Source organism: Lynx canadensis, chromosome B1 (assembly GCF_007474595.2).
Source record: "Lynx canadensis isolate LIC74 chromosome B1, mLynCan4.pri.v2, whole genome shotgun sequence".
Lineage (NCBI taxonomy): Eukaryota > Metazoa > Chordata > Mammalia > Carnivora > Felidae > Lynx > Lynx canadensis.
In genome coordinates this window covers 74,507,604-74,579,692 of record NC_044306.2, presented here as the reverse complement: position 1 = coordinate 74,579,692, position 72,089 = coordinate 74,507,604, and the positions used below count along the sequence as shown (strand labels likewise).

The following is a 72,089-nucleotide window of genomic DNA, read 5'->3' as shown; positions in this document are numbered from 1 at the left end:
GAAAGGTTCTCCTGGGCTCTGCCATTCGGCCTGCGGGCCGGCAGCCCCGGATGTAGGGTGGGGCACAGACAGCCTGGGATGAAGGATGGGGTTCCAGATCCACAAGGGCACTCCTTCGTCCCTTTGGGGACTTCATGCAGCAGAGCGATCCCTGCTTTCATGGGCTCACGGAAACCACCCTCCAGGGAGGGAAGAGGCTGAATCTCAGTAGAGAAAGATCCTGAGGTACAGGCCCTGACAGAACTCAGAAATCAATGGCCTGAATATGCCTGTGACAGCTTCCTCTCACACTGACCGTCACACCCGAGCCTTTAGGCTCAGAGCCATGCCTACGTGCACTCATACTTTAAGCAAACCCAGTACCGCGTATCAAAATCCGGATTTGCCAAAAATGTGGTGGTGAGTGATTGTTTCATCTGTTGACAACAGGATAGACCACAGCCTTTCTTTAATTAGTGAAATTTCCCTCGTGCATTTAAAAGGCGACACCGGTTGGAAAAGAGAAAGAAGAGGAAGGCTGGAACACCACCCTGAGGAAGGCCAGGGATTGCAAAAGCAAGTTATGCCTGAAGAGGGCCAGGCCACTGGCGACCATCTGCAGGCGGCCAGGACCACCGTGCGCAGGATGCAGGTTACTGGTGTGAAGAGGGCTATGCAGCAGGAAGACTGTTGGGAGGGTCACAGAGCCAGTCTCTTTGTTTCACAGGCACAGTGCAAGCGTGTGAGCTCACGCTGCTGTTTGCACCCACATGTGCCATCCCCCCTCACCTGATGCCATGTTCTCAGCGGATGTTGGAGAGAGGCTGGAGGCAGTGGGGAGTGGGAAGCAGGAGGGGAGCTCACGGGGTAGAAGCTGGTGGAGAGAAGGGGAGAGCTTATTCTGGTCCAAGGGCCCCAGACCAATGGAGGGGAGCTACCAACAGAGGGTTGGGCAGAGTTTGCTTTAAGAAACCGCCATGTTGGGGCTTCTGGGTGACCCAGTTCGTTGGGCATCCGACTTGTCCTCAGGTCATGATCTCACAGCTCATGGGTTCGACCCCCACATCGGGCTCTGTGCTGACAGCTCGGAGCCTGGAGCCTGCTTCGGATTCTGCGTCTCCCTCTCTCTCTGCCCCTCCCCCGCTCACGCTCTGTCTCTGCCTCTGTCTCTCTCTCTCAAAAATAAATAAACATTTAAAAAAAGTGTCTTTGGTGGAAGGTGAAATCTTACTGAGTAGGGTGGGCCCCTGATCCACTCTGACTGGTGTCCTCTGAGAAGACGGACACGTGACAACAAAGACACATGCGAGAACACCTCATGACAGCAAGGCAGCGATCGCAATGACGTAGCCTGCACGCCAAAGATTGGCAGCAAACCACCAGCTGCCAGGGGAAAGGCCTGGAACAGATTGTCCCTCGCAGTCTTCAGAAGGAGCCATCCCTGTGGACACGTTCCTTCCAGACTCCTGGCCTCCAGCAGTGTGAGACAGTACATTTCTGTTGTTTGTGGTGCTACGTTATAGCAGCTCTAGCAAACTAATACCCATAATAACGATAGTAATCACCGTTGAATTATTACCATGGGGCAGGCGCCACAGTCAGTGATTTGCACAAATTATATCACTTATTTTTTACTGCAGTCCTACGAGAAAGGAACTGTAATTATCTCACATTACAACTGAGGAAAGGGAAGCTTGGAAAGACCTGAGGCTGCACCGCCAGAGGCATCTAAGATCAAAGCCTGGGCTCCCAATCATCCCGTCACCCAGCCCACACTTGGCACTGAGCAAGACAGAGACACGGCCACAGCAGGGTGCAGAGGCATTAGCAGGGGCCGCAGGAGAAGGCACTGCAAAGACTTAGGGGGCTTTATGCCTTGAAAGAGGACTAAAGCATGTAGGTAATTACAAAACTTAAAAAATATCAAATCAGGGGCTCCTGAGTGGCTCAGTCGTTAAGCATCTGACTTCGGCTCAGGTCATGATCTCGTGGTTTGTGAGTTCGAGTCCCACATCGGGTGAGCTCGAGTCCCACCTTGGGTGAGCCCTGCTTCTCTCTCTTTCTCTCTCTCTCTGTCCCTTCTGGGATTCTCTCTCTCTCTGCCCCTTGCCCACTTGTGCCCCTCACCCAAAATATCAAATCACGTTAGGTAGAAACATAGACAAAGAGACAAGTGCTTTTGCGGTGAGAAACCTTCAAATCACACTTGGGAAACAACGGTTTTCTTCGTCCAGATGGTGGGCCAGCCCTACTCAGCCCTCTAAGGGAAAGAAGAGTAAACTGGTAAGATCCTGTATGAGTCGGGATCAGCTAGTTATGCTGCAGTCCCAAATGAGCCCGGAACACAGGTCTCCTGAAGTCTCTACCACAGGCATTCACTGGGTAAAGCAAGCATAGTGGCACATCTACAGAGAGCCATGGTCGCCTCAAACCAGGGAGGATCTAGATGCGTGACTTTTTGAATAATGACGTTGCTAAGAAAAAAAATAGGCTTCATGATCAAAGAGAAAATTTCTTGACGGTAGCTGACTGGTGAAATGTTAGTGTCTAAACCACAGTTAAGTGCATCACGGTAAAGTGTGTCAAGGATGAACAGGATACCCATTCAATACTTTTGTTTTATGTTGTTCATTTCTGAAATTTTCAAAATCTTTTATCCCCTGTAAGTAAACATTACACCTTGACAAAGTCTCGATCCAACACATGGTGACAGCTTACTTAATGTCTGTTGAATGACTAAATGAAACGTTCGGTGCTCACAGTATGAAACAAGACACAGGTAGAATCATCACAGAAGAAAAGGCCAAGAGACATGCCCTGGGATGCTTTTCTCCTTTGAAGTTTGGGTTTTCCTGGGCCAGTAAAACCAAAGGAAAAAAAATGGACAGGCTGGCCAGGAAGGACCTTGGCAACAATAATCACCTACTAGCCTCCTCAGTAAAGCCAATCAAAACATTAGACTGGGCCTGGAATTAGCAGAAGAGTAATCTTTAGGTTGAATTCATTTAGCTTTTTGAAAATTTTGCTGTGTTGCCTTTATTTTTCTCCTTTTGCCAAAGCAAAGTGCACTGACTGGCACTGAGCTAACCCGCCTGCATTCCCCTTCAGAAGCCAAGTAGACAGAACCCCCGGGTAGAAGGGCCTGGCGTCAGCAGGAAGAATGAGACCGGGGACAGTTGCTGCCCATTTCTGGAGTCTGCGGGGAGGGTGGGGGTTTGCTCCCAGGGACAGTGCCCTCCTGGTTCCAAGCTGTCTCCCGACCGGCCCACGACCCTGTCCCATAGAGTTGGGCAGGATGGGGTGGTGGAATTAGCTCCCTCATGGGACAGCACCCAGGGCCCCGGCTCCTGGACTCCTGCCCTCGTCTCCCCAAGCAAACAGTTCTCACAGGGATTAGCCTGAGGCCCAGTCTCCCTTTCTCTCAGCAGCAAGCATGCATTTCCTTTCCTTCTCTCTGCACCCACCTGGAAAAGCTGCCTGCCTTGCAGCTTTGCCTGACTGCCTCCTGGCCCTCCAGGTCCCTGCAGCTCTCCACGGAAACTTCTGGCAGCAAAGAGGTGATAGAAAACAGAAGCACAGGGCCCAAAGTTGGGTTCTGGGAGCTGGGCCATGTCGCTCAGACCTTGGCCCTTCCTTCTCAGTTTGTCCCCATTTTAGGCAATCCCCAAATTCTCTGCACCCATGGAATGGTGGCAAGTGGGGGAGGGGGTGTTTCCCCACTGATCAGCAAGATTCACAGGCGCACAGGCTCTGGGAGAGGAGCTATCTTCACTTTCGCAGGCTGAGAGCTGCGCCTCTCAGTCTGTCCTAAGAAAGAAATGCAAAGATGAGCACGATGGACATTTCTAATAATTTTCACTTTTATTTGCACACAGAGGATAACATTTGAAGGGCCCTGGGAGGCAGCAAGTACTTTTTAATTAGTTGGATGTCATGGCCATTTGGGCAGCCAGGAAGACAGGTAGATAATGAATACATCTTTTATTGCTTTACAGGGCAATAAAATAGGGAAACGGGACCCAGTGCTATGGCTTTCTCCTTTTAACTGGGCTCTTGTTTAGATGTGTGTGTGTGTTTTCCCAAGTTTAAACTTTCAGAGTTATGTAACTGTTCCCCTTGGCTTATAATCAAACTTCCAGATTAGCTGGAGGTGCCCTGCACGAGCGGGGATTTGGCACGAGGGCTTCCTGGTCAGGGTGTTCTCTAAAATAAAGGTGTTTGCTTGCAGGTCAGGGAGGAGACTCGTGTGCAGGGAGGTCCTGCTGCCCGTTCTTAAGGCTTTCGGGCCAATATTCTGAGCATCTCCAGTTCTCAAAATTGTAACTGTGAAAGGTAGGAAATCTATCCCTCTTTGCCCCTTGAAAAGACTGTCCAGGATACTGAAATGTCTATACTGGCAGGAATCACTTGAGAGAAAGTCAAAACTTCCAGTTATTCAAGTTTTTCTTTTTTTCTTTTTCTTTTTTGATGTTTATTTATTTTTGAAAGAGAGAGAGAGAAACAGAGTGTGAGGGGAAGAGAGGCAGAGAGAGAGGGAGACACAGAATCTGAAGCAGGCTCCAGGCTCTGAGCTATCAGCATAGAGCCCCACACAGGTCTCAAACTCACTACCCGTGAGATCATGACCTGAGCCGAAGTCAGACGCTTAACCTGACTGAGCCATCCAGGAGCCCCTCAAGTTCTTATTTCAGTGGTGTGCTAACCCTTGATCAGAACAGGGTGATTCTTGGAAGCAGTGTCTTGTGGGGGCCCAGATCCTAAATATTTCTTTTTCTTCTTGCTTGCTTCCTTCTGTTAACTGAGTTACCATCTCCTAGCTGCTAGTTAAAATGAAAATTATAACTATTTATGTAGGATTTGCAGACATGGTGAAGAGAGATTACGGGTAGGACTGAACATTTCAAACTTCTTTTGGTAGGACACTCTCTCATGGGTAGAACATAAGGTTTCCCCTAAAACCCAAACCAACTTGTCCTTTCATGGCCCCCCTGGGCCTCCAGAATTTGCAAGAGAACTAATAGCTCCCAGCCCTTAGATCCCTAGTGAAAGGCTTATAGAAATGCAAATCACCAGACATCCCTGAACTCCTCAAAACACAGAAAAAACAAGTGGGTGCCTTGGAGACCCCCAGGCATTGATTTCCTGCTCCAAAGGTAGCTACCGGAGGTGAAACGGAAGTCAGCTGCTGGGGGAGGGGGAGGCAACATTCCAGCCACTATGGTGGTACCAACTCACTCACTGTAAAGGAAGCAGAGACTTTAATGAAGCCCAAAGAGCTTTCCCCCATCCTTCAGCTCTCAGTCTGACTTGGTGTTCCTGTGGGGGTTAGTAGGCCAAGTGGGGAAAATGGCAAGCCACATAAGGAAGTATGACCTCTGATAAAACAGACCAGATTATTATCCCATGACCTTTTATTTTTAAAAAGAAAATACCATTGTTTTTCCTTATCATAAAAGTGATGTATGCTCACTGAACAAATTCAAACATTAAGAAAAGTATTAAAAAGAAAGCTGAACTCCATGACCCTGAGATAAAGACTATTAAAATTTGGTGGACATTTTTCCAGATAGGTTGTGTGTAGTGTGTGTGTGTGTGTGTGTGGTGTGTGTGTGTGTGTGATTATAAATAAATTTACAAGGGGATATTACACTTGTTTCTATGTAATTGCTTTTTTAAATCCATCAACATATGGCAATAAATATAGCCATTTCACGTGACTACTTGGTATTCTATTGTATGTGAGTATCGTAATTTATTAGCCAACTCTGATACACATTTCAGTTTTTTCTAATATTTCACTGTTATAAACTGCACTACAAAGGGAAGTCTTTTGGATATTTGGATGATTATTTACTTAAAGGCAAATTGCTAGAAATTAAATTGCTGGATCAAAGCGAAAGTTTATTTTATTTATTTATTTACAGACTTACTCACTTACTTACTTAGTAGGCTCTACACCCAATGTGGGGCTTGAACTCACAGCCCCTTGATCAAGAGTCTCTACCGACTGAGCCAGGCAGGCATCCCAAAGGGAAAGTTTGTTTTACTATTCAGCCCTGTAGTTTGTAATCCCAACACCAGAGTATGAGAGTACCCATTTCCTCATACACTTGCCTACACCAGGATGCTCTGAGATTGGTTTTAAACTTTGCGATTTGATGAACCCATATATATAATAGTTTTAGTTTGCATTTCTTTAATTACTTGTAATATTGAACTTATTTTTATGTGTTTCCTGGCCACTTCCTTTTTTCTCTTCCCCTCTCTTCTCTTCTCTTCTCTTCTCTTCTCTTCTCTTCTCCCCTCCCCTCCCCTCCCCTCCCCTCTCCTCTCCTCTTCTCATGAATTAGCTCCACATGTCCTTTGTCCATTTTTCTAAAGGTTGTTAATACATTTCTCCTTCAGTTATAAGAACCCTTTATGTGTTAGAAATATAAGCCCTTTGCTGTCATATATTTTTAAAGTATATAATTTGTGTTTTTATTTTGGTAATATAAAAGTTGTTTATTGGGGCGCCTGGGTGGCGCAGTCGGTTAAGCGTCCGACTTCAGCCAGGTCACGATCTCGCACTCCGTGAGTTCGAGCCCCGCGTCAGGCTCTGGGCTGATGGCTCAGAGCCTGGAGCCTGTTTCCGATTCTGTGTCTCCCTCTCTTTCTGCCCCTCCCCCGTTCATGCTCTGTCTCTCTCTGTCCCAATAATAAATAAAAACGTTGAAAAAAAAATTAAAAAAAAAAAAGTTGTTTATTTTAATGAGATAAAATTTGTTAGTATTTTGGGGAACTGTGATTTTAAAAATGCCATAACCTGGGGTGCCTGGGTGGCTCAGTTGGTTAAGTTCTGGACTTCAGCTCAGGTCATGATCTCACAGTTCATGGGTTCCAGCCCCTCATCGGGCTCCGTGCTTACAGCTCAGAGCCTGGAGCCTGCTTCAGATTCTGTATCTCCCTCTCTCTCTGCCCCTTCCCCACTCACTCTCTGTCCCTGACTCTGTCTCTATCAAAAATAAACATTAAAAATTTTTTTAATTAAAAAATAAAAAAATTAAAATGTCATAACTATGATATGGTTATTATTACAGTATATTTGTGGTTCCTGTTAAAAATGCAAATTTGGTCTACTAGAATTTGTATGTGTGTGATGAGGGAACATAAGGTGACCTGAAGGCAAAAAACAAGCTGACCCCCCCCCCCCCAACCAGCCCATACCCCAGGCACTCCTGTCTGCCTAAGAACAAAGAAAAGGACAATCTTATCAATATCCTAATCTCCAGAAATCTATAGACTCCATTTCCGGAGCCCTAATATCATTCTCATCAACATTAAGTGCTTGCCATGATGGGAAACAAAGGCAAATGAAAACTTAAATTCCCTTTCTGCCTACAGCCCATTGACAAGTCCTTGAAACAGGCAGAGTGATCTCCCTCTAGGACCTCAACTCCCTCCATGATGACACTTTGCTAGGGGCAAAAGGGAATCTTGGCTTAACATTATCCTGATCCCCAGGATCCTTTGTGTCTCCTTCAACACATAAAAATTCCTTTGCAATCCTCCTTTATCTTTAAACCCCAAGTATATGTTGGCAATTATACTCAAAGCATATGGCCCTTGATATACATCTGAAGGTTCTCATGACTGAGGTTACTAAACACTAATAAATGACATTTTCCTAACAACAGCTAGCCCCTCAACATCCTGGAAACCTTGCTTTCAAAATTCCTTGGAGACTTAGGCTGTTCCTAACCCCCTCCTAACCTGAATGTATATGTGATCAGTCACCCCTTCACAACCCCAGTGCTCTTACTGCCCACGGTGCTGTCCCCGTGTTTTAGCAAAATCACCTTTTTGCACCAAAGACGTCTTCAAGAATTCTTTCTTGGCCGTCAGCTCCGAACCCCGCCATCACCCCAAAACCCCATCGTAGGTGTCAACATTTTGATATTTAGGTAAGTACCCACTCATTACTCATCCCCCCTCAGAACCCTGAGTATTCTTGTATGTTTTACTTCACCTTATTTTTAAAGTACTTCTTGTTGTTGATTTGACTGAAGCATATAGAAAAGTGCACAAGTTGGGGCGCCTGGGTGGCTCAGTCGGTTGGGCGGCCGACTTCGGCTCAGGTCATGATCTCGTGGTGTGTGAGTTCGAGCCCCGCGTAGGGCTCTGTGCTGATGGCTCAGAGCCTGGAGCCTGTTTCAGATTCTGTGTCTCCCTCTCTCTGACCCTCCCCCGTTCATGCTCTGTCTCTCTCTGTCTCAAAAATAGATAAACGTTAAAAAAAAAAAAGTGCACAAGTCAAAGCATACAATTTGCTCAACTTTTAACAGTGAAAACACTCACGTTTTTCCTATCAGATCAAGGAGCAAAGCATCCCCAGAACCCCCAAAACTTCCCTTATGACGGACTCCCAGTCACTAGCAATTGTCACCACTTTTGACCAAAAGCAGCTACTGTACTCTAACAATTAGCACATTCATTTTACCTTTATCATTAATTTTGTTTAATTATGGTAAAATACATAAAACATAAAATTTACCACATTAGCCATGTTTACAGTTCAGCGATGTTAAGTACATTCACATTATTGTGCAATCAACCTCTTTTCATCTTGCAAAATGAAAACTTTGTATCCGTTAAGCAATAACTTTGCACTTCCCCTCCCTCCAGCCTCCTACTTCCTGTCTGTATACATTTGGCTACCCTAAGTACCTCATATAGATGGAATCATACAGTATTTGTACGTTTGTGACTGGCTTATCTCACCTTAGCATAACTTTCTTAAGGTTCATCCACATTGTAGCATGTGTCAGAATTTCTTTCCTTTACACTGCTGAATAATATGCCATTGTATGGATATACCACACTTGTCGGGCAGTCGCTTCTACCTTTTGGCTATTGTGAATAATCCTGCTATGAACATGGATGTGCAACTGTCTTTCTGATGCCCTGCTTAAAATTCTTTTGGGCGTATTCCCAGAAGTGGCATTGCTGCATCATACAAGAATTCTGTTTTTACTTTTTTGAGGAAATGCCATAGCGTTTTCCATAGATGCCGTGTGATGTTTCATTCCCATCAACAGTGCACTAGAGTCCTAATTTTTCCACATCCTCAGCGACACTTACTATTTTCTGTTTGTTGTTGTTTGTTACAGTAGCCATCCTAATGCAGGCACGGTGTTTCCCTTTGTTTTTGAACTTCACATAAATGGAACCATTCAATATGTATTATTGTGTGTCTTACCTCTTTTGTTTAATATTTTTGTGAGAATCCTCTATGTTATTGCATAGAACAATATTTAGTTAATTTTCAAGGCTTTATACTATTCCATTGGGTGACTTTATCATAATTTACTCGTCCACTCTAATGTTGAAGCACTTTTGGGTTGTTTCTAGTTTTTGATTATGACGACTTACTACCATAACCAATTATGTACTTTTGTGCACACATGTATATACATCTGTTGAATATATGCCAAAGAGTAGAATTGCCGGGTCATGATGTATTCATATATTCGGCATTAGTAGGTACTCTCAAGCAGTTTTCCAAAATTGTCTCAATTTGCACAACCACCAATAGTATATGAGATTTCCAGTTGCTCTACATCATCCCCAATGCTTCGTTGTTTTACAATCGGCCATTCTGCTGGGTAAAAAGTAGTATTTAATTATGGTGTAAATTTGAATTTCTTTGATGACTAATGAGATCAAACACCTTTTCAGACATGTATTGGCCATTCAAATATTCTCTTATGATGTGTATGCTAAGTCCCTTGCTCATTTTTCTGTAGGTTTTTGTGTGTGTGTGTGGTTTTTTTTCTTAGTAACTTAAAGGACTTCTTTATTCATTCTGAATGAGTCCTTTGTTAGAAATGTATATTGCATATCTTTTCTTCAGTGTGTGGCTTGCCTTTTCAGTCTCTTAAAATGGTATCTTCTGATGAACAAAAGTTCTTTATTTTCATGTAGTCTAATTTATCAATGTTTGTCTTATGGTTAGTGACTTTCATGTCCTGTTTAAGAAATCTTTGCATATCTCAGTAGCTCAAAAATATTCTCCTGTGCTATCTTCCAAAAGTATAATTGTTTTACTTTTCACATATAGACCTACAATCCTGCTGTGTTCTTTTTGTTGTTATTGCTGGTGGTGGTGGTGGTGTTTTGTATTTGTTCTAATCATCTGAGGTAGAGATTAAGATGCGGTTTCTCCATATGGCTCTCCATTGACCCAGAATCACTTATTAAGAAGACTGTCCTTTTCCCCACTATACTACAGGACCATCTTTGTTTCTGGTTTCTCCATTTTGTTCCACTGACTTCTTTTTCTCTTGTGACAATGGCACACTGTCTTAATTACCTAACACTATAATAACTTGTGATATCTAATGTAAGTTTTTCAGCTTTGTTTTACTTCAAGATTTACTTCTTGGCTATTGTTGGCCCTTGGTCTTTGTATTTCCATATATAATTTAAATGCTACAATTTAAATGTCAAGATCTACATTAAAAAGAAAAAAAAAAGCTTGCCAGGATATTTTTAAGGTTGCATTGAAACTATGGATCTCTTTTAGGGAAACTGATATCTTCAGAATATCAATAAACTACAAACACATCCATCCATTTATTTAGATTTCCTTTAATGTCTCCAAATGATGTTTATAGTTTCTGTATAGATACCTTCCAAGTCTTTTGTTAGAATTATTCCTATTTAATTTTTAATGCTACTGTAAATTGTATCAAGTTTTGAATTTAATTTTAATTAAATTTAATTAATTTATTTGTTATGGATATTTACAAATATAATAGATTTTTTAAATCTTTTAAAATATTTTTTAATTTCTTTTCAGAGAGGGAGAACGAGAGCACAAGTGGTGGAGGGGCAGAGAGAGGGAAAGAGAGAATCCCAAGCAGGCTCTCCACTGTCAGCACAGAGCCTGATGTGGGGCTCGATCCCACAAACCGTGAGATCATGACCCGAGCTTAAATCAAGAGTTGAACACTTAACCGACTGAGCCACCCAGGCACCCTGAAATACAATTGATTTTTGTATATTGACCTTGTTCTAATAGACTTGCTTAATCTACTTATTGATTCTAATAGTTTATTCATAGATTCTATTTGACCTATTTATTTTTTCTTGCCTTATTGCACGGCTAGGACCTCCAATATGATGTTAAATAAAAATGGTAATGAGACTGTCCTTGTCTCATTACCAATCTCAAGAGATTTCAGTATTGCACAATTAAATATGATGTTACTATAAACCTTTTTGGATATACCTTTCATCAGATTTAAAAAGTTTTATTTTATCATTGATCTGTATTGAATTTTATCAAATTCTGTATCTTTTTCTGTATCTAATGATATGATTATAAGATATTTCTCCTTTAGTATATTAATAAGGTGATTTATATAATTGATTTTTGAATGTTAAGCAAAATTTTTCTTTTTTTAATTTTTTTTTTAATTTTTTTTTTCAACGTTTATTTATTTTTGGGACAGAGAGAGACAGAGCATGAACGGGGGAGGGGCAGAGAGAGAGGGAGACACAGAATCGGAAACAGGCTCCAGGCTCCGAGCCATCAGCCCAGAGCCCGACGCGCCGCTCGAACTCACGGACCGCGAGATCGTGACCTGGCTGAAGTCGGACGCTTAACCGACTGCGCCACCCAGGCGCCCCACTTTTTTTAAATTTTTTAAAAATGTTTATTTATTTTTGAAAGAGAGAGAGCAGGGGAGGGGCACAGAGAGGGGGAGGCAAAGAATCTGAAGCAGGCTCCAGGCTCTGAGCTGTCAGCACAGAGCCTAACACAAGGCTTAAACCCATAAACTGCAGGCTCATGACCAGAGCTGAAATCAGATGCTCAGCTGACTTAGCCACCCAGTTGCCCTTAAGCAAACTATTTCTGAGATAAAATCAATTTTGTTGAAATATAATTTCCTGAATTCAACTTGCTACTATTTTGTTTACACATAAGTTCATAAAAAAACAATCTGTAATTTTACTTTCTCTTATTATCTTGTCAAATTTTGATATCAAGATTATATTGGCCTCATGAGATGGTTTGGGAAGTATTTACTTTTTTTTCAATTTTCTAGAAAATTTTATATGTTCTGATAAGGATTATTTTCCTTAAATTTTTTGGAAGAATTTAGTCACAAAGCCAACTAGAATAGAAGTTGTCCTTGTGAGGAAGTTTTTAACAGATGAGGTCTTTTAAATAGAAAATAGACTATTCAGATTTTTTATTTCTTTTGTCAGTTTTGTTCAGTTGTGTTTTCCTAAAGAATATGTTTAATGAATCCGCATTTTAAAATGTAGTGACGTAGAACGCCTGGGTGACTCAGTTGTTTAAGCACCAACTTAAGCTCAGGTCATGATCTGATGGTTCATGAGTTTGAGTTTCACATGGGGCTCTCTGCTGTCAGCACAGAGCCTGCTCTGGAACCTCTGTCCCACCCCCCTCTCTCTGTCCCTCCCAACCGTGCGCACATACATGTGCTCTCTCCCTTTCTCTCAAAAATAAATATTTAAAAAAATGTAGTGACATAAAGATTACAATATTCCCTTATTAGATTTATAATGCCTGCAAGATCTGGGGCATGTGGGTGACTCAGTCATTTAAGTGTTGGACTTCGACTTAGGTCATGATCTCATAGTTCGTGCGTTCGAGCCCCACCTTGGGCTCTGTGTTGACAGCTGGGAGCCTGGAGCCTGATTTGGATTCTGTGTCTCCCTCTCTCTCTCTCTGCCCCTCCCCTGCTTGCACTGTCTTTCTCTCTCTCAAAAATAAATACACATTAAAAACAATTTTTTTACATAAAAAAATAAAGTTTTTAATGCCTGCAGAATCTGTGATAATATCCCTTTTTTGATTCCTGATACTGGTAATATATGTCTTCTTTCTTTTTCTCTTGATCAGTCATAGCTAGTTGATATTTTTCTATTTCATAGTTATTTCCTAATTCATTATTTCTGCTCTTTTATTATTTCTTTTCTTGTACTTTCTTTTGGCTAATTTGACTTTTTTTCTTAATTTTTAAGATAATGGATCATACATTTTCAGTCTTTCTTCTTTACTATCCAAATACTGTATTCTAAATTATTCATTTTGAGGCTGTACATTTTCTTCTAAGAGTGATGTTAGCTACAGTGCATATATTTTGTTATGCAATGTTTTTATTTCCATTCAATTAAAATATTTTCCAGTTCCATTGAAACTGACTATTTGATCTAAGGGTTATCTAGTAATACCTTGCCAAATATACTAATTTTGAGTAATTATCTGCTTATTTTTTGTTACTAATTTCTTGCTTAATTCCATTTCAGTCACAGACATAGTCTGTATGATTTCAATCCTTTAAAGTTATTGAATATGCTTTATAGCCCAGCATTAGGACACTTTTAGTAAAATATCTATGTGAACACAAAAACTATTCTACAGTTGTTGGGTGCAGTATTTAGAATATTTAAGTTAAGTCAAATTTGTGAATTGTGTTTCAAGTCTTCCATATTCTTGCTGGTTTGTTTTCTATTTCCTTTATCTATTTGTTCTATCAGTTTTTGAGACATGTGTGTTAAACTCTCCCATTCTGATTGTGTCTATTTCTATTTTTGGATATGTCAAATTTTTAAAAAAATTTGTTATTTTGTTATTCTTTTTTTTAATTTTTAAAATTTATTTTAAAATATGTTTTAATGTTTGTTTATTATTGGTTTTTTTTTTTTTTTTGGAAGAGAGAGAGAGAGAGACTGTGTGTGTGTGCACAAGTAGGGGAGGGGCAGAGATAGAGGGAGACACAGAATCTGAAGCAGGCTCCAGGCTCTGAGCTATCAGCTCAGAGACCAACGTGGGGCTTGAACCCACAAACCGTGAGATCATGACCTGAGTCAAAGTCAGATGCTTAGCTGACTGAGCCACCCAGGTGCCCTTTAATTTATTTTTATTTTTTGAGAAAGAGAGAGGGAGAGAATATGCACAAGCCAGGGAGGAGCAGAGGGAGAAGGAGAGAGAGATTGTGAGATCACAACCTGAGCTGACAGCAAGAGTCAGACACTTTACTGACTGAGCCACCCAGATGCCCCTGGATATGCAATTTTTGTGTGTTATATTTTTAAACCTATATTACTGGGTACATACAAATTTAGAATTGTTATTTCTGCCTGGTAGATTGACCCAATTACCATTATAAAATATCCTTTCTTTATCTCCATTTTTAAAAAATTTTTAAATGTTTATTTTTTTGAGAAAGAGAGTGTGAGTGGAGGAGGGGCAGAGAGAGAGGGGGACACAGAATTCAAAACTCTCTCGTGAACAGTGAGATCATGACCTGAGCTGAAGTTGGGCACCCAACAGACTGAGCCACCCAGGCACCCCTGTAGCAGCACTTCTTACACTAAATCTTACTTGGTGTGTTATTCATACTGGTTCACCAGCTATTTCAGTGTTTGCACGGTATGTTTCTTTTTGCATCCCTTCACTGGTGTATCTCTTTTAATCCATCTATATCTAATGCGGTTTCATATGTATCTTGGTTTAAATCTATCATCCTGCTTTTTTTTTTTTTTGCCCTTTCTATTCTGTATTCCTTTTTCTTTTCTTTCTTTCTTTCTTTCTTTCTTTCTTTCTTTCTTTTTTTTGTCTGCTTTTGGGTTTATCGAATATTTTTTTTTATTATGCCATCACCCCCTGATAAACTTAATAATATATTTTTTGTAATAATTTAGTGGTTGCCCTAGAAATTACAACATGCAACTGGTTTTATTAAAGTTCATTATAAAGTAGTACTTTTCCACTTCCCATACAATGTGAAGCTGTTATATTGCTTTAACTTCATTTCTCCATTCTAGTCCTTTCTATTACTATGTGATTTTTAAAAATTTATTATTTTTTTAAGGAATCTCTACACCCAACATGGGCTTGAACTTGCAACCCCAAGGTTCAGAGTCACACGCTCTACCAACTGAGCCAGCTGGGTGCCCTGACATCTTTATTTCTACTTATATTTTAAACCCACAAGACTTTATTGCCGTTTTAAGCATTTAACACTCATTTATTTTTTTTTTTAATTTTTCTTAACGTTTACTTATTTTTGAGACAGAGAGAGACAGAGCATGAACGGGGGAGGGTCAGAGACAGGGAGACACAGAATCTGAAACAGGCTCCAGGCTCTGAGCGGTCAGCACAGAGCCCGACGCGGGGCTCGACCTCACGGGCCGCGAGATCGTGACCTGAGCCGAAGTCGGTCGCTTAACCGACCGAGCCACCCAGGCGCCCCAATACTCATTTAATTTTAACAAAATATTTACCTTTGTCATTGCCCTCCATTCTTTCTTGGGTTATCATGTTTCCATCTTTAATCATTTTCCTTGTCTCAAACATTACTCCCTTCTGTACTTCTTTCAGTGCAGTTCTGTTGCCAATACACTCATTTTCTGTGTCTAAAATGTCTTCTGGTTTCCCTTAAATGTTGAAGGATACTTTTGCTGGGCATAGAATTCTAGGATGACATTATTTATTTTTTTCAGCATACCGAAGATGTTCCTGGATTGTCTCCTGCTCCTGTTGTGTCTGATAAAATGTTAACTGTCACTCTTTGTAGCTTCTTTGAGGATAATATGTGACTTTTAAGATCTTTCTTTGTATTTTGTTTTCAGCTGTTTTACTCTCTTGCACTTAGGTGTGATTTTCTTTTGAGTTTATTCTGCTTGGGGTCTGCAGAGCTTGGATCCATAGCTGGATATAATTTGTCAGTTTTGCAAAGTTGTCAGCTGTTGTCTTCAAACTCTGCTTCTATTCCACGTCTCTTCTCCACTTCTCAGCCTCCAATTACATGGGTACTAGGTCCTTCTTACATCATGTTCCATCAGTTTCTTACATCCCTCCCCATACTTTCTAATCTTTTTTATCTCCTTCTTTTAGTTTCAACATTTTCTTTTGAACCCTCTTTTGTTTTACTTATTTTTAAATGTTTTATTTATTTTTGAAAGGGAGAGAGAAAGAGAGAGAGACAGCATGTGCAAACAGGGGAGGGGCAGAGAGAGGGAGACAGAGGATCTGCAATAGGCTCTGTCCTGATAGCAGCAAGCCCAGTGTGGGGCTCAAACTCACAAACCATGAGATCACGACCTGAGCCAAAGTTGGATTCTTAACTGACCAAGCCACCCAGATGTCCCCTGAACTCTCCTTTAGATCATTAATTCTCCCCTTGGGTATATCTAATTTGCTATTAAGCTCATTTGCTAAGTCTTTATTTCAATTATTTTATTTCAGTTTAATCATTTCTATTTGGTTACTTTCTTTTAACTGAGATATAACTGATAGATAACATTGTAGTTGTTTTAGGTGTGTAACATGATGATTCCATATCCCTACATATTGCAATGATTACCACAATAAGTTTCATTAACATCCTGGTTACTTTTAATACAGTCTAATTCTTTAGTAAAAATTTCCATTTTGTTGTCTATTTTCTTGATTATATTGATCAGATATTTTAAAGTTCCTCTCTGATAATACCAGTGTTTGGATCACCTGTGGGTCTGTTTTTATTGCCTATTTTTCACTTTCTTTATTTCTGAGCATTTCTGAAGCTGGTCACCAAATTATACTAATTGGGTCAGCTACAAGTTCATGTAGCAAATTTTAGGTCTCATTCTAACTTGGACAACCTTTTAGCCATCTCTTTCTAACATTCTCAAATTCTTCATAACTGCGAACTATTTTTTACACTTTCAAATGTTCAATTCCATTCGTTTCCCTTACTGTCAGCTGATGACCTAGATCTCTGAATCTATTAAAGTTTGAGTTTATTGAGGCCTCCACCTCCAGATTTCTCTGTTCTTATCTGTCTCCTCCTCCTCACTCCTGACTCAGGAAGACGTCTCTCCTTTATTGTCGAAGGATCTCTGACCTTAATCTCATTTTCACTGACTCCTCCTAAGCCTTGCCCTATCAATTTTTACTCTTCTTTCTTGAATCTCTGAATGTCCTCTGATTCCTTATTTTTTGTCAGTAAACATGCTCAAATCTCCCCATCCCCAAACAAACAAACAATCCTGTTGCCTTCAGTGGCTACTAGTTCTGAGCAGTCATGATGGCTAACTTCTCAGAAAAGTAATTTGTATTCATTGCCTCACCGCCCTTACCCCCAATTCACTCCTTGCAATTTGGTTTCTATCCCCCACTCTACCGAAACTCTTTTCAATAGCCTCTTTGGACCTATCTTCAGAATTCAGTGGCCTCATTTCAGGGTCCATCTTCTTTGACCTCTTTGTGACATGGCAATTGCCTCTTGACACTCCCTCCCCCTTGGGCCTGACATTTTTTCCTGGATCTTCTACTTCTCTAACAGATCTGTCTCCTTCACTACCTCATAATCCTTCTTCTACTCGTTCAGTGTAGATATTCAAGTCTTAGCCGAATTCTTAGCCATCTCCTTTCCTTCTTTCCCTGCTCTTTCCCCTTATTGCTGCCACATTCACATTCACTTCTTTTGTTACCTTAAGGCAGATGATTTCCCCAAATTTATTTCCAGTTCCATTTTCACTCACTGATATTTTTTTTTTTTTAGAGAGAGAGAGAGAGAGAGAGCACACGCACATGTGCCTGAGCAGGGGAGAGGAGCAAGGGGAGAGAGAGAGAGAATCTTAAACAGGCTACGCACTCGGTGCAGAGCTCCAGGCAGGGCTCGGTCTCACGACCGACCGTGAGATCATGACCTGAGCCCAAATCAAGAGTCAGATGCTCACCTCCTGAGCCACCCAGGCGTTCCCACACCCTCGAATACTTTTTGCGTGTACCCCTTCCATCATTATTACTCCAAGTTATTACTTTTGCAAGAACTTAATGTACTTTGGTTCCTGTTTCTACATCTTCTAATCTATCTGGCTTGCTGCCACTAGACTGATGTTGCTTAACATACGCTGAATAAATGAATAACTGAGGCACAGTTTTAATTACACTACCTGCTGGTTACCTCCCTATTGTTCATTAAATATTGTTCAGACTCCTTAGCCTGAGTTCCAGACTCTCTGCATCTGGTTCTAGAATCTATCTGTATTTTTTCAGCTTTAAATCTTTCATTTACCCCGTGTTTCAGTCAAATATGCCATCATTTTTCAAGCTGTGTTCTGTAATACAACAGTGCCCTTCAGGAGGTTAATATTTGTTCCTTGACAAAAAAAAAGTTCTTTGATAATTAAATTTAACTAATGTCAAACAGCTTCCCTGTGCAATCTCTCAAAGCTTTTACTATTCTAATATATACTGTGAATTTCCAACTGAAGGGAAAAGCATTTGGTATTTCTCCATGCTATTTGACCATGAACTCTATTGAAGGGACTATTACTTATCTCATTAGACACTAATGTTCCCAGGAACGCATTTTGAAACAGGCTGATACAGATGCGTCTTTATTCCCCAAACATACTCCATTTCTAACATCATTCTCTTAGATTAGGATAGCAGTTCTTACTGAGGTTGATTTTGCCCTCCAGGGGAAATTTAGCAATGTCTAGAGACATTTTGGTTGTCAGAACTGGGAAGGGTGTCTAATGGGTAGAAGCCAGGGATCTAAACATCCTACAATGCACAGGACAGCCTCCCACAGCAAGGAATTACTCCAGCTCATAATGTCAGCAGAGCCAGGGTTGAGAAACCCTGATCTGGAGTATCCTCCCCTCACTTCTTCCCTCTGTATTCATTTCTTATTCAAAGCTGTATTCATTTCTTAGAGTCCAGGTCAAATAGTGTCTCTTCAGTGAGTGCTTGCTTTTATCACTTAGATTTTCTCTCTCCCAAGGGACAAATTCAACAGCGATTTGTGTATTTCCCTCTTATAGCATGTATCTGATTCTTTCCCATGCTATACATATTTATCTATATTTATAACATCTTACACTAGGCTATATTTTAGGACAATAGTGTCCGATGTGTAGCGACAATATCGTGATTAGTTGTTGTTGTTGTTTTTTCCCCCCAAATAGCACAGTAGAAACAGGAAGTTCTTGCTTGAAAAACAAAATGAAGCTTTATTTAACTTCCATTTCCATTACCTTCTAAACTTGTCTTGTCACCTTTTCCTTCATGTTTTCCCCACATCTTTCTTTTCCTTCCACATCCATTGGCATCGCCCTGGTTGAGGTGTTATGACTCTGTGTCCCTACTACAGCTGAAGAGAGAGAAAAGTGGTGTCAAGGACAGAGCTCCACCCTGCAGTCTGACCCCAGCTCTGACCTCCGCCAGCTGCGTGGGCCCGAGCAAAGTACTTGCCCTTCCCAGGGACTGTAGCTCTCCTGCTAATGTGGAGGTGATTGTATCCACCTTGCAGGTTTTTGTGAGGATAAGAGACATGTATTGAAAGTCCCGGAATCACAGTGGGTGCTCAGTATAAGGGTTCTGATAGCCAATGGCTTCTGAAGGGGTCGTCTACCCCCAGACTCTGCTCCAAAGCCTTTTCTTTGATTCTCCATCGCCCACAAAGCCTGAGCTGCTGGTATTCAGAGGCCTGGATATTCAATCTACTCAAAAACGCTTACCTCTCGTTGTCCTTCCCAAACTCTCATCTTATGACAACCTGGCTTATTTGCTGTACTTCAAATAGATGCAAGCATTCTTGTCTCCACTCTGGCTCATAGGGACTCCCCCTCTTGAAAACTCTCCCTATATACGAATTCCACCCATCCTTCCATCTCAGCTCTCCTCTTTGTTCTGTAAAGTCTCCTTAACCCTCTCTGCCTACACAGTCCTTTACTTTTCTGGATATTTATTTATTTATTTATTTGTAAAGGTATTTATTTATTTACAGAGAAATTGAGAGCAGGGAAGAGGCAGAGAGAAAGGGATCGAGCGAATCCTAAGTAGGTTCTGCACTGCCAGCGCTGAACCAGATGTGGGGCTCGAACTCACCAACCGTGAGATCATGACCTGAACCAAAGTCAGACTGAGCCACCCAGGTGACCCTCTGGATATTGTGAGTCCTTAGATTCTTCCACCAATGAGTCAACTAATTTCCATTTCTGACAATATTTCTCATGTGGAGGGCTATTAAAATGCACCTTCTACGATGGTCTAGCTTGTGTGTGTTTTCTGGCTTTGTCATTTTAGATTGTCAACCGCTTGAGGACAATGAGCATAACCTTACCAAAATTGCCTTGCATGTACCAGAGGCTCCAAAACTATTCAGTCAAAAATATTCAGTCTTCTCTTAACTTGAAGCATGTCTTAAAATACTTCTTCTCTTGAAACCTTGTGCCCACCTTTAGGGGGTTCCTCAGGCACAGGCAGAAGTGAGCATGACACCCCAGGCCCTGGATTTAGCATGGAGTCACAGGGGAGCCAGGGGCAGGCTGGACGCCGAGAGAAATCTTACAAACAAGAATAAAGGCAATCCGACACCAACATTTTAATTAATAATTTTAATGACTTACCCAAAATAATCCTCTTGATTTGGGGGGATTAAATTCCACTTGATAAAACTACCAATCCATGTGGAAAGATGTCTCATGTGCTGTTCCTGTCTCGGGACCTGTTTTGACAACAGGGGTCATTTACCAAAGTGTGCAGCTGGTGGGAGCCACCGTCTCCAGGCAAGTGTCAACAGCCCCGCATCTTTATTTATGCTTCTTTTTTTCCCCACACATACTCCATTCCTACCATCATTCCTGTGGGCCAGAACAGTGGTACTCACCAAGGTTGATTTTGCCTCTTCTCTTAAATCTCATGCATCAGGCATTAGCCTCTGAAAAATCAACAGCAACAGTTCAGAAATAATTTCAAACCCAAAGAGAAGTTATAAGATTAGGAATAGTACATAGTATACAACACACACCGTACAATCAGATTTATCCTTTTTACTCATTTTATTTGTGCTCAATCTCCCTTCCCCTTGTTCTCACTCTAGCTCTCGAATTTTGTTTTTCTGAACCATTTGTGACTAAGTGACATATATCAAGTCCCCTTACTAAATACCTCAGCATATACTTCCTAAGAATAATGCTGTTTTCTTGTGTAACTACAGTAGAGTTATCCACTTTAGTAAATTAAACATTGATACTATTCTTTTACCTAATCTACCATCTGTTCTCTAATTTTGTTAATTGGTGCAATAATGTTGTTTATAGCATCTCCCCCACCCCCAACATAAGATGCAGTTTAGGGACAAGGATTTCATGTCATTGCCATGTTCCTTTAGTCTCCCTTACTCTGAAAATTTTCTTTATCTTTTGCACATCAACACATACAAAGAATAAAGTTCCTTTTTAAAACACAAAATGTTCATTGAGTGAAAACCCTAGGAATGCCTGGGTGGCTCAGTCAGTTGAGCTCCTGACTCTTGATTTCAACTCAGGTCATGATCCCAGAGTCATGGGATTGAGTCCCATGTCAGGCTCCATGCTAAGTGTGGATCCTGCTTAAGATTCTCTCTCTCTCTCTCTCTCTCTCTCTCTCTCTCTCTCTCGGCACCTGGGTGGCTCAGTCAGTTAAGCATCGACTTCAGCTCAGGTCATGATCTCACAGTCTGTGAGTTCAAGCCCTGCGCCAGGCTCTGTACTGAAAGCTCAGAGCCTGGAGACTACTTTGGATTCTCCCTCTCTCTCTCTCTGCTCCCCCCCCCCACTCACAGTCTGTCTCTCCCTCTCTTTCAAAGATAAGTAAACATTAAAAAAAAATAAAAGGTTCTCTCTCTCCCTCCCTCTGCCCCTCTCCCCTGCTCCTGTGCTCTCTCTCTCTTAAAGAAAGAAAGAAAGAGAAAGAAAGAAAGAAAGAAAGCCCTAAAGATCACACACACACACACACACACACACACACCAACTTAGAACTAATAAATGAATTCAGTAAAGTTGCAAGATACAAAATCAACACACAAAAATCAATTGGGTTTCTATGCATTAAGAATGAATCATATGAAAAGAAAATTAAGAAAACAATTCCATTTGTGATAGCTTCAAAAAGAATAAAATACTTAAGATTAAACTTAACCAAGGTTTCATCAAGAAGGTGCAAGACTGGTATACTGAAAACTACAAAACTTTGTTTAAAGAAATTAAAGAAGACACAGATAAGTGGAAAAGCAGCCAACAGTTATGGACTGGAAGAATTAATATTGCTAGAATGTTCATACTACACAAAACAATCTACAGGTTCAATGAAATCTCTATCAAAATATCAGTGGAATTTTTTGGGGCGCCTGGGTGGCGCAGTCGGTTAAGCGTCCGACTTCAGCCAGGTCACGATCTCGCGGTCCGTGAGTTCGAGCCCCACGTCAGGCTCTGGGCTGATGGCTCAGAGCCTGGAGCCTGTTTCCGATTCTGTGTCTCCCTCTCTCTCTCTGCCCCTCCCCCGTTCATGCTCTGTCTCTCTCTGTCCCAAAAATAAATAAACGTTGAAAAAAAAAATTAAAAAAAAAAAAAATATCAGTGGAATTTTTTGAAGAAATGAAAAAAATCTTTAAATTATTCATATGGAACATCAAATGACCTCAAATAGCCAAGCAATCTTGAGGAAGAAAAACAAAGCTGGAGGCCTCACACTTTCTAATTTCAAAATATATTACAAAGCTACAGTAATCAAAACAGTATAGTATAGTGTAAAGAAAGACATACAGACCGATAGAACAGAGAGCCCAGAAATACACTCTCATGTCTGTAGTCAAATGATTGTCAACAAAGACACTGAGGTTACACAATAAAGAAGAGATAGTCTCTTCAACAAATGGTGTTGGCACTCTCTCTCTCTCTCTCTCTAAACTTAAAAAAAATTTTTTAAGGAATCTACCCCTGAAATCATTGTTGCACTATATGCTAACTAACTGGGATTTAAATTAAAAAAAAAAAAATTTAATGGTTAAAAAAAGAAGAAAAAATAAAAAATAATAAAAATAAAATTAAAAAAAAACTTTTTTAAAAAAGGGGCACCTGCATGGCTCAGTTAAACATCCAGCATTTGATTTTGACTCAGGTCATGATCCCAGGGCTGTGGAATCGAGCCCTGTATCAGGCTCTGTGCTAAGCATGGAGCCTGCTTGAGATTCTCTCTCTCTCTCTCTCTCTCTCTCTCTCTCTCTCACTTATGCCCATCTCCCCCACTCACACATATGTGCACTCTCTCTAAAACAAATAAATAAATAAATAAATAAATAAATAAATAAATAAAATTTTAAAAACAAATGGTGTTGGGAAAACTGTTGTTCAAAAGAACAAATTTGGATGCTTACCTTACACCATATAAAAAATTAAACAAAAATGCATTAAATACCTAAATATAAAACCCCAAACTATAAAACTCTTAGAAGAAAACATACGGGAGAAATTTTATGGCTTTCGCTTTGGCAATTATATTTTGGATATACCAAAAGTAAAGGCAACAAAAGGAAAAAAATAGACAAGTGAGACTACATCAAACTTAAAAACTTCTGTACAGCAAAGGAAACCACCAACAGAGTGAAAGGCAATATATGGAAAGAGAGAAAATTTTTGCAGACCATATGCTTGATAAGGGGTTAATAACCAGAATATATAAAGAACTCCTACAATTCAACAACAACGAACAATCTGGTCAAAAATGGACAAAGGGCTTGAACAGACATTTCTCCAAGAAAGATACACAAATGGCCAGAAAGCTTATAAAAAGATGCCCAACAACATTAATCATTAGGAAGATACAAATCAAAATCACCTCACGCCACCAGAATGGCCTGTATCAGAAAAATAGAGGATAACAAATTATGGCAAAAATATGGAGAAAAAAGATCTCGTGCACTGTTGGTGGGAATGTAAATTGGTGCAACCACTATGGAAAACAGTATGGAGTTTCCTCCAAATATTAAAAATATAATTTACCATATGATCCAGCTATCCCACTTCTGGGTACATAAAAGAATAGAAGGGAAGATCTTGAAATATTTGCACACCCATGCTCATAGTAGCATTATTCACAATGACCAAGAGGTTGAAGCAACGTAAATGTCCATCAACAGATTAATGGATAAAGAAAATGCGGTTTCTACATATAGATAGAATGGAATATTACTCAGCCTTAAAAAAGGAAGGAAATTCTGACATAGGCTACAAATGGATGAACTCTGAGGACATTATGCTAGCTGAAATAAGCCAGTTATAAAAAAACAAATGGTGCATTATTCTATTTATATAAAGCACGTAAAGTTGCCAACCTCTTAGAAACACCCAGTAGAGGGGCGCCTGGGTGGCTCAGTCAGTTGAGCATCCAGCTCTGGCTCGGGTCATGATCTCACTGTTTGTGAGTTCGAGCCCTGCGTCAGGCTCTGTGCTGACAGCTCAGAGCCTGGAGCCTGCTTCAGATTCTGTGTGTCTCTCTCTCTGCTCCTCCCCCACTGGTGCTCTGTCTCCCTCTTTCTCTCTCAAAAATAAATAAACATTAAAAAAAAATTTTTAAGAAAAAAAGAAAAGAAAAAAAAAAAGAAACATCCAGTAGAATGGTGGCTGCCAAGCACTCTGGAGGAGAGGGAAAAGGAGAGTTGTTCCATGGATATAGAATTTCAATTTTGCAAGATGAAAAAGTTCTAGAGGTCTGTTGCACAACAGGGTGCATATAGTTAACACTACTGTACTGTAAGCTTAAACATGGTTCAGACGATAAATTTTATGTTATGTGGGTTTTTTTTACCACAGTAAAATTAACTAAAGAGAGGGGGAGACAGAGAGAGACAGAGAGAGAGAGAGAGAGAGAGAGAGAGAAATTCCCCATCATTTGGGATTGTTGAATGGCTTCTTATGGTTAGATTTTAGTTATGCCAGAATATCACCAAAGTCATGTGTTCTTGTGAGGGTGTCCTATCTGGAGGCACATAATGTTCGCCCATTCTGCATTGCTGATGTGGATTTTGATCTAGACATGATCTTATCTCTCCACTGGACAGTTACCCTGCTTCACCCTGCAACTGATGAGCACTCTGCAGGGAGACACTTTGAGACTATGAAAATATCCTGCTCTTTATTAAAATTTCCCCTAACATTGGAATCCATTGATCCACCCTTGTCTATATAAACTTTTACTATGATGGCTTTAAAATGATGATTTTTCAACATGAAAAATTTTCAGATATTTTCAATGATCTCTTTTGTCGGTGATTTATTGGCTGGCACTCAATATTGTGTTGTAAGCAAAAGCTTTTCCTTCTCTACTTATTTATTTATTTGTGCGTTTGTTCATTCCATTATTTATTATTGGCATGGATTCATAGATTCCCATGTTTTTAATAGTCTATAATTCATTACTGCCCTCCATTATTTTAGTGCTCAAATTGTTCCATAATTGACCAGCAGAGGCCTTTTCCAGCTGCTCCTGTGTCCTTATGCCCCATCGTTTTCTGAGTACCTGCCCTCTGGCAATGCAAAATGTTTGGCATTTTAAAAAATCTAGGTAAAATCAAGAGAGAGACAAGAGCAAAAGAAAGAAGAGAAATAAATATAATAGTGGGATTAAAAAAAGGAAGAGAAAAAGAAATGAGTAGGGGCATTGTGGGGAGATTGTGAGTACAAATTCAGATCCACTGGCCCCTCTGTGAGATGTGGCCCATTCCCTCACCATCTTAGACAGCAGAGCTGTGCCTGTGAGAGGCCACAGTGGACTCTGCATGCTGGGCCTTTGGAGGTGACAGGCTTTGTGTATTGTTCATGATTCTGTCCACTGCAAATGAAGGAAACCCAACACAAAATCGGGGCGGGGGGGAGACAGAAACAGAGGTTGAGAATTTATTGCTTCATATGTCTGAAAATTTATGGGGTCAGTTTCAAACAAAGCCAATTCTAGATGCTTGAATGGATCTCAGAAACCAATCAATATCTTCTCCCACCCTCTACGCAAAGCCTCTCTCTGCTTGGCTTTATTCTCTGTTGGCTTTATTCTTGGTCGGTCTCTTCTCCCAAGTTGGCAGAGGTGCTTCCTGTCCGTGCTAGAATAATCCTATTAGTTTAGAAACTCCAGCAGAAATAGAGCACCTGTTTCCCAATGATTGCGACAAAAATCTCAGGAGTGTCCTTGACTGGCCAGCGCCTGAACCAATCCCTGCGCCTGGGAGGGGCAGTCCTCTCATTGGCCAGGCCCCGGCTGTGTGTTCCCTTCCAGGGTTGGAAGTAGGGGTGAAGTTCCTCTTAGACCACTTGGGTTGAGAATGTAGGGAGGGGCAGCTTCCCAAAGAGCCCTTAGGAGCACGCTTACCAAAGGGAGCAAAGGGATGTCGGGAGAGCTAACACAAAACTTCACGGTGTGTGGAACATACACATGATACCAAATTTTGAGATGCGCAAAAAACCCGTAGCCCAGCCTCTTTGTCGTGACAATCTTTCTCCCCTTCCCACAAGGCTCCTTTCAAGAAAGAAAATATCTAATCTCTTCTCCCAAGGAAAAGCCTCTGTCCATCTGACCTTGCCTCTAGCCTGAGAAGTGCGGGCCGGCCCCCGGGGCCCAGCCACAGGGAGAAGAGGAAGTGAGCAGCCCTGAAGACTTTATGGAATGGCCCTGTCCCCACCTGGATGGGTCTTGTTTCATCATTTCCCCCACAGCCTAGGCAGGCCCAACAGGGAAATGTCAGTCACGGTGGTATGTTACGCCATGTCAGATGGCAATCGAGTGTGCTGTGAACATAAGCTGACAGGAGAGCTCCAGCAATCTGCTTATCTGGATGCCACCCTTGCTGAGTAAAGGGTCATTATCAGAATTATTCACACAGAATTATAGCAGTTGGAAGTCTGCAGATTATTCATTACATCACCCTCATTTTAGTTGCTCAGCACAGATTGAACCTCAAAGGAGCCTGCCCTCACTCCTTCCCCCTTACTCCTGCCCCACTCATTTTCCTGGCACATTACAGGCTTTTGCCCTCCCTCACCCACTAGCCACCAGTGAGAAGTTACATTAGGTCAGCCCCAGGCATGGTCCTTGCTGTGGCCCAGGATCTCTTTTCTGAGTTCACTGCTCCAATATGAGCGATGTCACACACCAGGAGGCCTCTAAAGGAGAAGGGCTTGGGGTGCCTTGCAATTAAACCCATCCTAGTATGGTCCCACCACCACCTTTGGTACCAAAATGTCCAAACAAGCGATTGAATTGACCTATTAAATTTCAGGTCTAGTTCCCACAGCTGCGGCTGGCTTAATAAACATCTTGCAAAAGAAAAGATACCAGTATTTGGAGAAAGAGGCACCTTTGAGAACCCATAGACCCACCAAAATGTTCCCCAGCTTGCTCACGTATGCCAACCTTGGTCTCCACCCTCACCACACCCACCGATCCTGCACCTTCTGGTCCAACAAGCCCGCACCTGCAATCCAAACACACTTAGAGCTCACCCAGCACATACATATCTCCATGCACAACCCAACCAGATTGATGGTAGAGGCTGTGGGAAAGAGGCAGGAAGAGAGACTGTGGTTAGCAAGGTGGGTTCAAAGGCGTGGGCTTCTTCATTACTACCATCCAATAACAACACGTAAGAATACCATGCTCTGAACTTCAAGACAAGCATGGCCAGAGGAGAATCAGGGCTTATGGGGAAGGGAGAAATACTCTTTAGCCTGTTTACCAACTTACTTTTTAAATGTGCTTCAAATTCCTGAGTATACATATAGTATTTAAAATAGTGCTTTAGAACCCAGCAACAATTTCCTGCCTCACCCCTATCTCTGGGCACAGCCGCTCTAGACAACTAATGTCTTTGGAACTGGATGATTGAACGTGGTGCACAAAATCAGGGTCAGCCCGTTAACCTCTTAGGGTGCTGAGTGGGACAGATGTCCCCCTTGTTCTTGTAGGCCCAGAGGCCAGAGAATCAGAGACTTGGGCTGGAAGGGATTCTGGAATGCATCCAGCCAAACTTCTAACTACCCAGAGTGGTGGAGAAACCTCCCTTCACACATGGCCATCCAGAGAGGACCCACGGATAGACCCTGTGTATTCACTTCCTAGGGCTGCAATAACAAAGTACCACAGACTAGGCGGCTTACACAACAGAAATTTACTGTGTCCCAGTTCTGGAGGCTGAAAGTCCGAAATCAAGGAGTCAGAAAGGTTGATTCCTTCTCGGGGTTCTGAGGGAGAATCTGTTCCAGGCCTCGCTCCTTGGTGTGGTATTCTCCCTGTGTGTATCTGTATGTGCAAATCTCCCCTTGGTAGAAGGACATCGATCATATAGGATTAGGGCCCACCTTGTTGACCTCATTTTAACTTGATTACCCCATCTCCAAACAAGGTCACATTCTGGGGTACCATGGAATTAAGAAGTCCTATATATGTATTATTTGAGAGAGAACATCATTCAATTCACAACATGGTGGTTCCCTTGACCTCTCAACCAGTTGTGTCTCTGCTCTTAAAGTAGTGCCTTGGCAGTAACACCTTATGATTTTTCTGTCAAACTTTCTAGTGGCTGAGTACTTCTGACAAACTCTCACGTCCATGGCTAATGAGGAGTTCTTGAAATCTGAGAAGTCATGAGATCAGAAGCCTAGGCTTTGTTTTCCCCAAGATCTCAGGGCCATTGGCTGCTGAAGGCTAGGAGGGGTTGTGAAAGGCCCCCTTGTCATGGTCTTCCCCTTCCAGTTCCCCTCCACTCAACTCTGAGCCTCTCGTCGCTGGCATCTCTGCGTCCCAGCTGAGAGTGGTAGATGAGCAAGTGGCAGCAAGGACATCTGTACTTGGGCACTCAGTAGATCAGGTAAGAGGAGCAAAATCACATGTGGTACTCACCCCAGTTACCTGAAGTCCAGGTGCTTCAGGCATCTTGAAACGAGTGAACTGACAAGATTGTTCCGGCCTTTGGCCTTTGCAATTGGGGATGCATTCGTGACTACCTAAATGGCCCAGGAAAGTGATTGATAAAAGACTCGCCCTCCTTTCAACCTTTTCTAGTCCCGGACAAGGAAAAACAAACCAATTTGTGCCAGAGAAAACTTCTACTTGCCTGATTGCACCCCCTTCCTTCCTCCACACCCTGGCCTCCTGCCCCCTCCCCCCAACTTGTTACTCCTGATCTGTGAGGTGAATGGCTCCTTCTGAGTTGGGTTCCTGTTTCATCTTCTTCCTGCTAATTAACGTGAAGTACCCGTTTCTGAGAAGTGCCCAGCTATTTATTTCAGAACAGGCAAGTCTGAACACAGTTCTACCAACCACAGTAGGAGAAAGAAGAGGTAAAGGTACTTGTCTCATCCAGGCGAGAGCCATGGGCACTGGGGTGCTGACACTGGGGAGAAGGATGTTCATTTTTACGACATAGAGTTCAGGGTCTTTGAGATCCTTTCTGGAAGGGCAGCCTTACCAGTAGGCAAAAAAGGGGCTTCCTATAGTTGGAGGGGCTTCAGGCAAGGTCTACTGTGCATAGCCATAACATAATCAACTGCCCGCCCCCCTGCCATTATACTATTAGAAATTCTATTCTTTGGCTCGTTCATGTAGGTTTTGTGGAACCACCTTTAAAATGAAGATAACCTCAGGGGCGCCTGGGTGGCACAGTCGGTTAAGCGTCCGACTTCAGCCAGGTCACGATCTCGCGGTCCGTGAGTTCGAGCCCCGCGTCAGGCTCTGGGCTGATGGCTCAGAGCCTGGAGCCTGTTTCCGATTCTGTGTCTCCCTCTCTCTCTGCCCCTCCCCCGTTCATGCTCTCTCTCTGTCCCAAAAATAAATAAACGTTGAAAATGAAGATAACCTCAGAGAGTATTTTACTTTAGCAAGAAAGGCTTCTTATAATTGGGACACAAACTTCCCATATTGGTCGGGATGGGCTATTGTGGAGTTAGGGAGAGAAGTGGTCAGAGAAAGGATGGGCCCCACCAGCTAAGTGGGAGTAAGGGAGCCTGATGAAGAATTTTGCTTGAGGATTTTCCTCAGGGATATCTTTGTTCTGTGGTTACCAATCAGAAAGTGTCAAGTTGAGGTCACTTTAGTCATTGCCATCTACAAAAGAGGACAAAGGCCAGTTTGTGGTCAGGGATCCCAAGGCAGGAGGTTGGATATGGGGACGGTTAAGTTTGTAATGCATTAGTCTTGGAAAAATGGTCTTTAGTCAGTGAAGGAAGTTTTAGATGAGAAGGCAAGCCTGATAGGCCTTTTTAATTTAATTTAATTTAATTTAATTTAATTTTCTATTTACTGCAGAGAATTCATAGGGAAAAAATCAGGATTTCTCAGGCAGTTTTTCCTTTCAAGAACCCTCACAACTAAAGGGTAAAATATCACAACTGAAATGACTTTTTCTCATGCTGTGAAAGACGCAAAGAGGAGCATCCCCTCTGGGCTGCACGGTTAGAATGTTGTTATAAAACTTGGGCCTGGGTACTTTAAAATGGGGGAAAAAGACTGAAAAGAGGTCTGTCAGGCTGTGGAAGTTTGGGTATTCCCAGGCTTTCACAGGTAATACAGACTGGTTCCCTGCAGCCTACAAATCAAAAGATCAGGCTCCTTTGTGCAAGGAATTTGCATCTGAGGCAAAGATTTATAGTGAATGGCCACCAGATGGTGTCTTAGTTCTCTTCAAGTTAATATCCTGGCTTCCTTTGTTCTCTTGATGAGAGCTGACATTTCATGGGAAGAATAGTCCATGCCAGGGAAGATGGTGAGACCAAAGGGGCCACAAATATGATTTCATTTGTTCAGCCTGACAAGACTCCAAGCTCATAAATGCGGGGAGCTACAATCACTGACCTAGAGCTAATATAAGTGCATGTTTCTTCACACAGTGGGATGCAACGATTAAAGTCATATCAGCTCCCAACATGTATTTGGATCTGACTCAGTGTTAATTGCTTCCACCAAGCGTGTTGATGCTGGATTCATAGCTGATTTTCTAGCTCTTGGGGTGTTTGTGTGACCTAGCTTTAGAGGGAGATGAACTCTTTTCTTATGAAACCATCTTTACAAACCACACTGACATTCTAAATAAATCATGTCAATTTAATTAAAAAAATGATCTTTTAGAGACTGAAACAAGTTTTGTTTTTGTTTTTGTTTTCCACTAGAAGGAGAAAACAGGAATCCAGATTGGAAAATTTGGTTCTAAATGAGCATAGTGATCTTTACAAGTTTCTTCTCTTTAGCAGACATCTGTACTGCTCTTCCAAAAGGATTTCACAGTCAGCCAGGATAACTGGTCAGACGGCTCTGAGTTACAAGATCTCAGAATCTGGAGAGTGGGTGTAAGCTGATAATGCAGTAAGGGAAAAGGTTGATACTTCCCATGAAACAGCTCTGTTCACTTCCTGGGACTGTGTCTTCTCTCCTTGGGAATGTTTGACATCTGGCTGTCACTGCCAGTTTTATTATTTAGCGTGCACACACACACACACACACACAATGAACCTTAAGCAGAGCTTGAAGAAAGAAGTATCCTTGTCTCCCTCCGTCTTTTTCCCTTTCATTTTCCAAGTCCCTAGGCATCAATGCTTCATGTCTGTTCTCCATTGTTTATCTCAGAGCATGGAGACGAGCAGGCCACGGTTGAGCCAGCCAGGAGGTCATTTTCTCCCCCATCAAGGAATAGTCAACATCCTGATGACAATTCCTGTAGTTCCTCAGCGCCTGAGGTTGTCAGAGAAGAACATGGTCAGACCATCCGTACTTCTGTGACTCATTCTCCCTGAAGAGACCATTTGTGTGGATTTGAAATCTGTTTCCATGGCAGCAAGCCCCTGGCTGGGCTCCTGTCACAAACTGTCTCTCCATCTTTGCAAACCAAGTTCAGTTTATTCTGTTTTCACATATACAAATGTGTGCCACTGGTCAGAGGCCTCCCAGGGATTTCAGAGACTGGGTTTGGGTGTGCTATTGACAGTAACTTTCTCCTTCATTGATTAAGAACATCCACGTTAGTATGGCATGCATCTACTTCTTTACCAGTATTTACTTAAATGTTAATTCTAACACACTACTTGCAGAAAACAAAAAGGTGCTGCAAAGGAGCTAATTGGAAATGATGGCTTGAGACCCCAGTTCTCTCACATCTTACTTGTCAACTAAGAACGGCGGCAGTGCAGCTGATGGAAATACACCATAGGAGTCAGACCAAAGGGTTAAACTCTTGGTTCTGCCACGTGGAGGCAGTGTGGCTTTGCACCAATCACAACTGGGAATAAGTTTCCACTCCATTCCCAGACCGAGGTAGGAAGGCGGAGGGGCCAGGTAGATCTTGGCAATCGGATCGCTGGGTTGGCTGTGCACCACCTGGTGGTTAATAGAAATAAAGCAGCCTCCTGAGCAGAACACAGCTTTAGAGCAAGAGGGACTTTTTTCAATGATTTAATCTTGCCCTCTTATTTTTCAGTGGAGAAAATTCAGGCATAGAGAGCATGACCAGCTTGTCTGAGTTCTCACAGTGCTAGAGTGTTGTCATTAAGAGCAAGCATTCTGGCGTCTCTGTGTCTGAATCCAGACTTGGCAGTTGGGAGCCAGTGTAACCTTGGGCAAGTTTTGTAACTTCTCAGCAATCAGTTTTCTTATCTATGAAACAGAGAATAATGCTCACTACCTCAAGGGCTTTAAAGAGTGAATTAAGCAATGCATGTGGAAGTGCTTAGCACTGTGTCTGACCTCAATAAGAGATACATCTCTAGAACACTTTCTCTTACGGTAATATTCTGTATTTATATCTTCCCCCTACAATGGAAAACAGTCGCCAAATATCTCATTTTGACCTGGAAGTAGGAAAAGAAGAATCTCAAAGACCATTGGAGAAAGCAGAAGCAGATAATTTGGCTTTCAGATAGAACATTTGACTTTGGTCACTGAGCAAAGGGAGAGTGGAAGTGACTTTTGGACGCCATCATGGCTTAAGTTCATTATCACAGATTAAATGTCTTGGGTACTCTATCAATATTTGTTACATGAGTGAAGGTATAAGGGCCTGAGCACATGTGGGCAGGAGTGGCCCTTGTCCCAGAAGAGAGACACAGGAGGAGAAACTGTCCACTATGGCCCCAAACACTATGCAGCTAAAATGTCTCTGGCTTTCTCTGTTCTTGTGGCAATGGCATTTACAAAGCTCACTAACTTAATGCTACTGATACGATATTCTTTAAATAAGTGTGGATAACTTCATCCTGTCTGTGACTGGCTTAACAGTTCTGTTGAAAATAGGACGAGTGAACTTTGCCAGAAGCCAGGCAGATAGGAAGGGAGACAGGAAATGAATACCTCTACCTCTTTCTATTCCTTCTTTCTGATCTACTAATGGTGCCTCCCATGGGTCTGTCCTAAGCCAGAGCCAGGGGGCAAGGAGCCTGGGTGATGCAACCCAGAGATGTCAGCTTCCCAGGTCAGGGATTCATGCAGAAAATGAATCTCTGCAGAACAATGGAGAAGAGTGTGCGCATCCAATGGTGTAAATGTGTGCGTGGAAGTTTACATTGTTGTGTTATTTATAAATTAACTGCATCTCTCTCAATTTGAAGAGGTTCTTTATAACTTCATCTTATGGGGCTGTCTTTTCACTAGCACTAGTGGTTTTCCCTCCCTTCCTTTCCAAGCCTTTTCCCTAGCCTCCAAATTTTTGTTGTGGCTCTTAGCTAATATCCAATATGAATGGGAATAGTAGGAGCTTATCTGGAAATAGGTAGAAAAACAAATGCACCATTCTAGAACATTCCTCACCTTCCCCCAACTTCAGTATGTTCTCAGGCACCTGCTCACGATGCTGGTGCCTAAGAGTCAAGGAAGAAAAGGTAGACACAGAGGGTGAAGTGGGAGACTCACTGAGAAGGAAAAGGGTAGGAAGGCTCCATTTTGTCTTGATTTGCAGTAGGCACCTTAGCTATGGTTCCTTCACTCTATTTCTATATGACCATGGATCCACTCATGTAATTAATTAGTATTTATTGGGCATATAGTTTGTGTCAGACACTGTGCCAAGCACTGACGAATAACGCACAGCTGGTCTATAGGGATCTTACAGTCTACCTTACACTGGTGCTCATGACGTACAGCTGTTATGCTCAGAATTCGTGTTCCCCAAAGACCACTAGGGAGCCGAGTCTGATGCAGCGGTGAGATACCACCGGGGAGAGAGAGCAAGTTTCAAAAGCACAAAGGTTTTATAGGGGTCTAGGGGCAGTTGGTGAGGTAATGGCTGTGGCCTCAGCCGATTGGCTGGGGAAGGGTTGGAGTCCTGTTACGCAGGTCCCCAGGCGTGTTTTGATGGGGAAGTTTGAACGGGTGAGCGGGAGGTTACTCAAGGGGAGGAGGCGTGATCAAGGTGAAGGACACAGAACAAGATGGAGTCGGCCGGCGTAGGCCCGCCCTTTCACAGCGGTTCACACGTGCCACACAACAAGATAGCCTCCCTGACAGAGATGTGCCCAGGACACAAAGGGGGCCAAGAGGAGGGCACTGAAAAGTTAGGGGAGGCTTCCTGAGTTGACTCTTAGGAAATGAGTATGGGACCAAGAGATTAACAGATGAAGAGAGAGATGGGACAGTCGACACACCCGGCAGACGGGAGGTCTTGTGCAAAGGCATAAAACAGCGAGATGAGTTTGGGGCCGACTCTGGAAGACTGGGGCAAAGAGTGTGTGGAAAGGCCTACAGATGTTTATTTATTTATTTTTGAGAGACAGAATAAGAGAGAGACAGAGAGGGAGAGAGAGAGGGAGACGGCACCACACTGTCCCCACTGTCTGTGTGGAGCCTGATGTAGGGCTCAAACTCACAAACTGGGAGATCATGACCTGAACTGAAATCAAGAGTTGGACACTTAACCAACTGAGCCACCCAAGTTCCCCAAGGATTTAAATTTTATTCTGAAGGCAATAGGACTTCCTGTGAGAGTACACCATTGGTAAAAAACAACCACGGTTGTATAGTGTGGAAGCTGAAGGAAGGCTGAGAAATGGGCGTAGCAGGTTTTCACAGTAAACCGATTGACTGATGGCAAACCCTGACCTTAGCCAGTGGTAGTAAGAGATGAAGAATAAGGGGTGACAGTGTAGAAGGAGAGGACAAAGAGACATGGCATCCAAGAACATCAGCTTCGGTTTCTTCCTTACGTAATTCTGGTTTTCTGCTTACACAAGATTACTCTGTGGATTTTGATACCTGTTTCAGGTAAATTCAACATGGACAGGGCAGAAAACCCTTTAGATAAATATCTATTCTTTACAGAACACGGGGTCTCAACTGTCTACTTTATACACAAATTTCTACTTGATATCAGAGAGATATGACATGACCTTGAAGGCTTATTCTTGGCAAGAGTTAAGTCCCCTGGAAACTCTTGCTGGGCTGAAACTTAGAAGCAGCACTGAGAAGGGCCAGTGCCCTCAAGATCTCAGGTCAAGGGTATTATGTATGTCTCTGCTTGGACTCTTTTTAGGGTGGCCAGCAATGCAGATCACTGCCTTAAGTGAGGCAAAGGGGATCCTGGCTGTTTGGTTTTGATTACTTTCTTTCAAAATTCTTCTTGTTGGTGTGGAACAACTAAAATTAAAACATGTTCCATAGACTGACTCCACAAGCTTTCCTGACTTACCATTGACTGGCTCTGTGTCAACTCCCTAGGTTTATACCTGTACTCTGGAGATTGGGTGTTGGTCCCATTTCTAGAAAGGAACCATTTTGGAATGAGTGTTGCTGGTAGGCATTTTCTCTGGGAGCTTCTTCCCAAATAGCACGAAAAGTCTCAGGTGGAGAGTTTTGGAGCTATCCACAGTCCATGTTCAGGAAGCTTCCCATCTCTATGAACTATGAGATTAGGTTAACATTAGCTGACCTTTGAAGCTGAAAGGTTTGTTTTGAAAGCACCGATTTAATTTTCATTCTGGTTGTAAATAGTAAGATTAAAGCATAGTGCTGAGGATTCTGACAGGACATGTTTTTTAAAAACCTAACTGACAATGAAATAGCTTAATGCATTAGTAAATGTCCTTGCAGTAAATATAATAAAAATGTAAAATCATTGAAGCAACACTGTAAAATAGCATATAAGTACAAAACACATTTGTTAAACTGTGTTTATGTAAGTAGATTGCTATTTGAACAGAATTCCAACAAAAGTTGTTCACGATAATCATAATAAAAAAGCAATTACAATACTGGTGACTTCGAAATGAGAATTTCTTGCATTTTCAAAGAACGAAATTATTTTCCTGAAGGAGTCCACATAGAGAAAGGCAAAGGAACATGGACACCTCTGCCTGAAGCATTCAGCTGCTGAGTTAGAATTTGCAAATCAATACTTATTTGCATCTAATTCTCAAACAAAGAAGAAAGCCATGGAATATTACTGCAAGGAGAAACGTTAAAGATTATGAGGAATTTCTTGGCGCGCCTGGGTGGCTCAGTCGGTTGAGCGACCGACTTCGGCTCACATCATGATCTCACGGTTTGTGAGTTTGAGCCCTGCATCGGGCTCTGCTGCCAGCTCAGAGCCTGGAGCCTGCTTCTGATTCTGTGTCTCCCTCTCTCTCTGACCCTCCCCCACTCATGCTCTGTCTCTCTCTGCCTCAGAAATAAACATTAAAAAAATTTTAAAGAAAAGATTATGAGGAATTTCTTTGAGTAAACTAGGAGAAGGCAAAAAATGCTAGGAAACCAACTGAGACATACATAAGTGTGCAGATGGTTGACCTATCTAAAGCAATTTTGACAAAGGCTTACCTGTGTAATCCCAGTAAGCCCATTTGTAAGAAGCAGCCCACGTAACTGGCTCCAGAGAGAAGATAAACACGCATTAGATGTGGTCCTTGTACATTTGCCCTGTAGTTGGGAACATAAGACGCTGGGACACAAGACAAGTACAGACATGTAACTCATACCACAAAGCGGCCATCGCATGTGATTTGAATACATCCTTTCCTCTCTTGAAATTGAAACTGTGTACAGGCAGTTCAAGTAACTCAACAAGTGGGCGACAGAAGCATAACGGCATGGCTTTAATGTTATTTAAGAATAGCTTTTGGGGTGCCTGGGTGGCTCAGTCGGTTAAGCATCTGACTCTTGGTTTCGGCTCAGGTCATGATCTCGCGGTTTTGTGAGTTTGAGCCCCGTGTCGAGCTCCGTCTTGACAGTGTGGAACCTGCTTGGGATTCTGTCTCCCTCTCTCTCTGCCTCTCACTCACTTGCTCTATCTCTCTTTCAAATAAATAAACTTAAAAAAAAAGGAAAAGAAAGACTAGCTTTTGTGGTTCAGCTTCACCGTTGTTTAAGGCAGATCCAGAACATTCCCCCCTATATATTCCCTCTCTTGGCTTTCTTTAACTCTATGTGGGAATAACAGAGCTGGCTGACTGAGCTGGGTTTGGAGGCAAAGACTGTCTTGTCACTTAAGGTCACTGTGGTGACTGACATTCAAATAAGGGTGACTACAGTTGTGGGAAAACGGCCCGTCAGTTTGGGCTAAAACCCAAAATAGCAGTGGTCTCATGTGAAGGAAGACCATGGTAGGCAGTCTGTGCCTAAGAGGGTGTCTCAGGGACCTAGACTTCTTTTCTCTTGCTTCTCCATGATGCTCAGCATGAGGCTTCTACCCCATTGCCTCAAGGTGGCCGGGCGAGGCCAACCATTGCACCTGGATTTTAGGCAGTCAGAAAGAGGCAAGGGGGAAGAAGGCCATGTTCTACCCTTTAAGGTTGCACCTTGAAGTCTCACACAACATTTCTACCTGTATCCCATCAGCCAGAACTTGGTCAGACACAACTAGTTGCAAGAGAGGTGAGAAATGTGATCTTTCTTTCTTCTGGGCAGCCATGTGTCCAGTCACAACCAGGACCTCTAGCGGGAGGCGTGAAGGGGGAAAAAGATATCGGGAGTTTCTGCCATAAGGAATTAGCCAAGGGGACAAATGCATGAAGGATTCTTCCAGACATCATTTTTTGAGTGGCACAATTTTCCCTGCTTATCTAGGGAAGAAGGTTGAGCCTGTGTTAGCAGAAGGCAAAGGCCTATGACTCTCACCAGCTCCTACCGGTACAGGAAACTAGCCCCCACCCCACGCATTTGCTTCCTACCTGACCTTGATAGCTTTGTATTCATGTTTTTATTGAAGGAGAGACCATCGGTTTCCGGGTGGCTCAGTCGGTTAAGCCTCTGACCCTGTTTCAGCTCAGGTCACAATCTCTCAGTTTGTGAGATCGAGCCCTGCATCAGGCTCTGCGCTGACAGCGTGGAGCCTGCTTGGGATTCCCTGTCTCCCTCTCTCTGCCCCTCCCCCACTTGCTCTCTATCTCTCTCTCTCAAAATAAACAAACATTAAAAAAAAAAAGGAAGAAAGAGCCGAATTCTGACATCTGTTTTCGCTTTTTCTTTACAGGATCATGTATAAATCTGACCGTCTGTGGCATTTCAGCCCAGGTCAGAACCCACCAGAGAGTTCCAGGTGCTTCAGCTAGGGAGCTGTAGCCCTCCTGAGGGCACCATGCTGCAGCACTGGTCTGTTGGGGAAGGGAACCATCCAGGGAGTGACCAGCAAGCAGTCAACAGGGGGACGTTCTGCAGCTCACCTGTCCTGTAGCAACTGCAGAGACACCGGTGCGGGGGGATGGTGAGGAACTGCAGTGAACACAGAGCCAAGGTGGGCACTGAATGACTCTTCTGTCTCTGGGGCAAAGCTGCTCACATTGTGTGCGACAGTGGGGTCTTGGCCTCCAGTGGGTTACTGTGTCCTCTCAGCAGCAGACAGATGTATTCAGAGCCCAGAGACACCCCCATCTGGCTTCAAATGTGACTCTGCTATTTATCAGCTGGGAGACCCCAGCAGGTTACATAATCTCTTTATGCCTCAGTTTCCTCATCTGTAGAATGGAGGTATACTTACAGTTTCCTGTGGCTGCTGTAACAAATGTGCAACGTGTGTAACAAATTACCATACACTTGGTGGCTTAAAACAACACTTCCACTATCCTGGACACCAAAGCCTGACATCAGTATCCCTCCAGAGGCTCTAGAGGAGAATCTGTCCTTGCCTCTTCCAGCTTTGGATGCCTGCCAGTATTCCTTGGCTTATGGCTACATCGCCCCAATCCTGGCTCTGCGGCCACCATGCATTCGCCTCTCTGTGTGTCTGTAGTCTCTCTCTGCCTTTCTCTTCTAAGGACATGTGATGGCATTTAGGACTCCCCCAGATAATTCAGGAAAATCTCCCTACCTTGAAATCCTTAACCACATCTCCAAAGACTCTCTTTTCCATATGAAGTAACATGTACAGATTGCCAGAATAGAATGCGATACCTTTGGAGAGTGTGATTCAGATACCCTTGGGTATCTTTGGGGACTGTCATTCAGTCTCCTACAAGGAGTATTGTAGTGTGACTTCAGAGCGTTGTTGTGAGCATCAAATGGTTCAGTGACATAAAGTGCTTAGAACAGGGTGGGGCACACTGAAATCACTATGAAAGTGTTGGATTTCGCTGTGCTTTTTATATAGGTAAAGTAACAGGTAAGATGGTAAAGGATGGACGGAGCCAGGGAACCCAGGTTTGAACTCGGTCCCAAGACCTTTCCACTAAATCCCACATTCCCCCTACAAAACCCATTTCTTCTTCCTCTTCTTTTTCTTCTCCCTCTTCTCCTTCTCCTTCTCCTTCTTCCTCCTCCTCTTCTCCTTCTCCTTCTTAAGTAAGCTCTATACCCAATGTGGGGCTTGAACTCCTGACTCCCGAGATCAAGAGTCACATGCTCTACACAACAAGCCAGCAAGCGCCCCCAAAACCCATTTCTGAGCTGCAGGTTTCAGTGAACAGGCCGCGGAATGGGAAGGGTGTAAACACTTGCAAATCAGTGCTCCCCAAATGCTCAAGCATCCTTTCAGAAGGTTGCTCTTTTGGGGCACCTGGGTGGCTCAGTCGGTTAAGCGTCCAACTTCAGCTCAGGTCATGATCTCAGGGTTTGCGAGTTCAAGCCCTGCAATGGGCTCTGTGCTGACAGCTCGGAGCCTGGACCCTGCTTCGGATTCTGTGTCTCCCCCTCTCTCTGCCCCTCCCCCAACTCACACTCTGTCTCTCTCTCTCTCTCTCTCTCTCTCAAAAATAAACGTTAAAAAAAAAAAAAAAGAAGGGTGCTCTTTGGCTCCAGGCTGCTCTCCCCTCATTTTTGCTTCTGTCTGTGCTGGCATTTCCTTTCTCCCTACAAAGAAAGTTAGTCCTGCCCATAGCAAATAGAGGTCATATTGTGAGAATGTGGTGGCTGCACCCAAAAGATGTACAACTTGTTTTAACCTGGGACATGTCATGTGTATGTGTTCCCTACAAGCTTGTGTGTTTATCGACCAACACAAACTTGTGTATCAGAAAAGGTTAGGTATGCCTGTTTCTCCTTGTGTCCTTAGGTGGCAGAGAACAGAGACAGGAGGACTCTAAAGGCACTGATGGCATTCGTGAGGGTTCACCCTTATGACCTCAGTCAATCCTAATCACCTCCCAAATGCCCCACCTCCTACCCATATGGGGAGTAGGGTTTCAACATATGGATTTGGGGGGAATACAAGCATTCAGTCCATAGCACATGAAGAATTAGAGTGTGCTCCTTTTTCTGTTCTAGAATGGCTTCACATGGGAGCCAGGGTCCAGGCCATCGGAAACAGGAACTCAGAACTGCAAAACTTGGCTGAACTGCTTTTGGTAATAATCGTGCCCATTCACCAAGTATAATGGACATCTCAGACCTGCATTGCCTTTTGTGTTTCTCCTTTAAGTATTTTTCTTCCACCTGTATTCTGACACATTAAAAATAAATCAAGAAAACACTTTTTCTCCTTAATTTTTTTTCCTTGAAACGATTTTCTAGAATAGGCAGTGACTCATGCTGCAGGCTTTATCCTTATCTGGGCAAACGACAGGTGGGAAGTTAAAAGGCGTCCCCTCTTTGCCACTCTCTGAGAAGGGGTGGGTGGTGAGAAACAGCCACCGCTTCCTCACTATGCGTCTAACCCCGTCTCCCTGCTCACCTCAGCCCTGCTGTTCCTCCGCCTCCCCATCCCTGGCAGCCCATCAGTGAGCATTCAGTCCTGGGCAGAAATCTGATAACTGGGTTTGCAGTTCTGTCTTTGAAAGGAAGGTACAAAACCCTAAACCTGAAACTGAACAGTAAAAGAGACTTGAGTATGCCTGCCACCTCAAGCTGCTTGCAAATCATGTCCCAATATCCCCTTTTCCCTCCAATTCACAGAGTCCCAGTTAAAGCAATTCTCATCTGAACGTGAAGGCCTTGGTAAAAAGGACTCCCAGAGGTGGTGGAGAGAGCTCTGGTCTGCATCTAATTTGGGCCAAAGGAGAAGAGCGTTGGCGACCCTGGCAGGTTTGGGGTGGGACCCTTGATTTCACGTGTGCCCCAAGAATAAATAACAGTACAGCCCTCGTGGGGGGAATCTATAAGATGTTTGGTATGTTGGTTAGAAACTGCCGACTTGTCGGGGCGCCTGGGTGGCGCAGTCGGTTAAGCGTCCGACTTCAGCCAGGTCACGATCTCGCGGTCCGTGAGTTCGAGCCCCGCGTCGGGCTCTGGGCTGATGGCTCAGAGCCTGGAGCCTGTTTCCGATTCTGTGTCTCCCTCTCTCTCTGCCCCTCCCCCGTTCATGCTCTGTCTCTCTCTGTCCCAAAAATAAATAAACGTTGAAAAAAAAAATTAAAAAAAAAAAAAAAAAAGAAACTGCCGACTTGCCGACTTGAGAATAGCAGATTTCAGTATCTGAGCTTCTAAAAAAAGAAACCAGTCAAGGAAAAAGGGAGCTTCTCAGAAATAAAATTCCAAGCAGAGAAATATGAAGGTGCTACTGCTGGAGAAAGAGGCAGTGTCTTCAGCAGCCAGCCGACCTCCTGCTGGGTCTGCCCCGAGGTCCTCCTCGGGGACCCTGCTTCTCTTCCTGCTGTCCCGGAGGCCTGGAGTTTGGCCCGGTTTCCCTTCCTTGTCAGAATTGTTCCCACCAGCCCTTGGGCTTTCCCGACTCCCTAAAGTCATCTGCCAAGGCGGGCAGCCTTTGAAGTTCATTTATTTTCTGTTTGCTTCCACAAGTCTGCATTGAACTCCTTTGGCTTTTAAGGCTTTTTATTGGCAAATCACTGAGAAAAACAGATGAGGGTCAGACATATGCAATTGGGAAGACATTCCAGAGGCTGCAAACATCTCAAGGGCCTTCAGTGTGGCCATCCTCAGAAGGTACAAGGAGGCACTGCCGTCCCGCCCTGCCCCGCCCCCCTGCTGCGCGGCCCCTCTGCACTACCCTCTGCCCTCTCATCCAGGCACCTGCCCTGGGAATGAATGGTAGTGGCTGTGCAGGTGCGGGAGGCGGGATTGGTGGCACAGGTGCCATAGAAGTGCCAACCTGTGCTCATCACGAATACTTTCTCCACAAAGGAATCGTCTTCAGGTGCTTCCTCACAGGACCTTAAAGCATATACAGACTTTGCAGAGGCTCAAATTGCAAAGATGGGCAGAGAAACAGGACAGAATGGCGTTGTAAAGTAGGGACCTCCCACCTAAATGGCAACTGCTAATTCAAATACCCTGAGCAAATTAGGTGACAGAACAGGACCACCTTAAGCCTATACAGCATCTCTGTGTCATTTAAGAAATGGGGACCCTTCTCCTGGGAGGTGCATGCCTGCATCAGGGCCACGGCTTGATGAGCAGAGCCTGGCTGTATTTCAGTGTTCCCTTGTGCCACTGCATGGGCACACCCGTCCTCTGTGGATGGCACCTCGTGTAAGGCAGTAGGGAGGGCCATGGGGCTCACTGGGGCTGTCACTCAGCCAAAATCAAATGTTCCCACCTGGGGCCCAATGTTGCCAGATATTCTAATTTTTCAAAAAAAAAAAAAAAAGCTAAGCATCCAGCCTTTAATGTGAGTGCTCCTGGTAAATGTATAAATGCAGGCAACTATTCCAAATATTTTCAAAATGTCATAGGGACCTAATAAAACAACTAATGGCCTCTGAGGCAGAAGATCAGGAAGCCAGGCCCAGAATGGCCTGACGCTGGAGAAGGGCAGTAGAGGTAACAGCCATGGTTTTTGTTTTGTTTTGTTTTTAACTTTTTAAAAAATGTTTTATTTTGTTTTGGGGAGAGAGAGAGAGAGTGCATCCATGCACACATGTGCAGGCGTGAGTGGGGGAGGGGCAGAGAGAGGGAGACAGAGGATCCAAGGCAGGCCAGATACAGGGTTAGAACCCATGACCCTGTGAGATCATGACCTGAGCCAAAGTCAGACGCCTTACCTTTACCAACTGAGCCACCCAGGCTCCCTGCCTTGGGGTAGAGTGAAGGGCAGACAAAGAAGGCAAAAGAAGGGGGCAGGCCTTGCCCTGGGATTGACCTTGAAGAAACCAGAATATGGTAATATTCCACCTTTCTTCTGCTCTGTGCCTTTTGCTATGGAGAGGCCTGGAAAGTGTGAGCAGTGATGCTGAGTGTAGAATGAAGGGGCACTCGGCTTCTCCCCAGTCCACACTTCTGGCTCAGCGAATTCATCATGAGGACCCACACATACACTGCACGCCCTGTGTCAGGCACAGCTCTGGGCATGCTTACTCTGTCAGTTCTGTCAGCAACCCTGTTAGGTGGGCGTTGTTATCATCTCCGTTTTCAGATGAGTAAACAGAGGCTCAGAGAGACTACATCACTTGCCAAAGGTCACACAGCTAGCAAATGGCAAGGTGGGATTAGAGCCCAGGCAGTCTGGGCCCGGAGTTTTAACCACCACCCCCCCTCAGTGTGAGAAGAACATATAGACAGGAAGGACTCTCAGTTTCTGAGGTGCATGTGGTCCTCCTAAACTCATTCCTTGGCTTCTGCACACCCTGGGTGTTTGAATACTTTAAGCCACGTCTGTGTGTATCCACAAACAATATATCCAATTGTTTGGCAAATTTGTAGACTTTATATAAATGGCACTATACTTCATGTAGCCTTCAGCGACATCTTTTTTCTTAACCCTGGGTCTTTTAAATTTTTATTTATTTATTTATTTATTTATTTTAATTTTTAACCTCTATTTGTTTTTTTTTTTTTATGAAATTTATTGACAAATTGGTTTCCATACAACACCCAGTGCTCATCCCAAAAGGTGCCCTCCTCAATACCCATCACCCACCCTCCCCTCCCTCCCACCCCCCATCAACCTTCAGTTTGTTCTCAGTTTTTAACAGTCTCTTATGCTTTGGCTCTCTCCCACTCTAACGTCCTTTTTTTTTTTTTTTTTTTTTTCCTTCCCCTCCCCCATGGGTTCCTGTTAAGTTTCTCAGGATCCACATAAGAGTGAAACCATATGGTATCTGTCTTTCTCTGTATGGCTTATTTCACTTAGCATCACACTCTCCAGTTCCATCCACGTTGCTACAAAAGGCCATATTTCATTTTTTCTCATTGCCACGTAGTATTCCATTGTGTATATAAACCACAATTTCTTTATCCATTCATCAGTTGATGGACATTTAGGCTCTTTCCATAATTTGGCTATTGTTGAGAGTGCTGCTATGAACATTGGGGTACAAGTGCCCCTATGCATCAGTACTCCTGTATCCCTTGGGTAAATTCCTAGCAGTGCTATTGCTGGGTCATAGGGTAGGTCTGTTTTTAATTTTCTGAGGAACCTCCACACTGCTTTCCAGAGCGGCTGCACCAATTTGCATTCCCACCAACAGTGCAAGAGGGTTCCCGTTTCTCCACATCCTCTCCAGCATCTATAGTCTCCTGATTTGTTCATTTTGGCCACTCTGACTGGCGTGAGGTGATACCTGAGTGTGGTTTTAATTTGTATTTCCCTGATAAGGAGCGACGCTGAGCATCTTTTCATGTGCCTGTTGGCCATCTGGATGTCTTCTTTAGAGAAGTGTCTATTCATGTTTTCTGCCCATTTCTTCACTGGGTTATTTGTTTTTCGGGTGTGGAGTTTGGTGAGCTCTTTATAGATTTTAGATACTAGCCCTTTGTCCGATATGTCATTTGCAAATATCTTTTCCCATTCCGTTGGTTGCCTTTTAGTTTTGTTGGTTGTTTCCTTTGCTGTGCAGAAGCTTTTTATCTTCATAAGGTCCCAGTAATTCACTTTTGCTTTTAATTCCCTTGCCTTTGGGGATGTGTCGAGTAAGAGATTGCTACAGCTGAGGTCAGAGAGGTCTTTTCCTGCTTTCTCCTCTAAGGTTTTGATGGTTTCCTGTCTCACATTTAGGTCCTTTATCCATTTTGAATTTATTTTTGTAAATGGTGTGAGAAAGTGGTCTAGTTTCAACCTTCTGCATGTTGCTGTCCAGTTCTCCCAGCACCATTTGTTAAAGAGGCTGTCTTTTTTCCATTGGATGTTCTTTCCTGCTTTGTCAAAGATGAGTTGGCCATACGTTTGTGGGTCTAGTTCTGGGGTTTCTATTCTATTCCATTGGTCTGTGTGTCTGTTTTTGTGCCAATACCATGCTGTCTTGATGATGACAGCTTTGTAGTAGAGGCTAAAGTCTGGGATTGTGATGCCTCCTGCTTTGGTCTTCTTCTTCAAAATTCCTTTGGCTATTCGGGGCCTTTTGTGGTTCCATATGAATTTTAGGATTGCTTGTTCTAATTTCGAGAAGAATGCTGGTGCAATTTTGATTGGGATTGCATTGAATGTGTAGATAGCTTTGGGTAGTATTGACATTTTGACAATATTTATTTTTCCAATCCATGAGCAGGGAATGTCTTTCCATTTCTTTAAATCTTCTTCAATTACCTTCATTTTAACCTCTATTTGAAGAGAAAGAGAAAGAGAATGTGTGAGTGGGAGAGGAACAGAGGGAGATGGAGACAGAATCCGAAGCAGGCTCCAGGCTCTGAGCTGTCAGCACAGAGCCCAACGCGGGGCTCCAACTCACGAACCGTGAGATCATGACCTGAGCCGAAGTTGGATGCTCAACCGACTGAGTCATCCAGAGGCCCCAACCCTGGGTCTTTTAAACTGATCTATGATGATACAGAGATTCACATTCATTCATTTTTTTGTATACTTTTTTATTGGTGTGTAATAGCCATTCGATAAGATTCACAAATCTTAAAGGTACAGCTCAGGGAATTTTTTACAAAGTGATCTTATCTGTGTAATCATGACTTTGCTTAAAAAAGATACATAGACCATTACTAGGACCTAGAAGCCCTCCTTATATGCCCTGTCATGATCATTCATTTCAATTATGGAATAGAATTCCATTGCATAAATAGACTATGATTTTAAAATCCATTTTTTCCTTCTTATTTTTTTAAAGTTTATTTATTTTTCAGAGAGAGAGAAGGAGAGACTGCACAAGCATGGAGGGACAGAGAGGGAGAGAGACAGAGAATCCCAAGCAGGCAGTGCACTGTCAGTGCAGAGCCCGATACGGGGCTCGAACCTACGAAACTAGGAGATCATGACTTGAGCCAAAGTCAAGAATTGGACTCTTAACCAACTACCCAGGCATCCCTAAAATCCATTTTCTTAATTGATGGAACATTTTAGTTGTTTACACTTTTTGTCCTAATAAACAATGCTGCTGTGAACATCTGGGTCCACGTGTCCTTGGGCATATGGCGAGAATTGGTCTCTGGTCTACACCCAGGCACCATCTTGCTGAGGGTGGGGCTGCATCCCTCTAGCTTACCTAGATGTTGCTCAGTTACTCTCCAGAGCTGCCCAATGCCCACTCCACCACAGTGTGTGAAGTTCCCTTCCTTCATGTCCTCACAGCACTTGGAATTGTATTTCCTAATCTAAAGGGTGAAGTGGTTTCTCATGATTTTGATATGCATTTCCCTGATTGCAAAAGAGGTAGAGCATCTTTTGGTATTTGTATGGGCCATTCAGGTTTCCTCTTCTGTAAATTGCTTCTTCATATCCTTTGCCAGTTTTTTGTTGAGCTGTTTGTCTTTTTCTTATTGATTTATACTAGTCCTATACATAATCTGGATCCTACTCCCATGTCAGTGACACATCAGGGTATGGTGGTTTGTTTCGATCTTCAAAAAAAGGGAGAGGATTGGTTTCATAAGCTCTAGACCACTGAGCGATATAAATTCCTAGCAATATTCTAAAATGTCATTCAATGGATGGTTTGTAAATATTTAAAATGGGAAGTCTTGATCGTTGGGAGGGGCACAGTTATCTGAAAACCAGTCACACCAGACTGTCAATCTTGTCTTGGTAGAATTTCAACTGTCAACCACTACCGTTTGGGTGACAATCATAAATTATGAGTTGCAAAGTGTTTTCACATACATCATCTCATGACAACCCAAGACCAATATTGCCACTGTCCTCATTTTACAGACCAGAAGAGGGAGGTTCTAAGTCCCTTAGCAGTAATGATTCAGGAATGACCCTGGCCTGGCAGACCAGGGGAGTGCTGAGATTCTTGTGCTGGGATTTCAGCAAGGTCTTTGGCCTTGGCCTTGTCAACATGTGAAGAACCTGGGGCTGAATCATCCACATTAGATGAGTCATTGCCATGCCGTGTGAGTGTCAGGTCCCTGGCGTGTGAGTGTCAGGGAATTTTCTGAAGGCCTACACCTGGTCTCTGTTCTGAGCCTATTCAACAAGCTCATCGGTGCCTTTAAAAGGGCAAAGACAGCATATGAATTATATTTGTAAATGGCTTGAAGCTGAATTAGGATGCACAATTCTTAACAGATGGGCCGATTTGAACCAAATGCAGATTAGTAGAGGCATCTAGAAAGAGGATTGTCTTCCTCCACCCCTCTCTGATTTCAAAGACCTCACTAGGGAGGAAGTGAGAGGGATAGTCCCAAGGGCTCCAAGAGGAGCATGGGCATCCTCTTGGGGTGGGATGGAGAAGCAGAGGTCAGAGGCTAGGTCTAAACCCAAGAAGAGTTCATGCAGGCTGAGTCTCAAGGGCAGGAGCAGTGCCAGAAAGGGCTTCTGGGGCCTACAGCTAGGAGGGGATGGGGGCAGTTGGAGAAGGGTGGGAGCAGGGCTGGGAGGGAGGGAGGAGACTGGGTGGGTCACTGCCCCAACCTGGTAGCAACCAGTGTGAGTGGCAGAGGAGGAAAGGCCGAGGGCCCTGGGCTCTCTTACAGGTATAAGGCGAGGGTGGGCAGGTCTTAGAATAAAAAACAAACACATTGGCTGGGTGTCATATCCAAACAGGAATGAGCTCTATCCAGGAGGCCACTTGTCTGGGACACTGTGAGAAAGACCCACAGATCCAGAACACTCTAGTTGTTTCCCCTCTGGATACTCTGGTTCCGTGTTGGAGGGGTAGGTAAGGTCACAGGGCAGAAAGGGAGGTGACATGAGGGGTGTAGCTGCAAGGGGAAGGCAAGCCAAAGGAAGCCACAGGAAGGTTCCACATTTTGTATTTTTTCTGACAATTTATTTTCTTACTTGCAACCATCAGTCCCTGAACATTTCAAAGTAATTTCAAAAGTTTCTTTAAATGTTCCTCTCGGAGAGAGGGAGAAGTTTTTTTTCTTGAGAAGTGTTAACAGTCAGGACTAATTTTCTTTCACTTTTGTTCCTCACATCACCAAAGTGATACGCATTCCTTGTCATTTTTGGAAAATACAGTGAATATTTGGAAAATGCAGAAAACAAAATTTCCCATACTGCTATTTACAAAAGACTGCTATTCACAATATTGTAGTATAACATAGTCTATTTCCAGGCTTACATACGCCTGTAGAGAGACCTTTGTTTGTGTTGCCGAATTGGGATTGTATTGTATGTTTTGTAATCTGATTTTTGCACTTAACTATTTATCATGAACATTTCCCCGTCTTCTTCAACCACATAATTTGTAGTGGTCGTGTACATTCCATTGAATGAATGTCTCATAATTTATTGAACAGACCCCTTGTTAAGTCAGACATGCCTTACTATAAATCTTGAGAGGTAATCTGGACATTAATCTAGACAAACAAGCTGAAACGCTTCAGCTCTGCCCTTAGGAAATGACTGTGAGAAGCTTAAAGCCACCTGTAGGTTGGAGCGGTCCCCTGAGGCAGTCCCACGCAGGTGTGCTTGGGACAGTGTCCCAGTGAAGGCCTTCAAGCTGTCAGAGGGAGCTGTCCCCCTGGGCCCCAAACAAGCAAGCTGAGTGTTGGGAAGCACAGGCCCTGCTCCATAGCTGGCTGCCCTGTCAGGACTGTAAGCCTCCATGCAGGCCTCAGGAACCTGTCCACTCGGACCCAGGAGAATCCCAAGCCTCCCGGCAATTGTCCCTGGACCCTTGTCCCTGTTCGGCCCTCCATGGCCCCTAAATGCGCCATTGTCTCCTCTAGCACGCACCTCCTGCTCTGCTGTGATCGGCAGATTCCACACCTTCTCTGCATGTTCCCTCCATCTCTGTGTTGACTGACACCAGACTATTCCCCCAGGACATCACTTCCCTGGGAGGCCTCCCCTATTGCCATTTCCAAATTATTTCTCTTTTCCTTTCTGTAAAAACCACAGCTCACCTGAAGCCTGTGCTATCCAGCGATCCCACAGGCTGCTTTTCCCCATTGTTCTTTACCAACCTCCCATCCTTCCCACTCTTCACTACAAACTCCAGCTCTGGCTCACTGATGTCCCCTCAAACTCTGCTCCTGCCCTGATTTGCAGTGACTTTCATATCCACATGGAGGAGCCCACAAAGCCACGACTACTGGGTTCCTGTATTATTTCCTAGGGCTGCTGTAAAACGTACCCCACCCTGGCTGGCTGAAAAGGACAGAAAATTATTCTCTCATGGTTCTGGAGGACTCCCGGTGACAGCCAGCTCCTGGTGGTGCCAGACATTCCTGGGCTTGTAGCTATGAACTCCAATCTCTTCACATAGCCTTTTCCTAGGTGTCTCTGTCTTGTCTTCTTCTTTGTTATAAGGACACTTAAATTGGATTCAGGACCACTCAGATAATCCAGGATCCTTAACTTAATTACATGTGCAAAGACCTTTTCCAAGCAAGGTCACATTCACAGTTTCTAGGGCCTGAAGATGTCTTTTGGGGGCTACCACTCAACCTTATCATGTTCCCACTTGAACTATTCTAGTATTACGGTCACACAATAGACTTTGTCATATAGAAGCATCTCTGCCACCTCTAAAATATCCATCTCAAACGTCCTCCTCTCCGACCACTATCTTCCAGCTCCCAGCTCTCCTACATGGCCTAGGACCCCACCCCAAGAGCTTGGATTCATTGATGACTTCCTTACCTTTGCCTCACCCATAACCCCTTCCCTCATGGCTGCCCCGCTTAGATCATAAGATCCATCATTATAACCTCTCCCTGGCAGACTTCCTCGACTTCCATGCTCCTCTCCTCTCTAAGTCAAAACCTTTGTGACAAAACACCAACCTTATATTGACCCTCTACATGCCTGCCCTTGAGCAGCTGATGGGAAAAATAACTACATAATCAGGCTGGCTAGTTTTAGCTTAGTTTTTTGGGTTTTTTTTTTTAATGTTTCTTTATTTATATTGAGAGAGAGACACACACAGAGACAGAGACAGACACAGAGAGAGGAATAGAGAGAATCCCAAGCAAGCTCCATGCTCAGCGTGGAGCCCAGTGCGGGGCTTGGTCCCACAAACAATGAGATCATGACCTGAGCTGAAATCAAGAGTCAGACGCTTAACCGACTGAGCCGCCCAGGCGCTCCCATGAGTTTAAACTCATGGCCCTACACTTCCATGGGCACTACTTAGCTACCCTATTGGTTTCCATCAAGAGTTTACTTTCTCCAGGGGGCAATGTCATCCTTTTCCTCTCTCCTCATGCTTCCCATATGATCTCCTCCTCCTCTAATATTAGCTGATGCCCTGTTTCATACTTAGAGTTGCAGAGAAAGCAGACACCATCAGAGGGGAGCCCAATTCTCTTCCTATCCCAAACCTACAAATGTACCCACATCTACACCTGTATTGCTCTTATCAAAACCACCCTTTCACCTGAACTCACTCCAGAATGAAGGCTCGTGAGAGTGGCAACCTTTTTTGGATCATGCAGTGCTTTATGGCGGGTGCCCAATACAGTGCCTGACACGTGGTAAGCACTAAATGTTTGTTGAATGGCAAAGAACTTCCTTTCTCCACTTATCTCTCCTTCTCTTACACCATTAATCTCTTCTCTATTGGTGACTCACATTAACATACAGATATGGGCTGGAACACCCATCATTTAAAAACATAGTCTTTCCTTGACCCCACAGTCCTTCAGCTTCTTCCCCCTTTCTCTCTTCTGCTGTGTAACAAAACTTCTCCACAGAGAACAGCACATTATTATCTCTACTTCGTCACCTACTGTTAATTCTTCAATTCCCTCCAGTCTGGCTTCTGGCCCCGTCACTCCTCTGAAACTCCTCTCATCAAGGTCATCAATGACTGCCATGTTGTCAAATCCAACTTCATCTATTGTAATGGTCCTTCAAGGTGCAACACAACTCTCCACTCCTTTTCCTTGAGTCACTCTCCTCCTGATCCAATACCCTCTAAATTTTCTTCCTATCCCACAAAACATTTCTAACTAGTCTCCTGCTTCACTGACTCACTTTACTCACTCTCTCCCTGATCTCTACATACGTCCTCTTATTCTTCTCTGTCAATCATTTCCCTATGAATTTTCATCCATGGCTTTAAACACCATCCATTTGCTGATGACTTCCAAATTTATTCTTTGATTGGAATATACCTGACCTCCAAACTCCCACACCCATCCCAGTACCAGCTTGGTACCTCCTTCAGATATTTCAGGAGCATCTCAAATAGAACATTTCCCAGATGTTACCCTTGATTCCTACCGCTTCTGCCCAACCTGTTTCCTCCATCAGGCCCTAGAAAATGGTACCACCATCTTGCTTGTAATTCAAGCCCAACAACTAATATCATCCTTGTGGGAGTGTTTCTGGAGGTAAAGTTTTAGAACAGGAAATGCTGAGTCAAATGGCTTGTGCCATTTCTTAAACACGTAGAGATCTTTGACATGCATTCGTCATAAATAATAAATGAGGCTTTGAAGCTCCTGACTTTACCATCTCTGGAATAAATTACAGGGCTTTTTTTTTTTTTTTTTTTTTTTTTAAGTAGGTAGTTTCCTTTACCCAGAAACCTTCCTCCTCTGAGGCATTAGTTGAATCAGCTAGGTTCTTAGGTGCCAGCTATGGTCACCAACTCTGCCTGATTCAGGTAGAAACAATGTATTGAAAGAGTACTTGGTAGTTCACAGAGCCACTGGGAAGAATGAAAAACTGAGAATAAAGGGAGCCCCAAGGCCAGAACTCAACTAAAATCACAGCCCTCACTGGCTGTGAAGATTCTGCCCACACCAGACTCTGGACATGGTCACTGCTCTGTTGCCATCATTGTCACTGTCTGAAAGCCGGTCTCCTTATCCCTGACTCTTTGCTTCACAAACTCAAGTTTCAAAGCGCTGAGTAGATGGATCTGCTCGGCTGAGTCCCGGCTCCTATGTCCTGACTTCCCAGGAGCTGGAGAAGGGCATGTGGGCCATTGCAACAGCCTCCACCAAGACTCATCATGTGTCACCTTCTGGGAAGCCTCCAAGATGACCAATGCCCATGGCATTGGTGCTGAGGGCTTTCCCAGATCTCGTCACTTTCCAACAGAGATGCCACCAGCCACAGCAGCTATATTACAGACTCTGGGACTTTGCAAAGGGAATGTGGCTTGGAAGGTGGCAGGGCAACATATAGAATAAGGTTTAGTTTTTGTCATTCTAAAGTTCTGGCCAATAGTCCATCTCCATCCCTCTGTCTGTCTGTCCTGCTAGCCAGCTCTGCATTTGGGGTGTCAGTGGCTCTTAATATTCATGCTGGGCCTCTCCTTCAATGTAGTAATAGTGAACATGTTGTTAATATTTTGTCTTTCTTTTTTTATCAGAAGGCTGAGAGCTCTTTGCAAACATGAATATGTGACAAGACATCAGTGCACGGTTGTAAGTAAATCAGCAGGAACTTTCTCAGCTGGATTCTTCCTTGTTTTCTCCCTCTGCCCATCGAGAACGGGGGGGAAGGGACTGGACTCCCCTTTCTTTCAAGCATTACCTTACCACCTGACTGCCACCCCTGGCACTTACAGTGGAAACTTGCCTCTTCCATTCCTCACTAGATAAATAATCTACTTTCATTTTGGCGACTCGTCCAGTATTTTTTTTCCATGAGGCGGGGTGATGAGCCTTGCCCTGGTTTCGGAGGTCTCGTGTTCACCAGCAGCAAGCCAGGCCTCCTGTTTGCCCCTGTTGTTTTGCCAAGGAGAGGAAACCAAGGCAACGAGTTAGCTAAGGTGGCCAAAATGCTGAAGTTGTTGCTCCCAAAGTGTCATCTATGAGCCACCCAGCATCAGCAACGTCTTGAAGTATGTGTTCAGAATAACTCCATCCTCAACTCCTGACCAGTCTCCCCACCGAACCTCCCCACCCAATCGGTGTCTTTGGCAGAAGAGCCCAAGAAGCTGCATTTTTACCAGGTTCCCAGAGGACAGTTGTACATTCTAACCTGAAAACCACTGGCCCAGACTGTCCGTAGCAATCAGGCCACCAACAGGACTTGAAGTCACAGACCTCCATCCCTACCCCTCGTGGTAAGTAAGGATGATGAATCCGATGGGCAGCAGATGAACACTCTGGAACATTTCCTATCTATTTCAAAGTGTTTGCTATTTCAATCATCTATTACAAGCAAAATCCATGCTGGAAAATATTCAGAAACCTCTCAGCTTAAAAATTATATTAGCCCTATGATTTTTCCTGTCTTCTAAAATGAAGGTGCACATTGATGGAGTTAGAGGGTCTTCTGGCTCCAATTTCCTGCAATATATCAAGTGAGTGAATTTGGCCATGATCATTTCCCGGGCATAGCTCAAAAAAATTTTTTTTAAATTGTTTTTAATGTTTATTCACTTTTAAGAGACAGAGAGAGACAGAGCATGAGCAGGGGAGGGGTAGAGAGAGAGGGGACACAGAATCTGAAGCAGGCTCCAGGCTCTGAGCTGTCAGCACAGAGCCCAGCAAGGGGCTTAAACCCACAAACCATGAGATCATGACCCGAGCCAAAATTGGACGCTCACTGAACTGAGTCACCCAGGTGCCCCCCAAATTTTTAAACATACAAAAAATAAACTAACAGACACCCACATACCAAATACTAATACTGAATACATTTTAACATTTTGTAAAATTTCCTTCATACATTTTTGTTAAAGAAAGTAATCTTTATAAATACAGCTGGAGTCCCCACTGCCATTTCATTTATCTCCTTCCCTTCCTTCCTTCCCTCCCAGAAGTAAGGATCCTGGAAGTGGAATGTGTCCTTCACCCATGGTTTTATAACTTAAAAATATCCATTTCTGTATAATGTGTATACATATACACAACATGACTATATATATATATATATATATATATGTATATATATATACTAGTTATAAAACTACAGCTCTCTATATATAGACAGAGAAAGAGAATAATAGAAATGCTATATATATATATGGCATATATATATGCCATATATATATATATGCTATATATATAGCATATATACACACATACACACCGTATGGTTTGCTATTCTTTTTTAGGTATGGAAAGCCTTTTGTACCTTTTTTGTTTCACATTAACATTTCCAAATACATCTCTATTAATACATGTATATCTACTTTGTCCATTCTCAGGTGATACATGGTATTCCAATGTGTGACTGTTGCCACAACTGATGTAGCCATCTATCCACTACTTGCTGACGCTTCTCCAATTTCCATTTCCACAATTGAGATGATAGCAGATTGCTTCCCCACGTCGTGGCGCCACCTACAGGCCCACCAGTGCTCACAGAGGCTTCTCATCCCCATTAGGTTTGCCAAGATTTTTTAGTCTTTTAACATTTTTGCCAATCTGTAGGTACAAAAGGCTGTCTCACTGTTCATTTGTATTTTTTTGTCTATTTATTTTTGAGAGACAGAAACAGCGTGAACAGGGGAGGGCAGAGAGAGAGAGAGGGAGACACAGAACCCGAAGCAGGCTCCAGGCTCTGAGCGGTCAGCACAGAGCCCCACGTGGGGCTCCAACTCACCAACCGTGAAATCATGACCTGAGCCAAAGTAGGCCACTTAACCAACTGAGCCACCCAGGCGCCCCTACTGTTAATTTGTACTGACTTGGGTTTTTTCCTTTTTTTTTTTTTAAGTTTATTTATTTATTTTGAAAGAAAGAAAAGCATGTTTGCAAGTGGGGAGGGGCAGAGAGAAAGGGAGACAGAGAATCCCAAACAAGCTCCATGCTGTCAGCTCAAAGCCTGACTTGGGGCTTGAACTCACAAACCCTGAGATCTTGACCTGAGCCGAAATCAAGAGTCGTATGCTTAACTAACTGAGCCACCCAGGCGTGCCTTATTTATGTATTTATTTATTTTTATGGCCATACCTATTTTCTCTTGTGCAGATTGCTAATTTCATACTCTGATCATTTTTCTATTGGATTGTCTTTGTCTTTTTTTTTTTTTAAAGATTTTATTTTTAAATAATCTCTACACCCAACATGGGGTTTGAGCTCAAAACCCTGAGATCAAGAATCTCATGCTCCATCCACTGAGCCAACCAGGCTACCTGTCTTTTCCTTATTGAATTGTAGAATTCTTTATTTTACTGGATTCAAATGCTTCATTGGTTATATGCATTGCAAATATCTTCCCCCAGTCTGTGACATGCAACACAGAAACTGTCAGAAAAAGAAAATGCTATCTTCTGCCCTGGGCTCTAGAATTTTGCTGATTCAGGAATAGTTTTTATATTAATTTCTTGACTTGTGATTCGCTTATTTTGCAGATAGTGTGAATTTCGACCTCACACCCACACTGGACACAAGCTTAGGATTTTTATTTCTCAGGAGACTTTTTTTTTTTAATCTGCCCAGGCCAGAGACAGTTTCCTCGCCTTACCTGGGCTGCTGGTTACCTAGAGGGGCTGCCCTCCAGGGCCCCTGCTTAATGCCAGGTCTGTTGTCCTGTGCATGCCCAGACACCTGTCCTGTCCCAGTTTGGTATCCCAGCTTGGGAATTAGACCCTGCTATATTCTTAGTTGATATTTTGGCTCCAATATCCCTCCGCCCTTAGCCACACCTCCTGTTACTACCTCGTTCACTACTGTGTTCCCTTTTTGTTCCTAGCATCTGGGGATTTCCCTCGTACTCCATCTGAGCTCAGATATGAATGTAATAAATTCATCTTATAGTTTAGCCAGCATTTCCATGGAGTTTCAGTTTAGAGGGTTGGCAGTGCTATATGGGGCTGACCTGTATCGGTTCACAAGAGCCAACTATTAAATTTTCAGGAGTTTTGAGCCAGTTGCTACACATTGCCATCGTTAATAATTAAGTTATAAAAACTCACAACTAAATAAATTATAATAAAAACAAGGCAATAAAAACTCAAAACTGAACACCTGCAAAATACCAATCTCTGTCTTGAACCTAGTTTCTTTCCCTTACGGTGCGTTCTGCATGCACTACACGGGATGTGCTTTTCTGAGCCACACATAGGAAAGAAAACAGAATGGAGATGGAAACTTCCTAGTAAATGTCCTCAGGGCAGGTCACCATATGGAATAGAACCAAATGCCAAGAAACACTCCCCTCCGATTCTCCTTCAGCACATGGCCAGCAAGAGAGGGAGGCCTTGGGGGTGACTTTGCACAGACAGGCTTGTGAATACAAGACACAACTGAAGGTTATTTTGTACTTCGAGACGTAGTGAGTCTTATCAAGTATCACTCTGGACAAATTTCTTTTCCTAGTTGGTAATCTAAAATTCCACGTATTCCAATTTCATGATAATTACAAAGGACACCTTTCTTTATTTCCCCCTGGTTCTCCAAGTATTGGTCAGAGAGAAGAGGAAAGGCAGGATTTTTCTTCCCTTGCCTTTAGTGTTTCTAAGTTTGCAGTGGTGAAAGGGTCAGCACTGACAGCCTGATATGGGGGGGAGGGCATTTTACATATCACATTCCGCTGCAGAAGAAGTGGCACAGCATTTGAAGTGGTCCACGGCTTACAATGTCCAAAGCTCTGCCTTTGTGTCAGATTAAAGATGAGGTCATGAAGAAGCATGACGATTTGACCTGAGAGTCACTACATTTCCTTATGGCAAAATACCAAGCAAATCTGGCATTTCTTTGCTAAAGATAAAAGCAAAATCTTAAGCCCTAGGCCATGAACTTTTTGAGGGGCTGGGACCATGCTCCTGGCACATACTCAGCACCCAAGAAATGTTTTTAGGGTGAAGGAAGGAAAGAACAACAGACAAGCTCAGAGGACTGAGTCTGGAACCCCATCCACATCAAGATGCTTAATTTGAACGCCCACTCCCAAGGAAGTGACTCATAGCTGCTGTCTGATGGTAAGTAAGAAAAATATGTGTTTCTATCAGCACATTACATAGAAGAGTAGTATTCATCACTGGGGCATGATGTGTGTTTTGATAAGTTTAATGTTGAACATAAATATACGGGCCATCTGTCATCTCGGACAGTCGGATGCTGGGCTCTCCTTGGCATCAAGGTTTGTCAGAGAACTTAGATTCCTTTCTTCATTGGTGTGGAGGCTCAGAAACGATTCCAAAAGCAGAAACTTCATCATTGAACCAACATTTACTGAGTGCCTACTGTGTGCAGTATGTACAATGAAAATACGCCCTAGGGGTACAAGGATGAAAGACAGAAGAATAAACACAGGGTTACAACACAAAACTGCCAGAGTCATAGGGGCCGGTGGTGGCACTGGGTCACTGAGGAGGGGCACATACCTCATGGCACAGGGTAGGGAGCATCTTCACAGAGGAGCTGACAGGTGAACTGATAGTTGAAAGAAAAGGTTCAGATTTGCTAGGGTTTCAAACTTAAAAGGCTCTCCTTCCCTCCTGACTTCATGTGGCCCCAGTCTTTGGCGAATGTTAGAGTCAGAGGGTGTGATGGTTAATTTTATGTGTCAATCTGGCTGGGCCTTGGCACCAATGGTACCCAGTTGTTTGGTCAAACACCAGTCTAGGAGGTTGCAGTGAAGGTTTTGTTTTGTTTTGTTTTAAGATGTGATTAACATTTAAATCAGCAGCCTTTAAATAAAGTGGGTTAATTTCCATAATTTGGGTGGGCCTCAGCTGATCAGTTGAAGGCCTTAAGAGAAAAGACAGGTCCCCCAAAGAGGATGGAATGCTTCCTCCAAATGGCAGTATAGAAATTCCACTTGAGTTTCCAGCCTTCAGACTCAAGGCTGCAATAGCAACTCCTGTCTGAGTTTCCAGCCTGCCGGTCTGTCCTACAACCTTCAGACTTGCAAACTCCCACAGTGGCATGTGCTAATTCCTTAAAATAAATCTCTTTAACTATATATACATCCTGGGGCATCTGGGTGGCTCAGTTGGTTAAGCATCCGACTTTGGCTCAGGTCATGATCTGGCAGTTCATGAGTTTGGGCCTCATGTTGGGCTCTGTGCTGATGGCTCGGAGCCTGGAGCCTGCTTTGGATTCCGTGTCTCCCTCTCTCTCTGCCCCTCCCCCTCTTACGCTCTGTCTCTCTGTCTCTCTCTCTCAAATAAAATAAACATTAAAAAAATAAACAATGTATATACATCCTATTCATTCTGTTTTTCTGGATAACCTCGACTAATACAGAGGACTATATATTTAAACCACAGGGTTAGTCGGCTGGGGCCCCAGCTGTATGCCTTCAGAAAGGGAACACAGAACACAGCCACCCTGGAAGAAATAAAACCCAGATTGCACACACCCTAATACCAGCTCTGCTTCTCTGTGTCTTTGCTCTGGTTAATTTATTAACTCTGGGGCATAACCAGATCCCAGCATATCCTGGCAGCTTTTGCTATATTTGGTCCTCAAGTGGCCCTTCCCCACCCATTGCCCTCACCACCCCCACCCCTCCTTTGGCTCAATCCCAACCCACTTTGTGGCAGCTCCCAGCAGCCCTGCCCGCAGTGTAGCCAGAGCAGCTGTTTGCATTTGCGTATTGTATACCCTCAGTCTCTCCAGGATTTCTTGGCAGGTAGACCTAGAGAGCACCCTGTTGTTTTACTTGCGTAAGTTTGCATTTTTAGTCTCAGGGAAATCTTTTTTTTTTTTTTTTTTTAATTTTTTTTCAACGTTTATTTATTTTTGGGACAGAGAGAGACAGAGCATGAACGGGGGAGGGGCAGAGAGAGAGGGAGACACAGAATCGGAAACAGGCTCCAGGCTCTGAGCCATCAGCCCAGAGCCCGACGCGGGGCTCGAACTCACGGACCGCGAGATCGTGACCTGGCTGAAGTCGGACGCTTAACCGACTGCGCCACCCAGGCGCCCCAAGTCTCAGGGAAATCTTAAGACACTAGGTGAGTGCCCTCCCAGTGACCAAGGGCACCGGGCCAGCCACTATTGAGGGTCCTGTCACAAAATGTTTTCATTAACTGTGATTCCCCACATCCTACTCCTGACTGGAGGGAATAAATTGAGTCTTTTGTCTTTGTATCTTCGGTGGCTGGCACAATGCTTCGAATATAATAGGTGCTCAATGAATGCTTGTTAACGTGTCAACAATAGGTGAGCATGAGTACTTAATATGCGTCAGAGACTAAGCATTATATATTATACATAATACATATATTTGCTCATTTAATCCTCAGAGCAGAATCTTAAATGATATGTGCTGCTATTATTCCCACTTTACAGATAAGGAAACTGAGGCACATAGAGTGAGATCATTTTACTAAAGGTGGAAGAGGCAGAATCCAGATTCAAACTCATCATGCTCCAGAGGCCACACTCGTAACAATACGCTATGCGTATGAACCCTATAAAGTCTAGAACAACTCTGATGATATTCGAGGTCATCTCTCTCCTGCCACATCTTCCCACAGTTTCCGAGATAAGAACAAGAAGAACTGGAACATCTGAGCACTGTTCTGGAAAGAGCTCTGACTGAGAGTGAGGAGACCCAGGCGCTAGCCCGATGCCTGACCTGTGACTCTGAGACTGGGCTTCCTTGTTTATAAAATAAAGGACTTGGACCAGCTGCCCTCTAGGTCCCTTATCGTCTGTACACTGTGGGAAGCTCTGCCAGCTCCTTTTGCCTCTCTGTCTACCAAGTCTTGATAGCCCGGCTTATCACTCAGTCCATGCTTGTTTCTCTGCCTTGAGTTCATTCACAATCCCTTTGGGGCAGTTTGCATGGCCCTTTGGGAGCGGCAAATCCCTCTGAGAATCCAAGGAGAGCAAAGGCTCATCCTTTCAGGAAAAAAAAAAAATGTACATTTTTATAACCACACACCTCACACATGACTTCAGGACGTTACAGACCCTGAAGCTGTCCATCCTTTAGGCCCCAGGATAAAATCTCCTGCACCAGACAACGAGCAGGAAGTAGCCCAAGTTGAAAACAGCACTGACAGAGGATGTGATCAGGGGGAAGGGTGAGCTCTGGCTGAGTGGGTGCTGGGTCTGGGGTGGGGGTGGTGGCAGGGGTGCCTGGCCCCATCCTGGTTTCCTACTCCATCCGGACAGGAAACCAAGCAGAAACCCTCTGCAGGGCTCTCCCGCGGGGCTGCGCCTCACTCTTCTCCCTGGGCCCCTCCTGGGGGCGGGTGGCAGGGACACCTGAGCTCTTCTTCAAGCCTTCACAGGCCCTTCCTGACCAATCTGCCTCATGGGGAAAATGACTGTGAAAACAAACAGCTCTCGAGTCCTCCGCAGCGCTCCTACCTGACGCACCTGGCCTTTTCCAAATGCTGCACAGCTTGCACCCTGCAAGTGTGGCTGCCTTCTCCATCTGTGGGTGCTCTCGCCTTTTCAGAGTCTCACTCAATTCGATACCTTAAGGTCCCTCAGGCCAAGAGATATCCGTAGAGATAAAACTCCAAGGAGCTCAAAGCTTTTAACCTAATTGCTTCTAAAAATACTTTTTGGAAAGCCATGCTGAAGTTCAATGCAATACTTTCAAAACAGACCCTAAGAAAAAGCTGTAGCCGAATCCCGCGAACACTGTAATCGGGCGATTGTTTGTCTCTTATGCTGGTTCTTTATCCGGGATTCTGTAACGCGTGGCTATAGCTCATGCTGCAGGGTTTATATGCTAACCAAGACTTCTTGCCCGTTGCTCCCAATAACGCAGCCTGTCAGCTCTTCAGCATTGTCCACTCTTTTGTCCTTGGGGGGACAGTTAACCCATCCTTCTGGAGCTGCAAAGCCTGCCTCTTTCATAGATTAAAGTACTGTTGTTTGCTATAGAAAAGAAAATGCACAGGAGGCCTAAGAAACTAATGTCAATATTAGGAGCTTAAAGACCTGTAAGTAAACAAGGGGGCTGGGTTCCATTTGTGTGTTTGCTTTGAGTTGCTTGCTCTGAGATGTTTCTACCTGTGTGTTTGCTGAGGAATATTTACTATTTTCTTCAAAACAGACCATGAAAGTGTCTCTAAGTTTTTAAAAGCATAAGTATCTGGGCAAAGCTGTTTGTGTGGATGAGATGTGTTTTCAGTGATATTCTAGCACCAACAAAGTGAGGGATAAGGACATGGGGCATGATTTGGGGGAGCACTGAGTGGCCACTCACTGTCTTACAAAACAGAGCATTTATACTTTTGTCCCACCAAACACAAGATTCAGGTGCAAATATATTGGTTTCGGATTCAGCAATGCCTGCATGCATCTCATTCTGGGAAAACACAATTCGGGCAAAATCGATTGTTGAATAAATAGGCTTTGCTAGGATGATGTTATTACACTAAACAACGTCTTTGAAAAAAACAGCTCCTTTCCCGTTTATTTTTAATGCCGCAGTCAGCCTGTCTGCGACAAGCTGTGGCCGAGTTACAGGCTGTTTGTGGACATAAGTGTGGAGTTTCTTTTGCTTTTTAAAAATGTACCCTTCTTGGGGCGCCTGCGTGGCGCAGTCGGTTAAGCGTCCGACTTCAGCCAGGTCACGATCTCGCGGTCCGGGAGTTCGAGCCCCGCGTCGGGCTCTGGGCTGATGGCTCGGAGCCTGGAGCCTGTTTCTGAGATTCTGTGTCTCCCTCTCTCTCTGCCCCTCCCCCGTTCATGCTCTGTCTCTCTCTGTCCCAAGAATAAATAAAAGTTGAAAAAAAATTTAAAAATTAAAAAAAAAATGTACCCTTCTTTTCTTAGTCCTCTGGGTAGAACGGGTGCCTCTTTTGTTCTTTGCTACTCAGCTTCAGCAAGTGGCTCCTTTGAGTAGCCTAGGGAATGAGTGCCCTCTTCTGGAAAATCCACTAATTACAAATTCAGGAAGCATTGGCCTGGTTACCCCACAGGCCCAGTAGAGAACACAAAAGAAATTACAATATGTTCCATGCATTAAAGGGCCTACGTTTATCTTCATAGATACAGGAGCTTGCTTTGGAATTTTCTTTTTTTTTTTATTTAGAAAAAAATTTTTTTTTCAACGTTTTTTATTTATTTTTGGGACAGAGAGATACAAAGCATGAACGGGGGAGGGGCAGAGAGAGAGGGAGACACAGAATCGGAAACAGGCTCCAGGCTCTGAGCCATCAGCCCAGAGACTGACGCGGGGCTCGAACTCACGGACCGCGAGATCGTGACCTGGCTGAAGTCGGACGCTTAACCGACTGCGCCACCCAGGCGCCCTGCTTTGGAATTTTCAAAAGTGATTCGGAGAGCCAAGGAGATCAATTATTTTCATGGTTTCTGTTGTAAAGGTATGACCTCACTTTATAGCCAAAATTTCAGTTTTAAAGCCCAATGATTTATTTCTTGCTCTATCTAAATTACTTTAAAATGTGTGATTTAAAATTCCGTCCTTTTTAAAGATTAAAAACAAGATGAATAACGAACACATGCAGGATGTTTGTTTTCGGTAAAGATAGCTGGGTCTTTAAAATCACTATAAGAAGGTAATTTTTTTTTTAATCCCAAATCAAATTACTGTCTTGTGTGTCAATAATTTATCACCAAGTATTTAGGACAATATCCTCTACTCCCCGAAAGTGCTGTTTACCAAAGATGAAGAGTGTCTTTCACCATCTCTCCATAATGAACATTGAAGAGTGAATTCTCCAGATTTGTTTTTTTCACTCAGCAGAGGAGGGAGAATAGAATCCCATGGCCTTGCTATTTCTTGCTTTCACCTTATTCATGGGAGTTTTCAGCTGTGGATCGTCAGATATTTCAGGTTTACCAATTGCTAACTGAAGGCCTTGACAGGTTATTTAGCTTTTGCAAACTTCAGGGTCCCCGTATGAGACACGGGGACACCAGTGGTGGTAATGGTGGGGATTAAATGAGATAATCCAGGCAAGGTGCTAAGCACCAAGCCTTGCCTTGAATAAGCGTTCAATAAGCATTAGCTACCACCACCACCATCAGAATCACTCTCTGCTCCTTTCTTTTTTACCCTTTTGTGGTAAAATAAAACATATAGAAGACCCCCCCAAAAACAAACGTAGGGCTTAATGAGTCATTATAAGGTGAACACTCACATAGCCAGAAGTGAGGGTCACCCCAGCGCCCCTCGAAGCCCCCAACCCCGTTCCCCTGTTCCAACCTCATTTCTCTCCCTTCTGCAAGAAGTAACCATTCTGCTGACTTTTATCAATAGTAACTTCCTTGTTTCTTAATGGTTTTGTCACCTAAATGTGCATACCTCAACACCACAGTTTAGTCTGTGCACCTCCCTCCTCTTATTTTTACATTTTATATCGTTTAGGTTTATTTAAAAAAATTTAAAAATTTTTTCAATCTGTATTTATTATATTGAGAGAGAGAGAAACAGACTGCAAACAGGGAAGGAGCAGATAGAGAGGGAGACACAGAATCCGAAGCAGGCTCCAGGCTCCCAGCTGTCAGCACAGAGCCCGATGGGGGGCTCAAACCCACAAACCGTGAGATCATAACCTGAGCCGAAGTCAGACACTTAACCAGTTGAGCCACCCAGTCACCCCTAGGTTTATTTTAATCCATAGACTCCCTTCCCTCCCTTTCTTTCCTTTTCAATTTATCTGTTGAAGAACCTGGGGGTACTTGACTTATATTTTGCCTGTATTTTGCCAACTGCATAACCATGGTGCGATCCAATATGTTTCCCTGTCTGCTGTAGTTCCTGCAAATAGGTGGCTGGAGCCAGAGCTGGATTAGACTCAGGTTAAGTCCCTTCAGCAAGATTGAAGGCGGTGGAGTATTCTTTCATAGGGAGCAGATTATCACTGGTGGTCTTTTTGTGACGTTTTGCCAGCTGTTGATGTTCAATGTTAAGATCCACTAATCCACTGAGGTCTGCAAAATGCTGATATTCTAATTTCACCATTTATTTTCATTTATTACTTGGAATACTTTTATAAAGGGTTGCATCCCTTCATATTGTATTTGACGTCTCAGTGGCACAGTTCACTTGGAAAAAAACTTAATTTTCTTTGCTTTAATTACCACGTTTCAAAAAAATGAATTAGTTCCTGTGGTGGTTTTAAAATAAGGTTCCAAATTCTTTGGCACTTCTGCATTTAAGGGATGGGATCTCTGTTTCCTCCTGTTGAATCTGGGAGGGCATAGGACCGCTTCAAACAACACAGTGCACAAAAATGATAATTTGTGACTTCCCTGCCTGTGTCATAAAAGGTCATGCAGCTTCTGCCTTGCTTTCTAGAACGTGTGTTCTTGGAATCCTGAGCTGCCTTATAAGAAATCCTTCCACCCTGAGACCACCATGTCAGAAAGAGCAGAAAGGTCACATATCAGCACTCAGGTTGACAGCCTTGGCCAGCCGAGCACAGGGTTGGAGTTATTTCAACCACCGGGGCTTAGATATGCAAGTGAAGTATTCATATAACTCCTGGTAATTCCAGCCCCAGGCATCTGGTCCTCCCAGATGAGGTCTCAAACATTATGGAGCCATTCAGACTAGGTCCTGCTGAGGTCCTTGAATATAGAATCGACTAACATAATAAAATGGTTATTTTCCACTACCTAGTCTTGGGGGCAGTCTGTTAGACACAACAGTTAATCAGAAGAGTTCCTTACAACCCTCTGAAGGTGACCAATGAGGTTTTTAAATATCATTATGAACGCATGGATTTAAAAATATTTTCTTGTTTTTTAATTTTATATTTTATTTTTTATTTTTTAAAATTTACATGCAAATTAGTTAGCATCTAGTGCAACAATGATTTCAGGAGTAGATTCCTTAGTGCCCCTTACCCATTTAGCCCATCCCCCTCCCACAATCCCTCCAGCAACCCTCAGTTTGTTCTTCATATTTATGAGTCTCTTCTGTTTTGTCCCCCTCCCTGTTTTTATATTATTTTTGCTTCCCTTCCCTTATGCTCATCTGTTTTGTCTGTTAAAGTCCTCATGTGAGTGAAGTCATATGATTTTCAGACAAGGACTTTTTAAAACACCAAAAGCATAACCATCATAAAATCATCATACCTAACAACATTTTCAGTAATTTTTAAAAAAAATTTTTAAAGTTTATTTTTGACAGAGAGAGAGAGAGAGAGAGAGAGAGAGAGACAGAGCATGAGCAGGGGAGGGGCAGAGAGAGAGGGAGACACAGAATCTGAAGCAGGCTCCAGGCTCTGAGCTGTCAGCACAGAGCCTCACGCGGGGCTCGAACTCACAAACCATGAAATCATGACCTGAGCTGAAGTCCGACGCTTGACCAACTGCACCACACAAGTTGCCCTTACAAGAGCTTTTTGAGATAAAATTCTCATATCATTTAGTTATTTAAATTATACAATTTAATGATTTTTTAGTATGTTCACATAATTGTGCAACAATCATCACAATGTTAGAACGATCTGCCATCCCAAAAAGAAACTCTATATCTGGTAGCAATTACTCTTCATTTCCCCTCAACTCCTAAGGCAATCAGAATGCTCTCTGTCTTAATAGATCTCTCTATTCTGGACATTTCATATAAATGAAATCATACAATACATTGTCTTTTGTGTATGGCCTTTTCACTCAGCACAGTGTTTCCAAGGTTCATCCATGTTATAGCACATATCAAAGCTTCATTCCTCCTTCCGGCCAAATAAAAGTCCATGATATGGAGATACCATAATTTGTTTATCCTTTCATCAACTGATGGACATTTACATTGTTTCCACTTTTTGGCTCTTACCAATGACACTTTAGGAATATTCACGTACAAGTTTTGTGTGGACTGATGGTTTCCGTTCTCTTGAGTTAATACCTAAAGTAGAAATGCTGTGTCATAGAGTAACTGTATGTTTTACTTTTTGAGGAAATGCCAAGCTGTTTTCCAAAGCGGCTGCACCATTTTACAATCCCACCAGCTGTGTGCGATGGTTGCAGTTTCTCCAATGGCTCCAGTCTTTGCCAGCACTGGTTATTACTTGTCTTTGTGACTATAGCCCTCCCAGGGGGTGTGGCTTTGATTTGCGTTCCCTCAGTGGTCAATGATGTGGAGCCCTTTACCTCGTGCCTGTCCATTTCTACATTTCCTCCCTTGAAGGAATAGCTAGTCGGTTGTGTCATTTTCTTAATATCTTTACTCCTTTTGACAGAGAATGTTGTAGCTATGATCTTTTCGTGTGGACTTTTTTTTCCTGGTATGCTTACAATGTCCATAGTTTAGCAGTTCTGCATTTATTCTCCTTTTTTTCCTTAAGACCTTTATATGGAATTAGACTTTTTCTGTTGTTCATTTTCAAGCAAAATTAGTTTTCCTTAATTTTAAAGGAGGCAGGATAACTATTCTATCTTCATAGAGCTCCCTCTTGGTTTTTGATTGTGTGTGTGTGTGTGTGTGTGTGTGTGTGTGTGTAACTTGCTTTCTGAGATTGTCTGGCTCTGTTCCCCTCTAACACTTTTATCTAGATCTTTCTTTTTACTTCTCTGTGTCGTCCATGTCTTACTCTATGTGATTGCACAGTTTCTCTTCTTTGTAGCACTCTACGCCTTGAAGGAGCCTCTAGCTGGGCTCTGGGGAGTTGCTGGGAGTTAGACTGAGCTTACGATGGACCTCTGTATTCACCTTGGAATGAACAAGCCCCTTCCAGTCTCAGCTGCTCCTCTCAGACTGTTCCAGTGAACACCTAATGGCTACTTTGGGGTTCTCCTGTTCAAAGTTCTGTCAGATGCCTCACCGCCTCCCTCTGCTTTCTTCTCCACAGGTAGTGATTGGCATGCATGTCTTGTGTCTACTGGTGGTTTGCTCTCATTTAGTTGTAGTTTGGGATTTGTGGGGTTAAATTCCAGTCTCGTGGTAAGGGTTGTCCATGGGTTTTTGGTTTTGATACTTAGTTGCCCAGTCTGTTTTTATGAGGGAATTTGGTGTGATTTAAAAACTATGCTGTCAGGGTGCCTGGCTGGCTCAGTTGGTAGAGTGTGCGACTTTTGATCTGAGGGTCATGAGTTGAAATCCCATGTTGGGTGCCGAGCTTACTTAAAAATAAAAATTACAGGGGCGCCTGGGTGGCTCAGTCGGTTAAGCGGCTGACTTCGGCTCAGGTCATGATCTCGCAGTCCGTGAGTTCGAGCCCCACATCAGGCTCTGTGCTGACAGCTCGGAGCCTGGAGCCTGTTTCAGATTCTGTGTATCCCTCTGTCTGACCCTCCCCCGTTCATGGTCTGTCTCTCTCTCTGTCTCAAAAATAAATAAACGTTAAAAAAAATTTTTTTAAATAAAAATTACAAAATTAAAAAAATAAAACTATGCCGTTACTACTTCCATCCTTCCAGAATCCCTCTCGGACCATTTCACTGACAACAAAATTTAATTTGCCTTTCATTTTTGCTATTTGCATTGAACTTGATTTATCTGTATAGTGCAGACTCAGGTTAAGGTTATTAGTCATATCAAATAGTGTATGTTTTTCATTACTAGAGCTGAATGCTATTGGCACTCTGGGCTCATTCAAATCACATGCAGCAGTCAGCATTCTTCAAGGCCAGTGACTCAACAGATCCACCTAAGGCCTCTGACCAAGAGCTGAGGCACACCAGATCAGGCTGTGGCTCATTTTTTCTGGCCCGTTTGCATATCAACTATGCATCTTTCTGGTAGATTACATCTTACTAAGAACTTACTAGGGACATGCTTTTTGAAAATTTCAGGATTTCCCCTCCATTTCCATGTGCTGAATGTCTGGGATCCAAGGGACTCTGGACTCAATACAAACTTAGAGACCCCAGAACAAGGATAACCTCAGTGTAGACCAATCTCCTCTGATTGCAATGTGCTTGCATTGTGTAATCACTTGCTCAACGGGCATTTATCAAGTGCCAACTGTATACCAGACACATAGGGCTGGATGCTAAAAGCATAAAGATAAATACGATGTGCTCTTGCCCTTCCGGGGATAGAGGAGAGTGATACACAAATATTAATGGTGATGCATGGAAATAATTGTTAGAATTGAAATACAGGTTATGCAATATGCTATAGGGGAGGTGCAAAGAAAGAAGCAACTAAATGTTAAGGGGAATTCCTATGGCAACAAATAAAACTGCATTCTATGTCCTATGTCTGTATTCTATGTCCTAACCTGAAAGTCTGTGTATTGGTGGAAGGCAGTAAATATGGCAGAGCAGCATGGAGACCCTGAGCTTGTCTTGTCTCTGAAATGCAGCTAGATCAGCACCAAACCATTTTGAACACCTAGAAAATTTATCTGAGGATTAACAAAACAACCTGCATAAATTGAGCCACAGAACTCGGCAGGTACATGGGGTGGTGAGGTGAGCGGGCGGGGGGAGAGAAAAACCACGGAGGGTAGGGAGCTGTTTTTGCAGAGAGAGGGCAAAAAGAGAAAGGGGGAGAGTGTGGCACCTCAAGATCGTGCAAGAAAAGCACTCCCCCAAAAGTAGCTGGAGAGAAAGAGAGAGAAAGAGTGAAGACACATATATCCTATGCTGAATAGCAGGACCTTTGGGTTCCCCAAAACCTTTGATGGGAAGAAAGGAAGGGCTTCAATACCACCAGGATTCTATAAACAGTGGAGCGCAGAGTCTGAAGGTCTGGAGCTCAGTGCCTGTCGGTGCTCTGGTGAGGAAGCAGGGCAAATACCCAGGAGCAGGCAGCGGGGTCTGAGGGGTCCATGTGACACATGGGGAGAAGCAGTTCCTCTGCTTGGAGAGCATTTGGTAGAGGCCATATGGCCTCCCCACAAGCAAAGATCCCAGCAGACCCCCGAGGGCAGCCACATTTGCTGGTATTGGGACAAAGATGCCAGACTGAGGTGAAACCTGGCACTGACTGTGCTGTGGTTTGCCATAATCTCTGAACCTCTGATGCTGCACGATCGCAGGAATGTTTTCTGGGGCAAGCGTCACCTGGCCATTGCTCAGCAAGACCCTCCCCCAGAGAGTGGGCACAGGTCCAAATCGTAGGGGTCTCTGAAGCATGGGGCTTTGAAACACAACCCTATCTGAGATAAAACTCTGGAGGGAGGTGCTGCCTGCCAGGCGGACAGATTGGACACAGGGTAGAGGCAGGAAGTGAGATGGAGGCCTGAGACAAAGGAGGGGTGCTTGAGGTGCTTGATTGTGGGTCAGCGAGAGCATGAAGTTCTGTGTCAGAGACTAGGAACCTCTCTAGGCAATGGCAACCTCTATCAAAATACTGCCAGCATTCTTCACAGAATTAGAACAAACAATCCTAAAATTTGTATGGAACCAGAAAAGACCCCAAATAGCCAAAGCAATCCTGAAAAAGAAAACCAAAGCTGGAGGCATCACAATCCCAGACTTCAAGCTGTATTACAAAGCTGCAACCATCCAGACAGTATGGTACTGGCGCAAGAACAGACACATAGATCATTGGAACAGAATAGAGAACCCAGAAACGGACCCACCAATGTAGGGCCAATGAATCTTTGACAAAGCAGGAAAGAATATCCAATGGAAAAAAGACAGTCTCTTTAGCAAGTGGTGCTGGGAAAACCAGACAGCGACATGCAGAAGAATGAACCTGGACCACTTTCTTACACCATACACAAAAATAAACTCAAAGTGGATGAAAGACATGAATGTAAGACAGGAAGCCATCAAAATCCTGGAGGAGAACACAGGCTCTTTGTCCTCGGCCACAGCAACCTTCTGCACAGCAAAGGAAACGATCAGCAAAACTAAAAGGCAACCAACAGAATGGGAGAAGATATTTGCAAGTGACATATCAGATAAAGGGTTAGTATCCAAAATCTATAAAGAACTTATCAAACTCAACACCGAAAAAACAAAGAATCCAGTGAAGAAAAGAGCAAAAGACATGAATAGACACTTCAGCAAAGAAGACATCCAGATGGCCAACTGACACATGAAAACATGCTCAACGTCACTCACCATCAGGGAAATACAAATCAAAACCACAATGAGATACCACCTGACACCTGTCAGAATGGCTAACATTAACAACTCAGGCAACAACAGATGTTAGCAAGGATGCAGAGAAAGAGGATCTCTTTTGCACTGTTGGTGGGAATGCAAACTGGTGCAGCCACTCTGCAAAACAGTATGGAGGTTCCTCAAAAAATTAAAAATAGAACTACCCTATGACCCAGCAATTGCACTACTAGGTATTTATCCAAAGGATACAGCAGTGTTGTTTTGAAGGGGCACATGCACCCCAGTGTTTATTAGCAGCACTATCGACAATAGCCAAAGTATGGAAAGACCCCAAATGTCCAGCGACTGGTGAATGGATAAAGATGTGGTGTATATATACAATGGAATATTACTTGGTGATCAAAAAGAATGAAATCTTGCAATTTGCAACAACGTGGATGGAACTAGAGTGTATTATGCTAAGGGAACTAAGGCAGAGAAAGACAAATGTCATATGACTTCACTCATATGTGGAATTTAAGATACAAAACAGAGGAACATAAGGGAAGGGAAGCAAAAATAAGATAAAAACAGAAAGGGAGACAAACCATAAGAGAATCTCAAATACAGAGAACAAACTCAGGGTTGCTGGAGGGGTGTCGGGTGTGGAGTAGGGCTAAAGGGGCAAAGGGCAATAAGGAGGACACTTGCTTGGGACGAGCACTGGGTGTTATATGTAAGGATTGTTTGTTCTAATTCTGTGAAGAATGCCGGTGGTATTTTGATAGGGATTGCAATACTGTGGGATTTTAAATGTGTCACCATCACTCTGGTTTTCAAACGAGAAAAGAAGTAGAAAAAACTGCCTAGGGAAAATGACGGTGGCATAAATCCAGACAGAATAGTTTGAAGCAGATACTAGAGAAGGCAAATGCCAAGCAGGTGTTTTCAGAGTCATAATGATACTTTGAGCGAGCATGGCAGGCAGCATCTTTGTGACTGAGAGACTCAAGAGACACCCGGGGATGGTCACGTGTGGAGCAGCAGGAACAGGGACTTCGCAGGCCCTTCACAGCAGGGGGAAAACAAATGGAGCTACCCCAGAAGTCCACCAAGGCCCCCTGTCTCCTCCAGGTTGGGGAGGGCAGGGAGATTTTATTTTATTTATTTATTTTTTTTTTTTTAAATTTTTTTTTTTCAACGTTTATTTATTTTTGGGACAGAGAGAGACAGAGCATGAACGGGGGAGGGGTAGAGAGAGAGGGAGACACAGAATCGGAAGCAGGCTCCAGGCTCCGAGCCATCAGCCCAGAGCCTGACGCGGGGCTCGAACCCACGGACCTCGAGATCGTGACCTGGCTGAAGTCGGACGCTTAACCGACTGCGCCACCCAGGCGCCCCTAGAGCAGGGAGATTTTAAACTTTCTTTTTTTAATTTTTTTAATTTATTTTTGGGACAGAGAGAGACAGAGTATGAACGGGGGAGGGGCAGAGAGAGAGGGAGACACAGAATCGGAAACGGGCTCCAGGCTCCGAGCCATCAGCCCAGAGCCCGACGCGGGGCTCGAACCCACGGACCGCGAGATCGTGACCTGGCTGAAGTCGGACGCTTAACCGACTGCACCGCCCAGGCGCCCCATAGAGCAGGGAGATTTTAACACGGGTTTTGAGAAAATGACCCACTTGCACTCTTGATGCAGACAGAATAAGAGAGTCTGAGCTATGTTAGAAAGGGACAGACATTCAATTCATCTTGGACTTAATCCAGGAAGCTTGTCAGCCAGGGCTCCAGAAGCTATATTCTGGTCAGTAGCACCACCAGAAGAGGTCTCCTAGAGCCTGGCTCCTACCTTCTAGCACCTGCTTCCATTTCCAGCTGTCAGGACATAGAAGCTGCCATCTCAGCAGTGTCAGGAAT

The 72,089-nt window shown here is 43.5% G+C and overlaps 2 long non-coding RNA genes across 6 annotated transcripts; one reads left to right on the top strand and one right to left on the bottom strand.

The window, feature by feature from the left end:
- Positions 1-19,004: 19,004 nt before the first annotated feature.
- LOC115512156 lies at positions 19,005-28,844 on the bottom strand. Of its 2 annotated transcripts, none has more exons than XR_003968298.1 (3): positions 28,700-28,844; positions 20,664-20,714; positions 19,005-19,145 (listed from the first exon to the last, which is right to left on the bottom strand). It is a non-coding gene; the product is annotated as an uncharacterized LOC115512156 (long non-coding RNA). The 2 variants fall into 2 exon arrangements; XR_004343523.1 differs by lacking the exon at positions 19,005-19,145 and adding an exon at positions 20,288-20,501.
- LOC115512155 lies at positions 28,589-60,318 on the top strand. 4 transcript variants are annotated; one of them, XR_003968294.1, is made up of 6 exons: positions 31,581-32,101; positions 38,241-38,501; positions 52,756-53,454; positions 54,544-54,723; positions 57,141-57,261; positions 59,582-60,318. It is a non-coding gene; the product is annotated as an uncharacterized LOC115512155 (long non-coding RNA). The 4 variants fall into 4 exon arrangements; XR_003968292.1 differs by lacking the exon at positions 54,544-54,723 and having other exon boundaries at positions 31,588-32,101; XR_003968293.1 differs by lacking the exons at positions 31,581-32,101; positions 52,756-53,454; positions 54,544-54,723; positions 57,141-57,261; positions 59,582-60,318 and adding exons at positions 28,589-28,667; positions 40,466-40,655.
- The last annotated feature ends 11,771 nt before the right edge of the window (positions 60,319-72,089 follow it).